The sequence below is a fragment of the Lipophrys pholis genome, assembly GCF_963383615.2.
Source record: "Lipophrys pholis genome assembly, chromosome: 10".
Lineage (NCBI taxonomy): Eukaryota > Metazoa > Chordata > Actinopteri > Blenniiformes > Blenniidae > Lipophrys > Lipophrys pholis.
In genome coordinates, this window is record NC_137640.1 from 16,974,407 (window position 1) to 17,043,183 (window position 68,777).

The 68,777-nt window shown below is 38.6% G+C and overlaps 2 protein-coding genes across 2 annotated transcripts in view; both read left to right on the top strand.

Moving 5' to 3' along the window:
- Nucleotides 1-41,273: 41,273 nt before the first annotated feature.
- On the top strand, nt 41,274-59,606 carry adgrl4 (adhesion G protein-coupled receptor L4). Its single transcript, XM_080472809.1, has 16 exons — nt 41,274-41,374; nt 41,865-42,014; nt 44,857-45,006; nt 45,694-45,843; nt 49,963-50,033; nt 51,116-51,295; nt 51,689-51,872; nt 52,023-52,127; nt 52,934-53,133; nt 55,405-55,584; nt 56,701-56,904; nt 57,501-57,721; nt 58,190-58,256; nt 58,401-58,492; nt 58,691-58,859; nt 59,252-59,606. Exons 1-16 carry the CDS (start codon nt 41,329-41,331, stop codon nt 59,312-59,314), a joined length of 2,232 nt encoding a protein of 743 aa, XP_080328935.1. The 5' UTR covers nt 41,274-41,328; the 3' UTR covers nt 59,315-59,606.
- A 4,019-nt stretch (nt 59,607-63,625) lies between these two features.
- The window catches only part of vtg3 (vitellogenin 3, phosvitinless), a gene marked incomplete at its 5' end in the record, with an annotated part of 13,360 nt that continues 8,208 nt past the window's right edge, over nt 63,626-68,777 (top strand). The window contains 10 exons of the mRNA XM_080473096.1: nt 63,626-63,668; nt 64,178-64,329; nt 65,062-65,313; nt 65,411-65,572; nt 65,830-65,978; nt 66,078-66,228; nt 66,389-66,546; nt 68,133-68,298; nt 68,390-68,515; nt 68,652-68,777. The exon at nt 68,652-68,777 is cut by the window's right edge and continues 93 nt beyond it. Coding sequence (XP_080329222.1) covers nt 63,626-63,668; nt 64,178-64,329; nt 65,062-65,313; nt 65,411-65,572; nt 65,830-65,978; nt 66,078-66,228; nt 66,389-66,546; nt 68,133-68,298; nt 68,390-68,515; nt 68,652-68,777 — 1,485 coding nt within the window. The remainder of the gene's footprint in view (nt 63,669-64,177; nt 64,330-65,061; nt 65,314-65,410; nt 65,573-65,829; nt 65,979-66,077; nt 66,229-66,388; nt 66,547-68,132; nt 68,299-68,389; nt 68,516-68,651) is intronic.

Consider the following 68,777-nt stretch of genomic DNA (forward strand, 5'->3'; position numbering starts at 1 on the left):
GGTTAAAATCATTCCTCAATATCTTTTGTACAAAAACACGCCAGCGTCCAAACAATGTGACAAGTTGCCAAGGAAGTGCCAGTGTCACAGATGACGAGGAACTCAAAGTGAGGGAAAGAAAATACTGCCACGAATACTTCCAGGGAAAATTACTCGGACCATTTCTAAGAGTTTGACAGGAGAGTGTGTGTGTGACTGACAAAGCTTGTGAGAGGTTTAGGATCTGCTGCGGTGTTAAAGTTTCATATTTACGAGGGAAAATGGTCTCGAGTGTGAGGACGAGCGCTTCCTTGAATAGATAGTATCCCAGCCACCTGCCGCCATTTCAGGATTTTATAAATCAGGTGCTTCGACTGAGAAACTGTGTCATGATCGGGGTTGCTTTCTTCCAGAGCCAAAACAATGCAATTTGATTAAGTTACACTATGTGTGATTCATTGTTTCTTTTACAAAGGAGTCTCCTGTAACATGCCTGTAAAGCCTTCAGTTAAAACATTTTTTTCTTCTTCTTCAACCGGTGACTCATTGCAACATGACATCTGCCTCGTAGCCACTGAACTGCAGTGGTGTTTTTCTAGTTGTGTATACAGTATTTTGAATCTTGGAGCGCTTGGTTAATGCAAAAGAGCGAATAAAACAGTCAAAGGTGACTAAAGGTATGAGGCAAGACATATGATATTACTTGAAATACAGCTGCAACTAATATTCTCTCTAACTTAAGATGTTTTAGCGTCACAGATCTCGAGCTTTCAATGTGAACCCCAGTCTCCAGAGTAAAGGTGGTGCATAATCTACACTAACCAGTCACTTTAACTTGTGTTTTTCACCTTAACTTTCAACATCTGCTCAGTACAAAAACTTAGTATCTCCCTCAACACCGGAAACGTTCGTCTGTCTGTCTGTCCATCCATTCATCCATCCATCCATCCATCCATCCATCCATCAATGGATACTCTCAACAGCAATTACACAGACACATACTTGCAGGTAAGGCACAGACACCCTTTAACCTAACATGCACGTTTTGGGGTTGGGTGAAGCAACCAGGAGCTCTTTTACCAACAAAAAACTAATGCATGCACAAGGAGAACACAGAAAAGCTGCATGGTTGATCATATTTTGGATTTATAAGCGATTATATTGACACTAAGAAGAAATGCCTGTTTCATATATTCACAACATTGCTGCATTTATTCATCGCAAGAATTCCCTAAATCCTGTTATATCTCGCCGAACTAATCGCTGTGTCTCTTTCACTCTCTTTCATTTTCAGAAAAATGGAGAAAAAAAAAAAACCCAGACAAGATGTATCGGTAGCTCATCGCTTCCCATTTCTCAGAATGCTGGGCCTCCTGTTGGTTGTGAGGGCCGGGGTTCTTTGACCACCTCCAGGACTGCAATTCTCCCCACACAGGAGAGAATGGCATGACATTTACCAGAGCTGCGAGGCGGTAATACATTTTTTTTGAAATGGCAAGGCTGGAATATGCAGGGCTGAAAGGACCCACGCTGGGCCCCACTGGGACTCCTTCACACTCGCCCGCTAAGCTCATTCAGATGGGGGCAGTAATTACAGGCATGGAGGCAAAGCTGAACTAATTCATACAAGGTGTAAAAGCACTGGCAGACCAAATGTTGGTGAGTGTACTGTTGGAGAAACACTTATATTGAACTCCGGCCATTAAGACTGTGATGTTTGTAACAACACCACTGCTTCACAGAAAACACATTGTTTGAAATGACCAATCTCATAATGACTTCCTCGCCATGGAATTAGAGTGTGGTGGATAATCATGAACGTAGAAGTTTCTTGGACAACGGCGTCTGTAAATGAAGTGATGACAAAGTGCACCAAAAGGCACCCATATATTTGTGGATGTATTTTACTTTTTCTATATTTAATTTAACTGTGAACATTTTTTGTCAAGTATAATACTGCCAACACATCAAAATATACACAACACTGCAGTGGGAAATACTGGGTTGTAATCAAGCCTGTCATTATTTGGAGTCCCTCACACACAGTGAAGTATATTTATTTCCATCGACCGACATTTGTCCATGAAAATATTGTTAGTGGAACACTACTGGGAGCTGTATCCTCCAGCTCAAAGGCCATATTTTCTGATTTTAATTGGATGCCTTCACAGTAGCATTGAGAGAGGTCTCTGTTGCAATACAAAGGGGGGAAAAACTAAGAATACCACTGCCCTTTCATTATTCCCATAAACACTGCAATTGCTCTACAGTGACATAACTTTTGCTAAAGTCTGAATACCATGCAAGCACTTTCCAAGCGAACCTACACTTGAAAGGTAACTAATTAAAGAATTACTTTTAACTGCTTTGTCTGTTGTCCCGAATGTCTGCTTGTCTGTCAGTTCATTTTGTTGTTTAAGCAGTTTCTAATATCTGAGACAGCAACCAAAAACATCATCTCAGTAGGGTGGCAGTGAAGCAGTCATAATCAGAATCACATCACAGCATCTTTGATATGAAAGCTGACCCCCCTGTGAACATGGAAATCAATCTCTTTGACTGGCACAGAGGGTTTGTTTTTTTTTCCCCCCATTACATTTGTTGAGAAACAATGCATTATTTTCCCACTCAAGGATCTTTTTATTCTCATGTTTTTTTTACTTAATTTTTTATTTTTTTTTTACTGTTTATTTACTTCAAAACAGTTTCAATGTATGTGTATCAGCAATCTTTGTTTTCCTTTCTACTTTTCTGTGTCCTTTCATATATTACGTTAGCAGCCAGAGCCAGTGAGGGGGAGAATAGACCAGCTTGATGGACGTTTTGGGGAAAAAATAGAAATGCAGCAAATTCTCAAATGAAAGATTGATGTCAAAAATGAAACAAGAATACACTTGTAGGATGAGTACTTTCACGAAAACTCTCATTTTGTTCCGCCACGTGTCGATTCTCCCTTTATTCTAAATAGGATCTTCATCAATGTGAAGCAGATGTTCCAAATTCATGTATTTGTACTTGTGCCGTTTTCAAATGACTTTTTACTTCTACATTTGAGTACAAATAGAAGTATTATCCATACCTACATTCTTAAACCCGTGTTATTCCAAAAAGCTCCAGCATGATGTTTCACAGTTACAGTTAAGGGATCACAACAGTTGATAACATTTTAACATGTATTGATACTGAAGGTGCAGAAGTTTTAAGAGGGATGACGTTCAGGGCTATGTCACAAAAGTCAAAATATTCCAAATGTAAATGTTTTAAATGGACTCTATTATGTTTTATATAAAGTTAAGTCATCTTATTTCGAGGTGTTTTTCGAGAAAATATTCTAGCTTCTGATTCAAAACGATGACACAAAGTTGAATCATGATGTGTCATTTCTAATGAAGAAGCTGGTGTTTCCACACATACTTGGTATTACAAGAACTAAAACTATGATGGGTCCATGTGCATATGACCAACAGCACTGCCACCAACCCCAACCCAAATGACCGAAAAAAAAGGTTCTAGATGCTTTAAAAAGGCATTACATGTCAAAAAACTGGCTAGATATTGTAAATTAAATCCATGTTACAAGTGAATCAGGACTTTATGTTGCTTTCGTAAAGATGGCGTTTAAACACAACTTAATTAAATTAGTTGCACAAAAGCTCCAAAGCAAGATTTTTTGGGGGGAAACGAGCTCTCAGCTTTTTACTTCACTAAGTACATCTGCTGTACCTCTCCTGAAACCAACAAAGTTATCCGGTGAGAGACAAGCAAGGAGTGAAAATAGCCAACAGCATTTTTTTGATTTGTTTCGGTTGTTTCCTGAGTCTGACCAGGTCCTGAAATAAATATTTTTTTTTTTTTATAAAGCAATAATACTTTTTTTTTCTTTACGAGCAGTATTTCACTGCTGTGGTCACTCCAGTAATAGCACATTTTATTGAGTGCGTTTTGGCTGCTCCCTTGGCCCACTGGCTCGCGTGAGCTGCGTCTTTGATTTGGAATAAGTTTCATGCTGGATGCCCTTCTTGACACAACCTTAGCAGTCGGGGGTTCAAAGCTTTGCTCAGGGACCCACAGCAGTGATCTGTCGGCAGTTGAACATTTTGAAAGGTTACATGATACTACCACTTGACTCTGAAGTCCTTTTTCAAAACGCAAAATCGTCTTACTGCTCAGGGGCCCAACGACACAATCTGCCGACTCAGCAAGATGTTAAAAAAATGTTAAAAATGACAGAATTATTTAGACCCAAGTCTGACACGGATCCTCTGCTGACAAATACAAACCTATCAAGTTCATCTCGTGGAGGTGTTGTCCATGCTAAGTTATACACTTAATGGATACAGTGTAGGGTTTCAGGTTCCTGTTGTTGCGGAGGTTGGAGGCCTTTAAAAGCCACCATGAGCTAGTCATTCAGCACTGATCTCCTTCCTGGTTGTAATGAATCTTACCATGGGATTTCTCTGGAAAGTGACTCAAAGAATGGCAGCGTCCTAAAGAATTCAAGAAGCAGAAATCTCAGATTTAGTAGCAGGAGGCTGTGTGATTAACTCCGGGCGCATGGAAGTGAAATAGGGTTAATCTTTTAAGCTGTTATTTATGCTTAATAGTGATGGACGCTTGGCACATTGTGCACAAAAACTCAAAGTGAGAACTTTATTGGTTTTTTTCTTATTATGGTAAGAAGAAAATACAAATCCAGTGTTTATTTAATTAGCTAGTTCCAGAAGTGGCAACCAACATTTCATTTAGTCAGCAGGAACTGATTAGTTGTCAATTGAGAAATCTACAACTCACACTTTTATGGTGATTTATGTCATAATGCATTAGGAGCTTATGGCCATATCACATGCACCACATGTAATCCTTTAAGCATCTTCTTAAAAGAGATCATATATAAATGTGAACATTTCAAACAATAGGCATTCATGAACTTGGACCTGCACTACAAGTGACAGGAAGATATCTTCACAATAGACCATCTCTATTCATTCTTAGCTGGCTAAAAAATGAAATAAATACTCAAACTTTAAGTTAAAACTACATCTCATAAAACACTGCAAACTTTTAAAGTCACAATTAAGAAAAAACACCAGAGTCCATGAGGATGTTTCATGACATAGTGAGACAGCAGGCCAAATATAATGAGCCGTAAATTTTTTATTCTGTTAGAAAAAAAAAAAAGCATTAAGAAAAGTGGAATTGCAGCATTAGATAATCTATAAAAACACATGAATTCTTAATAGAGTTTAATGATTGATGCAAAGATAATTGGAATGTCAGAAATGAAGGAGTGTGGCGGACGAGGGGTGTTTTTGAGTCTTACTGGTTGAGGTGGTGGGATAAGTTCAATCACATTACAGCCTTTGCAAACTTGATGCAAAAATCACTCTTCTTGATAACACAAAATGATGAAAACCTTAAAACTCAAACTGCAATTGAGTGTTTCTTTTTTTTTTTATCTCTTATTCTTCACCCTGAAGCAACTGCATAAAACATGAGTGATGGATGGATAATTTGAGCTGTAGTGTCTCACTGTGTTGTTAATGTCATCAAATAGAAATGTTAGCAATGTGGAGTCAGGTTCAGCCAAATCTAAATGTTAAAGAGAGGTTATTTTTCTCTTAATAAAGTAATTTTTAAAAAAACCATTTAGAACAGATATAACATTGCCCCCAATTATAGATTGGCAGTAAATATCCATTCAACCACATTCCTGATAATCACTGCAACAGTATCTGCACTGCATTGAAGTTGGGTCATTACCATAATTTGAGCTGCAAGTGCTTTTGCATAGAAATTATTTCCATATATAAACATTCCAAAATAGCTGTCAAAACAGGTGTAAAAGTATGGGATTGTTTTTGCTGCCGTTCACGGGGCTGCAGATGCTGTAAACAGAGCCTTCTGATCCCACCATGACCAATGCCGATGAACATATTTCCTTGACAACAAAGAATCACCGCTACTGCAAATGCATAAACCAAGGCCCACTCAACAGCCAGGGGTGAAACAAACATTGGCTCTCCTGCATTTAAATGAGTCTGACTCCCCAGTCATTTAAACGCAATAAATAGATCAGGTGAAACTAAATTGATAACAATCCCATGGGCTAACGCAAGAGCACCATGTGCATTGTCGTTTTTGGTCCGTGTATGGGGAAGTGATCGTCCGATGTTCTTCGCAAAGAACTTGTGAATAAATTTAGTTTGTTGATGAATGTGAGCGTAATTTATTTCGGTAAGAGACTACACAGCTTTATGATCCATGCCAGCTTTACGAAAACCCCATCTTTTAAATCTGTGGCGCACGACTGGATGGAGGACTGAATGAAAAAAACTAAACAAAAGAACCTTCAAAAATATGACTGCCGTTTTGAACTTTTAGCAAGACCTAAAAAAACAATAATACCGGTTTTTCACCTATTTTTCAGTGTGAGTAGTGAGGGCATACCGAGTTCATTTAATGAATGTTTCCTGTATTTCTTTTCTTTTTTTTTTGCTAACTTTTCAATTTTTATTTACTTATTTTTATACGTCGAGCTGGAACATGTCATTTGCTGCAATGATTCAATCATATTTCAGCAAAATTTGAATCAGGATGTGATTATATGTCTGGATTTATTTGGTTACCCTACCAGGCAACTGTCAGTCAAAGAAATCTATAGGAGCACATTGACAGGATTGTTTGATAATTGAAAACATTATCACTCAAGCCTTTACCTTTAAATGATTCTCAGTGATGAAATCTTAACATCAGTGAGGAATACGGTATGTAAAGGGGTAACTGTTCACTGTTCAGTGCATGTCTAACATGGACTCATAAGCCGGCCGTTTGATTGCACATAATGAGTAACTGAAGACAATAGCATGCAGAGATTACACGTGACCTGAAGAACTTCCCCCCAAAAAACTAGGTAGCAAAGAGCATAGGAAAACATGCAACTGTATACCTAATAAGAAGTTGCTGTCAATCACGGTGCAAAATGCCTCTTTGAACAAATTGCTATTCGTGTCACGTCACGCTTCTCATACTGTACAATAACAGTGCAGAGCGGAGCAGCAGGCTGCACGGGGGTGTCCTACTTTAACAAATGAGCGAGAGCTCATATGCTCGCAGAGAAATCACTTGCTCCAGAGCATCAGAACCACAAATGTCCTTATGTAACTGCACAATATTATGACAAAGTAAATTTGCGACACATTAGCAGGTTTAAGGTGGCAGGGTTAGAGCTTTTAAAAGGTATAAGTAAGCACAGATTGAGGGAATGTGGCACTGACTCTGAAGAGTGTGACAGCGCTGTGTCACAATGATGCTATTACCTTGTGGTTTTCTTGATACTTAAATGGAACTTAATGACTTTACACGAACCTGTGGTGTGCAAAGGGTGGCAAACCGATGGCCCGATGACGGGTTTAGGAGTAATTAGAACAAAAGCTGAAGGTGATGTGATATATTGGCTGCTTTTGAGCCTTTTGGAAGCAACATGAGGCAGAGTGCTGCAGTGAAAATCTACGCATAAAAGCTTCGATATGTTGTAATTGTCTACGCTGCCAGTTCAAATGCTCAGATAGTATGATCAGTGCTGGTTGTTGAGCAGTATTTTCACGACACCAAAACTATTAGAGTCATTAGAGGCCCTGCTGCGGTGCAATTTTTAGTCTATCCTGAGGGTGACCATTTGGGAATTGCAGACACACAACGAAGCTGTAAAATTACATTCCATATATATGTGCTTAGATTTTGTCTCAATTCGAAGTCGAATTGCTTCGTGGAAGAGTTTTCCGCCGACAATAACAATTAGTTTTTACAGTTGAGCTGTTCAGAGATTTGTTGTTATGTTTCCTTGACTGTTTTAAAGACTTCTCTTGATGTTATGGCTCCATTCTAGAGACATTTTGTTGAGGGACTTTATGGCCCGCTAAGCAAACAATCATTTAAATTCAATTAAGACTATGAAACGACACAGCTGAAAACAGTCTTTTAAAAGGTTTGTTTTTGTTGTTGTACTGACCCATGTGCATAGAGTTATATCCAACACTATATATATATATATATATATATATATATATATATATATATGGCATGGCTTCAGATAAACTCTTCACTGTATGTGCAGTGAATGAAATACAATCATTAGCACAACGCTAAGCATAATGAGATATAAACAATAATGGGATGAACCCACTGCTTCTCTGCCCAACAGAGAATTTCATAATTAGCAATTAGTGGTCATTGCATTACAGAAGGTGCAACTCAAATCTGCTTTAAGTGTCTCCACTTACTTACCTATCCTGAGGCACAGCAAATAAAATATCCCACTGGATTCAAACGTGATTAATGTCTTTCACACGAAGAGCTGCAATGGCAGATTAAACATGATGATGACTGGGCTCATTTGTTTTCAACATGTCATTATCTTTTACAACACCGACTAACCAAATGGCCAGAATGTGTTTACTGGTACAAGGACTTTCTTCATCATTAATAGTCCGCACGAGCCACGATAGACAGACATGTTGATTTAAAAAAAAAAAAAAAAAAAAAGGAAACAAAATTTTTTAGAAAGACAGTTAAACACTGAAGCTGAAAAAAATAATGTAAACTGACTTTAAAAAAAAAAAAAAGAATAACCAGTGCTGTTGAAAATAGTAATCAGTTGTAAGTTACATGAGAGAGGTGATTTGGACGCGTGTGGGATTTACATGTAAGTTCAAATAGGACAAATCTTCCACATGTTTGTTTCCCTCGTTTTCTTAGTGTGTGAATCCCGAGTTTCCCTGCTGAATTAGATAATGTGAAAGTGTCTGAGTGTGATGCCTTTATCTTCTTTATGTTCCAGTTATTGTTGCCTATTTTTCTGTCGTATTTTATTGTTGTTCACATAAAGGTGAAAAAAAAAAAAGAATAAGTAAATAAATGATTCCACATTCTTGCAACATACTTTGATCATTTATAAGCAATTAACTGCTCACCTATTCAAAATATATATTTCAAAGAGATATTGAGACTTCAAATGATAACTGTTAAATATAGATCCATCCAAATGACAAAAGAGGCTGTATTGTTAACTTTTGAAGAAGTTAAACTACTTTCATAAAGTTCTCCAGACAATGGAGTCCAATCCCCACCTTGAACGCCCTTCTCTTCCGTTTAATTTCTTTTGGCTCATTGTGGCCCTGATCCAACGTCGTCATCAAACATCTTGTGTCTTGTTCTCATTAATTCCTCTGTTTTCACGTTGTCTTCAAAAACTTAATTATGAAAACAAAAATGTTCTACAGCATTTCTCCTGTATTACGAGGTGTCTTGTCATTTGACCACCGTGATCAATTTTGATGAGCCTGTTGAGCAAATGTGAATAATTGATAACTGTTTTTCGAACGACTTGATTATCACAAAAACCAAGACAAATAGAGTGAAATAGAATCATGAAATATTCACTGGAGTGTTGGCCTCAAAGTGATTAACTCCAAAGTCATTTTTACATGGATGCATGCATCCTTATGCAGACAGAGTCACCTCACTGTGACTTATTTATTGTCCCTTTACACGAAGGGGGACCACAAATAAGAAATACGTTGACAAAAATGAGCCACACTGTGTACTTGTTCTCTCTTTTTAAAGGCGCGCTGCACATCAGAAGAATGTCGACCAGATATCATCAAGGTATTCAGGCCTCTTAAAGTACAGCAAGTAATAGCAAGAAGAAGCCATCAGGTCAAGGTTCAGAGAGCGTTATCTCCAACAAACACAAACCTTCACTCCGTCCCTGACATTTCTCCTAGTTGGGGCTATAGCCTATCTCTACAGTGATTGTGTTTTGGCGTAGTTGTGAACACAGACTCCTGCAGCTCGCCTTGTAAGCTCCACAACTGTCGCATCATAAACGAGGAGCGTTCAGCTCCAGTAAAATGTCACTCACATACCACCAACATCAGCACGGTTTGCTCTGAGGCTGCATACCACAGATCAGATTTTCAGAGTGTCTTTTTTTCCGAAACTGCGGCAACACTCATGTAAAATGTCATTAATTCTAAATGTGTTAAATGTTGTATGTGAAATGGTTTGTCTTGAAGTCATTTGAATATAAGAGTTTCAGTCGGTATTTATATTTTTTTTCTCTCCTTTCAAAACTTCATGTTGGGCAGCGGAGGGAAAATGAAAGTGGTGGTAAATGTCCTTCTTTACATCACGATGACTTGGTGCCATCTACTGTTAATGATGAGATGATATTGCTTGAGGTTCTTTTGTATTTGAAATAACATCTCAAGATAAGGCAGCAGAGATTTGGAAGTAGATATGTGAACGTTTGCTCTGCAGGTTTTTTTTTTGTTTGTTTTTTAACAGCCTTTAATTGTTTTCTATTTTCCAATGCCAATACTAAATTGTATTAAAAACTGTAATAAGAGCATAACATTTTAAGAAAGACACTTCAGTTAAAGCATGCTAGGGATTTCACAAAAACACACAAAAGAAATGAACAAAAATTGAAGCCACATTACCACACACCCAATCCATGTCCATGCAATAATTACGTAGAAATCCTGGGAATTTCTTTTTAAAAGGAAATCCTCATATTTACCACAAACAAGTCACAAAGCAGCACAAGGCCACTGTATAAACACAATTTGTACCGACAATCTCTCCTCTAAATTTCAACACGATACCTCCTTCAACGACCGTACCCTGCCACCACAGACAAGTTGGATTGTGGGAGTTAGGCATTCATTAGCATATCAGTGACACAGATTAACATATATTAACATACATTATGGCTGAATTAATCATGGCATGTAGTAGAACTTGGAGAGGCATCTGAAAACAGTCTGTTCTGAAGTCGATTCAAGGAAGCAAGCTCGCTGTTCTTGCATAGTAATCTCAAATAAGTCCATGCAGCTTGTACAGTGGCTCCCTGTGATAACTGAGCTTCTGCATGATGCTCATTCATTGATCCTTCATATTCAGCAACTTAAACATCCTTGCTTTCAATGATGTAGTCATTGGTGAAGCTTTGGCTTGTAATACAGCTTTATCTTTTCTTTTCCTTTTTTTTTTTAAATGGAGTAAATTTCAGTCATTCATGTAGCCACGATTACCTTGCATGTTAAATGATGTTAGAAATTAAACGCTGTATTGGCTTCACTAAAAATTCACTTAAATCACCAATGGAGAAATTCAGAAAAAAATTACATCTTTTTTTAAAAGAGACCAAAGTATGCTTAAAAGTGAAATACACACATTTGGGATTATTTTATTGGAGTTTGACATACTCCAATAAATAATATAATAAAATTCAGTTTACTGAATATGACATTTACAAACACTACAAAACCTTGCACAAAAATAGTGAGGCTTTGGATAATGCGTTCTTTGACATGACTTTTAGTACATGATTCTACATCTACCTATAGGATTTGTTATTGTTCTCACAACAACAATATTGAATTCTATCATATTATACATAAAAGAAGGCCTTCAAATCTAACTTTGAATTTTTCTTTTTTTTAACCTTTATTATCAAGCTGTGTTTATGTAGAAATAGCAAAACTATAAAATGATACATTTACTTTGGAATAGAGAGGTAAGAGAAACGGTGTGCCCTGAAAATAGGGTCGTGAGTCAAAAACGTCCACGATTCTGAACACTGTTTTTGCAACTTAAACTGATATAGGAAAACCAATATTCAATGCGTATCCTGCCCCCTGAGGGCAGAAAAAGTTATAAACACTATAATCAAGACATGTTTCATATGAATAACACATCAATCAACTCGAAGTCGTCCTGCAACCACAAATCCAAAACCCTCTCAGCCAAGGTGGATCAAATCCACAAAATGAATTGAAAAATAAAGTGAGAGAGTCTCAAAGTAGGGGTGGAGGGGGTGAAATGGGGGGGGGGTGGGGATTAAACTAACACATCAAATGTCACTGATTCCTTTATCAGCATTTCGGTCATGGCTAGTTTAGTGGTTTGCTATCTCTTGGAACACACAGCTGGGGTCCTATCTAGGTATGAACACAGATTGTGCCTTGGGCCCAGGTAGCACATTATGTGACAGCGCTCTTGGAGATGAACGCTAAGCAGATAATGCAATTCCTTCCAATACTCGTCATTAACTCCTGACTGCCAGGCATATTGTGAGAGCCCATACTGAAGCAATGCCATATCATTGAAAGTACGACTCGGGTCCTGACCGCCTGTTCCACCCAGTTAAGAGTAATAGTTTCCTTTTAAACACTACTTAAACAGCCCTCAAAGTGCTCTTAAAATTGCAATGTAATGAAAGCGTCATGCACGAAACTGGACTGCGAGTGCCCCAGTGGCTGGTATCACTTGAAAAGGACCATTTAAAAGGCGAGCTGCAACACATGACGGACAGCTTCTTCTCTATGCTAACAAGTGGAAAGGGGCTGACAAGTTGAATTATATGGGTATTACACTGGTCCAGTGTGGCTGTGTGGACCTGCTGACACCACCACAATAAACATGACCCATCACACAATGGCCTTTTAGCCAGGCAAAGGCACCAAAATAATGAAAACCACGTCCCATTTCACTTTACTCTGAGCACCTAAAGCCGGTAAAGTATCCTCTTGTGCTTATACCTTTCTTGCGTTCACATCCTCCAGCAAAGTTTCAACCGCACAACATCACATCAGGATGGACATATTGTTTCACTGAAGTGATGCCAAGTGAAAATATGTGGAAATCACTTAAAACAGCTGAATAGGTGCGCATTCTTGCCCTTGTAATCAAGGTGCAGCAACACTGAAATTGTGGTCAATGCCACCATCATTCAGTGAGAGTTAATGTGACAATGTTGGGTAAACTCAATGATTCAAACAAAACTCACACAAACTGTTCCATTCTATGCTGTAAACACATTCAGACCTTCACGTTTTAATGTTTAACTCTCCATTACTTCAAACAAAATAATAAAAACTGCCTAACAACATCACTTTGAGTATATCAGTTTGATACACACTGTTGGTTCTTCGAGAAAAGAATCTTGAATGAAGAATTCCCCTTGTGAAAGGAAACTTGTCCAAATAAAGCAATTTGCTTGAAGTCATTAGCACAAGAGGACAGTGTCCTTCCAATCCTTCCAGCACTTGCTAAATAATTCATGGACCATCCAAGTGTAACTGAGGTTTTGACAATCATCAATTTATTGAATTGATGACCTGAAGGGCCATATCACACTCTAACAGCCAGGTGAATTCATACATCTTTCCGGGTGTAGTATTCAAAATCCCATTTCTTCCACTGTAGCTCTGCCTTCTCACAGAGCAACCACAAGCAGAAGCCATCTGCACACTGTGGATGAAGCTAAATGCTCTCATACCCATACAAACGTGTCTATAACCTTTCTCTCTGTGTCTTTTCATCTATATATAAACAAGCGAGAAGCATTGCATTTGACACAAGCAGAGTGTTGCAACTCATTGCACAAGCTGCTGCAGATACTCTTTTTACAAAGGAAATGCAGACATTTACGAAAGGAAACTTTCATTTTATCATTCAGATCGAGCTCGTGACAAAGAGAGAGAACAGCTAAACAAAAGCCTTAAAAGTATGTGCATGCATAAAAGCACCATTTTTCAATGGGAGGAAAATCCCAAAACATACTGAGAGCAAGGTGGGAATTCCTTTTCTCTTTAAATTAAGCACTTTATTTAGTGCTGTATTTCCCTATTGGGATGAGTTTATTAGGCTTTTATTTCAGGTCACCTGTGTATGGCTCAGCTGATCTATAATAGCTGTCTACGGTACATGGTTACATGAAAGTTTGATTAAAATATAAGAAAGAAAAAAAAGAATTGTCCACATTTGCAGCTAATCCATCAACAGAAAACTGAGGGATTTGATGTGAAGGTTTGTGAAGAACAGTAATTTGAAAATATATTGTATATATTGCATTGTTTTGTAATAGCAATTTCATGTTCCCTGCTCAAAAAGGTACAAATTCAGGGGTTTCGTTGAAGACCTCTCTGTTTGCAGCTGCATTGTGTTGAAGCAATTATTCATTTGTTGCACATGGTACCTGTGACTATCATATAATATTTCGTTTTTATTCTTACTCAGTTTGAATTTATTTGATAGTAATGTTTCCATATTTTTATGTCTCCTGTCCTCTTATATTTTCTGCATTTGTCACATTTGTTGATGTAAAGCACTTTGAATTGCCTTATTGCTGTATATATATATAAATGTGCTTTAAAACATAATGTTGCCTTGCCTTGCTTTGCTTTGCTTTTACTGCTGCTATTTGGAAGGGATGACTGCTTCTCTATGACAATGCTGATACCATGGCAGCACCAACCACCGATCAGTCACGGAGGCACCGTCTCATAACACATTGCGAGATGTGCTTCTTGGTATAGCCTGATGCGTTCACGTCTAACATTGAGGATGGTTTCTACACTGTTTTGAATAACTCTGGATCCTTAGGGGGAAGAGTTATGGATCGCACAATGCCAGAATCAGGAGAGGACCTGACAAGCTGATAAATGTGAATGTCAGATATCAGAGTGAGGTTGTTAATGCAAGTCTTCTGGTTACGCTAAATTCTATGGCTCAGACCAGGGAATATAGTGGTCGTAGAGAGATTCAATACAGACTTTTTGTTGATCAGAGGAGGTCCGTTTGACATCTTGACACTACTTCTACTGGTATTGTCTATTTCTAGCACTGCCTTGTCACTCAACGTAAGAAGAGATACTTGGATCTCAGCTTGGACTGAATATCTAATAAAAAACTGATTAACCATGTGTGAAGGTCAGTGAATTAATTGTCAGAAGATGGACCTTCAGGAAACAGACAATGAACTAAAGACTGTGAGACTGAAATTAATCTTTTTTTTTTCCTCCACTCTCTGTATGGTTCTAAATGACATCTCGGGCATTTTAGGGTGAAGTGGTGAGTAAGAAGTATTGGTGATCATGAAGACATTCACTGATATATTTCTGTAGCTGTGGATGAAAGGAGGCATGAAAAAAAAATACTGCAGTGTACCACAATAATGTCATCACTTAATTTACTGGACTCTAAAGAAGACTTTAAATTGAACAGAAATAAGCACATTTTGAAAAATATTTGTTCATTGTGCCTTCAGTGGCCAGTTATAGAACATTGCTGGACAAAGCAGCCTCGCCTCGGCAGCACATAGGATGAGCACACACTGACTAAATGATTTTAAAGGCCACCATTCTGCACAATATAACAAAAGGGCGATCCAGTGGCAAAGCATGCCATTGAAATGACAGTCTTGCCCTTGTATTCTTTGACGGGACACACGATGGCAATGCGGTATCTCGTCAGCTCCTAGAGGTCACAGAGGATGGATGCACCACTAATCTCTGACACTCACTTCGGGATGGCAGGGGAAATCGACGCAAAACTGGGGCTTAAGATAACTTTGCTATCCACCAGTGACCTCAAATGCGAAGGCATCCCAGGGCCCACTGTGCTCCGTCAACCAAATCCTTCTTACTGCTCGAAGGCTTCAGACAAGGAGACGTTGTCTGCCCCACAAGGATAAATCCCGGCCAAGAACAGACTTTATATTAATCTGATGTTGTCTTTTTATTGTTTGGGGAATAATGTGGTGAAAAGAAATGATTGATCGGAGGGCTTGAGAGACTTTTATTGTCAGATTGGTCTATTTAGAGAAGTGTGGATGTTACTCTGGGGGACATGATCCCACAAATCCATACTGTAGAACACAAGTATCATCGTGTACAAGTGCTCCTGAGTGTTTTTACTCATCACTAAAGAACAAACGGTACAAATGTGTCACGTATATATATATATATATATATATATATATATATCGGGTGGCCACTAATTCCGTTCACAAAACACTGATTGATTTGATGACGTTAATGCATTCAAATGTTTTCCCCGTCATGACAGGGAAGTCTGTGCCCTCAGCCACATCTGCTATCACTCATGCACTCTTCGACGGTTTCAGTAAACATTCAGATTTAGGAGCCGAGTCACCGAGTACAGTTCACATCGGACTACAAATATCTCCAGTAGAGACTAAAGTGAAGGGATAAACAGTGCCTTGACTCCGTGTGCCACTGCTCCCCATGAGGGAGTATTATCAGGGAGGTTTGTGGTTTCATTGATTTCAAGACTGCAATCATCCCCATCTGATGTAGTGGGTTGAGGGAGGATAAGTGAGGCTCCACAGTCTGAGGATAAGCTCTGTTTGACAGTAGGGGAAGTTCGAGCTAACTTCAGGGATAACAATCGACACGAATTTAAAGGGTTATTTCTTGTTAACACTGATAGCCAAATAACTGCTGGTTTGTTGTCAACAACTGTCTAGAAATGTGATTGTTTAAACATAAACCAGCCTTTACATGCTGATGTCTGTTCTCATGTCGTAGTTTCACTGTTTGCCATCTAAAAGCTAATGTACATTTAATTTAATTAGGTTTTTTATTTTTTTTTTTAAACTCTCTCACAGATTTTGTCCAAAAGAGCACATTCAAAAGGATATCCCCATTTTAACCTTCAACAGCAAATATAATGCATAAATGAAAGCAGTTGAGAGTATGTAATTGCTGGAAATGATCTCCGTGCAACTTTTTAATGGCGCTGTCGGGACAGAATTTCAAGCCATTAAGCAACCTGCTGTGAATCAGGGCAAACAGAAATAAATTGAATTCACTCTTGGCATGGTGGAAAGTTCTCAAGACAGATGGAGAAGAATTATGCGTGCAGCATTTTCCTGAAAGAATCGGCTCAGGGAAGGCAAACCACTACTGTATTTGGCTTTTATGAAGGCATAAAGAATGATGATGTTAACTTCAATGCCCTTTCCTCTCTTTAACTGGCCGTGACAGCAAAGAAATTTCTATTGACTATGCGAATACTAAAATAAAAGGGAACGGGGAAAAAAAATAAAAAATCTATTGTCCTTCTTCATCCTTCATTCATCATGTGTGTATTTAGGTTTTAGGTCAAATTTGATGCTGAAAATATGTCACAGAAACCCTCAAAACTTGGATGCCTTGACATCTTTATGTTTATAAATAGGCTATATGTCATCCACCATGAAAATAAACATGATGAATTAATCAGTTGTGCTTTAATGGCGCCGTATTTATGGAACCGCTTCCAAAAGCTGACTACATCTGTGAGCTGTGCCGTGCCAGAACTCAATCTACAAACCTCTGGGAGCAGCAGGGAGGATCTCTATTCGTGTCCTCCGGCATTGTTCATCACTATTCTTACTGGTTCTCATTGGCATGAAGACAAAAGGCTTTGAATCTTTTTCTGCATAGTAACGTCATTTTCATCAAGTGAAATAACGCAGTAAGATTTATGAAAAAAATTAAATAAAACATGACCACACCTACACAAAAAACAAGCAAATTATAAAAGGCGCCACACTAATTTCTTATATCTGCTTGAAATAAGGTACTAAATCAACACAATATATTTTTTTTTAACCATCAATACTAACCCCTCAGATTTGAAATTAATTCTGCATTAATAATACATCAATATCACAGTCCAACGATTGATTCATTTCGATTATTTATTAATCAAAAAGGAGTCTTGCTTTGTAACTCAAACACAAATCTATTTTAAAACTACTTGAAGAATAGACATGGATTTTACAAACGTGTATCTTGAAAACATGTTTTTAAAGCACAAACGCACATAATGAACACATTCAAAGTAGAGCATTAAAACAATTAATTATGAAGAAGGATGTGTTATAGGTTGAAAAGACTCCATTCAACCATTTCAACTGCACAGTTAGCAAAGAGATCATAGCAGAAAATAATACAACTACAAGTGACTGACTAAATCGGAATTTAAAAAAATTATCTGAATAAAGGAAACATGAGCTAACTTTTTCTCCAACAACTACTGCTGCTGCAGAACCCTTCCCGTTCCCAAAACCACATGCACGCGCACACACATGCACACTAAACCACGTTCACACGGAGGAGCACAGCACACTTCGGACCAACTCACTGGTCTTGGGTGCATTTTATCTCCCTATTAAAAGACTTCACAAGCAGCTCTTCACAAGCAATGAACTTCCGTAACTAACTGTAGTCCTCCAGCCTGGTGACAATATCACCAGTCAACACAAACAATCGATCGCATCTGCTGCAATAACATTGAGAGGAAGTGCCTCCAATCTATCTTTATTAAATCAATAGGGATTTGATAGCCTTACCTGCAGTGCAGTGCTGTGCCCAGTGTTGGAGCTGTAAGTGTCTAGTGCATTGGGACAGGGGGAGATCTCTGGTTCACTTGTTGTTTGTCGGGGATGGGGTAGTTTGCCGTGTGGCTCGGAGCAACACTCCAAAGGGCCCACTGTGAATAGAGGTCAGGATAATAGACACAGTCACACAACAAAGACTGATAATCCTGTCTCGCCCCACAGCTCCCGTGTTGCAATCAGACATTTTAAGGGCAGTTAAGTTGCAGCGAGGGGCGGCTGAATGAACTGCGGTTAGGAAAGACTCCCAAGCTCCCATTATGGACAGTAACTGGTGTCAATTCGCAGCAATTAGACCACTCAGATGTGTCAGTAGACAGGCCTCAAATTAATAAATAAATAACGTCGACCACAAGTGCTCGCTGATATAGCCTTTTGGGTCATTTGAGTCTCCCAGTGGTCTATTTCAGAGCAGAACACTTAGTCCTTCAAAAAGTGACGAGGTGTACGTCCTCCTCCCCACTTATCCTGGATGACCTTTGAGTGAAAATTTGCCTTAGTGAGCAAGTTGCTTCAATCTGCTGTCGCCAGTCACTGGAAACATTTGTTTAAAGCTTTAATACCGCCTCATTATTACCTCAAACTGCTGAGATCATCCAAACAAGAAAACAAGGCCACCGTAACTTTTAGGTTGTGCAGTACTTGAGTGAAAATCCGCCACGAGCCCGAGCTATAAGTTAAAGAGCATTTAATGTAACAGCCAAGATAATCAATGGAACAAGGTGCAGGATACATATTACCTCGCAGTGGATATTGATAGTCTGTGAAAAGCAGAGAACAGAGTTGTTGCCTTAGGCCTGGGAGTAAATAGGAGCAAAAGAGTTGCCCGAGGCTCACCACTGTGGTGTATCATTTAAAAAAGAATAAACATGGAGAGGAGAAAGGAAGAAGTTTCACAAAGCACTATAGGACAGTGTCTTTGCAAGTTCTGAAGTTTCACTATTCATTTCTGCTCATGTCCTAATAACATGAACTATGTATACAATGGACAGTACATTGGCAGTTCAACTGTTATTTAAAATGGCCATACTCCCAAAAAAAACATATTGTGCTATCATTTTGAAAACAATATACAATACATTGAAACAAGGGACAATAAAGAGCGAGAGAACACAAGAGCCTCTGCATTTGATGGGGAGCGCTCATTCAAGAGGAAATCATTACTTCAGAATGAGCGGTATCTATGCTTTGTTGCCCAGCTTCAACTGAATACCTCAGCTTTCAGCAATGCATCAGTAATGTGCCATATGGCTTTGATCTTTGGAGAGGTGGTAACTTCACAGACGTGGACACGTTCCACCGATAGCGGCGTCTCTGGTTTCTCCAAATACGTGTCAACATGCATCTCTCTCACAGAAACCTGCTCGAGAGGAAAACGTGAACAAAGACAGCCACTAAAAAGAAACAAATGGACTCTCCAGTGCAAACAGGCTCACAGAGATTTGAGGAATTCGCCCTCCACACTTGCCCTTCATTGAGGATTACACTGATTATTGTCATTATAGACTAATGATTTATATATTTGCCCGAATAAATAGCTTCTTGCTTGCTGCATTTTCAGAGGCGGAGTTTCCATGGTTGGCAGGGGTCTCATTGGTCCTCCCCCATGTCCTTGACTATTTGTCACTGTTTCTAAGCTAATGTGAAAAGTAAGTGAGATGTGACTATTGAAGTAATTTCTTTATTAGTATCTCTACTTCACAATTTTTTTACTCACTATATTTTGACACCGATATATATACTTTCTACTTCTTTCTTTCTTCAAACTGCATCGTTTGCTATACTCACGCGGACAAAATACTATAGTTACAATTGATGTGTACCAACATTAACACACAAAACAAAAATCCTAATAATTTGAAAAACATGAACAACGACATCAATAAGGTTCACAATTCAAATTCAATTAAATTTTTGTTCTTGAGTGGAAATGTAAATCAAACACAAGAGCAAAGGGGCTAGACTTATTAACCCAACAATTTCACTTATTTATGTTTCTTTAAATTCTACATTGTAAACCAAAAAACCAAATTCTCCACAAAGTCTGATTAGCTTACATGTGCATGTTTTTCACACGAAAAAAAAAAAAAAATGAAATTCACTAAGGACAGCAAAGCGAAAAATAAATAATTTGAGTTTATTTCAATCAGCTAATTAAATTAAAGAAAATATGGTGCAAAATTTTGCATGCATTCGATGGTGCTTCGTTTTTAAAAGGAGAACAGTTGTTTCTCGTCCCTCCATACTGATCAACCAGATTGATCAGGCAACAAACCCACATATGAAAAGCATACCAACAGATGTGATGAAGAGGTCCAGGGTTAAAAGCTGTTCGATTGAAGCATAAATCAAAAAGGAAGGATGTGTGCAAAATAGGCAACAGAGGATTTGCATATGTCATCGAAGCAATTCAAGTGTTAAGGTTTAGCATCAATGCTAATCATGGAGCCACGTGCAGCTGAGCTAACATTCAGGTTATTCTTAAAATGTAATTTACAAAAAATTCAGAAAACATGGTCATCCATGATATATAGTTTTTATTTCATTCTGCTTCCAAAGTCCAAATTAAATTTAAAAAGTGCTGCATCTTGTATTAAACACTAAGGTAAATTAAAATACATTTAATGGCACCTAGTTAATCACAAAGCTTCAAATATTCAGTTACGGGTTTTTTTTTCCCCACATAGAGTTCCACCCTCATAAATAACCCCCGGACTTTTTTTTTTTTTTTTAATCTGAAAGTTTATTTCCACTTAGTAGTTTAGATCTTCATGACATGACAGCCCTTCGTTTCACTTTTCGGGGGACCCCCCCCCAAGTTAAACTTTTATACTCCCTCTGCCCCCAGCTAAGAAATGTGTCTGCGCCTGCAGAGCTTGAGTTAGACTTTCTTATCATCTGTCATTCTAACTGAAAAGGTGATGGGATAAAAAAAAATAAAAATATCTGTAACAGTAATTGATTACTTGCCATTTTCCCTGTTGACGTGGAATAAGTAATGAGTTAATGCTGATAGAGCTGAAACTTCAAAAAGTGGATTGGAATCACATTTTTGTGCACCACAAATAATCCAAAAATAAGATACTTTATTACCATAACCCATTTTCACACACACACAAAAAAAATAAATTGTTTAAAAGATGTTTATGTCAAACTGATTTGTTTTTGCTCGGGCAGCATTGTAGGCAATATACTTTTATTTACAAACGAGTATGTAGATAACTTTGAGCTATAGAGGAAAAAGGTCTGCCCTCATTCATGAAATGATCAAATAACAGGCAACCTGTAAATGTTCCAATGCAGGAAAATACGTCCATTCCTTTGTTTTCTTAAGATGGCCGCACAGTCACAGGCATTTAATTCAACATGCCTGAAGATCCTAATAGTATAAGAGAGAAAGGTAATGAAAATTGAGTAATGAAAAGATACCAGTAGTAGTTTGAGATATTTTGAATATCTGATGGTAAATATGGACTGAATCCTTAAAAAGAATTAATCATTAATTATTTTAAAGTTTAACTTGTTGAAGTTCATATGGTAAACAAGTCAAACTGAGAAAAAAGCACCCTTTAAAAGGCAACAATCATCCTGTAATATTTCAAAAAGTATATACATGTGTTTTCTAGACATCAAGGAGAATTTTATTATTGAGTGTAGTAGTCTTTTCAGTGGTCATACTGAACATTTCCATGCGACACCCACAAAACTATAAAAGCCTGTCGGCTTTCTTTGGACTGATTCCTGGACAGTGAAACACCCTGAGGAAGCAAAAAAAAAAGAAAAAAAGGCAAAAATATAACAGTAAAGCCAGCAGACAAAGCACACTTATGAGAGGTCAAAGAAAAGACAAGTCCCTCCTTTCAGTGGGAAAGAAAAATAAAAGCCTTTGTGACTTCCAACGAGCTTGCTTTAACTAAAGAGCCCAAACCGTGTGAAATGAAGGGTCACCGTGTAATAATGGCGATATTATAAATTGTTATAATTGCCTCTCATTTCCATTTCAGATTTAAGCTGTGAAAATATGAACCAGTAATGGCCCAGCTCTCGCTGAGGTAATTCATTTCAACAATCTTCAGGAAAGTGTTCACAGTGGCTGCAAGGACTAATGCTCAACTTTGGTTTTTGGTTGATCCTCGCTTTTTTTTGGGACGTTTCAAGGCACAGACAGCCATCTTTAACGTCAACAATTATACAGCAGAATGTTGTGTACTACTTTTAGGGACTCCTCATGAAATAGCGATAGGCGCAAATACATCTTTAGCTCTGGTTAGATTGCAGGGAATGACGCTGAAAAAAAAGGTTGGGATCAGCCGAGGGAACTTATTAGCAGAGTCTCCCCGGTGGGCGGACTCGGGTTAAAGAAAGTGAGGCTTTTCTTGTCGAGTTGGCTGTGACGCCATGAGCATCCTCTGCTGGTAAAAAACACTTCAAACACACAGAGCCTAATGAAACACACAGGAGAGGCCCTTTACTAATTAATACGCAAACTGCATGAATAACTCATACCAGCGTGTTCAGTCTTAGAATCAGAATCACAGTTTACACTGCAGAATATGCTAATCAAGACATACATTTAAAAAAAATTAAATAAATGCACATGTTCAACGTTGGGCTATATCATGATGTATGCAGATGACAATGTGTAAAATATCAACTGAATATCTATGATGATTTATTTTTATTTATTCATTTTCAGTTCCCCCCACCCCCCAAACAAAATAAAGGCAAAAAACTAAAGTGTCGAGGGTATTAAATGTGGGCATTATGTATGAGTGCTTCAGTTTGGATATGCGAACAGGAGTAAACATAGAAACTAATCAAGTTAGTACTGCCTCAGCTGGGGTCTTTACTTTAAGGCACCAACTATAGAATGATGTCTTCTTTTTTTTTTTTTCCCCCCCATTCTTTTCTCTATCATTCAGTGGAATTTGACCAGAAAAGATAGCTGTATAACACTTTTAAAATAGCATGTAATTACAATAGCCACAAAACATATCAGTGTCTAAAACCATTATTTGACAAATGTTTTTGAAAAAAAACAAAAAACATGACTGTTTGAGGGTTGTTTTGTTGTTGTTTTTTAAATCCATCAACGTTAATTATTTTTATGTCATCTATTTTATTGTTGATTATTGGTTTTGAGTCTCCCCGCAATGTTCTTACATTTAGATGTTTGTAAAATAACTTAAGATGTGTGAATACTTCTGTAATCTAGCAAATATTTTTTCAGGCTGCTTTGAGATCTGAGATATAAGATCAAGTATGTGAGTATAGACGGCTAAGAAGAAACTGCAAAACACAGGTGCTGAAATTGTGTCATGGCTCGTTTGGTGTTTCCTCCATCCAGTTAGAAGAGCAATTTCCATAAATTTAACAATCACAGGATTTACACAAAAGAGATATTTGACAAATAAATGAAGAAAATAAATCTAACTCCTAAAAATAAATGAGTAAATATCACCGGCATTTGATTCTAGTAGCTCTAATCCTATTCATGTTCGGGTGATGCTCATCATAAAAGGAAGAAATTTCTCAAAATGATCATTACACGTTTTAATATTCTGTTGCATTGAAGAAAAATCTGAATCTGTTGTATCATAATAATTCAATTTACACCTGAGAGCAGGAATAGTGTGGTGGAAAATTGTGTCCAAAATGTGTTCTTTCTTTTCGGTTGACAATTATTCAAATAATGACCACGCAGCCATTTTTTTTTACTGACTGATAACTAACAGCGAGTTTTCCAAACACAACATTTAATATGAAAAACTGGCAGCCCATGTGACTGATGTCCCCATATTGAGGGGCCCATCTGTAAATTACCCAAAATTAATAAATCATTGGTTTCATGGGTACCAGATAAATATGATGGTCATTTCGAACATATTGGATCCAAGTATAAATGACTGTATTACTATATTTTGTTTTAGGTTTCATTAAATTTGCTCCGATAATTTTCATAAATCACTGTTTCAGATGTGCTCAAGTACAATTCAGCCCTCTGGTAGTGAGGGTGCATTTCATGCAGCACATCTTTGACACTCCTCACACAACTGTACATGACTGAAAGCACTCCCTTTTTTGAAAATGTGTTAAAAGAAAGAAAGGGACAACAAACTTCATCTGTCTTTCTTAGGAAAGAAGGAAATCAAATCAAAGAAAGTTTGTGGTAAAGAAACCCGACTGTGTTGAACTCCACCACCACCACCACCCGCCTCTCTCACTGGCTGAAAGAGGTGACGTCAGTTCTCCATCCAGTGAAAGTAAAGAGTAAGTGTTCTGTCATAGAAACTCTTGTAGTTAAGGACTTCAGTTTGCTGTGTCAGAGACTGGATACGAAGATGAATCTGGTTAATAATTTTATCGATGGTTTTTCCTTCTTTTTCTTCCTCAGATTTTCATGTGTCCAATTTGTAAACAGCCTTTTTATATTGGAAAGCAGCTGTTTGGTGTGTCTAGGTTTGTTTTTGTTCAGGGTTTAAAAAAAAAAAAAAGAATGGAAAAATCTGATTTGTATATATATATATCTTTCTTTTTTATTTTAAATGCTGATGGTGTTTGGCTGAAGAGGAATAAAACTTTATCTGCAAATACAAACTGAAATGGTCAGCCCCTAGACAGTCCCAAACCCCACGGACCCATGTCACCAATGCTGGTGGAGACCGTAAAATAGATCGCTGGGCCAATGAATAATCATGATGTGATGCAATAATTACTCATTGTCCACAGATACATGGGCTGCAGCAGTAATCTTCAGATCTCCTGGGTGAGGAAATATAGATATTTGTAAAAGCACTGAATGGATTAGGCAGGGTTTTCTACCTCCTGCGGTACATGGCTCAAGTCATGCTGGGAGCACCGGGAACCCCGTGGAAGTCTGTTAAAGACGGAGAGGATTTGACCTGCTTGCAGCATTATTCTGATATGACCCAAACAAAGCCACCAGCATGAGGCCGGCGCAGGGGGGTGCAATCTGTTTCTGGCTTTTGTTCAGCCTTTCACAATGTTTCTTTCTGTGGATTTAACATATAATAGCACACAATTTACACAAATAGGATGAGGAGTGATGAATGAAAATCAACTATCGTAGTTAAGATTTCTCATTCACTTGTGTTTGATTTTATTTTTTTTTATCAATACGATCTGATTCTGGTGGGTCTAAATTCCCCCCCCCCACACACACACACACTCATTTGACATTACAGCCGCTTTTACATTTGCAGGAGTCTTTTCAGATTTCAGCTCTTCTTTCAAATGTTGCCAGTGGGATTTGTTGCTGGGGAGTTTATACCAGTCCATTATACCATTTCAGCCATTCCTTTGTCGAACATGTGAGGATGGTGACATTGTCCTGTTGAAAAATCGGAGATCTGGGTAACACATTTGGTTTTAAAATGCCTTGTTAATCTTCAGATTTCATCATATTTTTTTTTAATGCATTCAACGCCTCCAGTACTGGAGACAGCAAAGCAGCCCTACAGCGGGCAGAACCTCCATCGCCATCTCAATGCGCTTTATTTCATCACCCGGCTCTGCTTTGGTTTCATCCGTCTCGAGAACATGAAAAAGACTTTATCTGACCTTTCATTTGCAGTCCTATATTCCAACTACTCCTTACTCACAACTCTGAGCACAAATTAGCTTCTTTATTTTTCTATTTTTTATTTTAACAAACCAACGCTTTTCATAATATTTTCTCATGTATTGTCACACCTGCATGTGAGGCTCCTCCCTCTTCCTTTCCCAGGTGATAATCTGTGTTCAGTGTAAGTGGGTTTTAAAGCCCAGAGAAAGCGCCGTGCTATGGCTCAGCCTGCTGGCTCTGTAGATTCCATTTGCTCCTTTCTTTTAAAAGGATGTCATTCATTTATAAGCTCCAATTAATTTTTTATTGTCTGTTAAACAATCTCTGCATCATGACATACATAACCTTTCATTTGTATTTCTTTCAGTTTTTAGCATTTATTATTTATTTATTTTTAATTGTTAAAGTTCCGTGATATCAGTGGTATAACTATAAACCAAAACAGCAGTAAAATCATAAAGTTGTTTTTTTTTTTTTAAGTGAAATAATTCCTTCTTTCACCTTCAGTTTTATTTTTGATTATTCACCTAAATTAAATGACATCAAATAGTGGTACGTTGAGACTAAATAAGTTTAAGGTGACGCTAATGATATTTATTCCTTATAATAAAATCATATCGACCTTCACATCTCTCCTTGGCATTGACTGAACATCAAGGTTGGTTTCTGATTTATATATTTATTTATTATTAGAAAGCAATTAATTTTTTTATTTTTTTTACTGCATTGGTTAAAGATAGCTAATAGTGGTGGGATGGATAAGGATGGTCCCATTTAAAAATTGGTATTCATTTGAACAAATAAAAATACAATTTATATTTTACAGTCCATATCTGTATTATTCATTACATTGTGGTAATAATTATACCATAGGTTCAATATTTACAGCAATATAACTGATAATGATACTCTGGTGAAGCATAGCCAAAATACTCAAGCAAGTACAAACATTGCGAGTATTTCTATAGCTGAACGCAAGAATGAACTTTAGTATACACACAGAAGCAGAGTAATCAAATCTTCGGTGGCAATAAAAAATACAACCAACTAAAAGGTTTCGCAGTGTCAGTTCTAGTTCACTGTGAGTTTTGGGGTCGATTTGATTGCAATATCTCCATGACACTGGAAGGGCAGATTGAAAAAAATGCAGGAAAAAGAATCATCTCACAGCAAAACACGTGAGCACATGTGTATGTTGCTGTCATGAATATGTTTTTATTCATTTTCTGATTTGATATGCTGTGAGCCTGGGTCTTTGGCAATATTGCATTTGTTTTCTGTGGCCTTCAGCGTTTAAAAAGAAAAAAATCTTTCTGTCCGCATCTCTGTGGACAAACATCCAAAGAACACAGATCAGTTCCTCAAACAGGAAGAGTAGATGAAGACGTGCATTAAAATTTGAAATATTGAAAATATGGCAAACACATGGCCAAGTTTTGTTTTACTTTTGTAACTGTTCTGCTCTGCCTCATCGTCCACATATACACACACATATATATATATATATTAAAAACAAATGTGGGGTCAGTACAGCTTGTGCTCTAAAGGTCAGTTGCTTTCTAAAACTCTTTAGATGTATTAGAGAAGCCAGAGGCACGTAGAAGCAAGCCAGTCTTGAAAGAAGAGACTCAAAATCCAGCATAATAAACACAACCTACATAATCATTATCTAAAAGAAGTCACAGGGAGTGCCCGAAGACAGCTTCTGTTGCACTGTAATTTAGAGGCCATTTGTACAACGGCATAATTTAAACAATGAACACAACGTGTTTACCAGTTCTGACCAACACTGCATCATTAACAACGCTAACATTGTGTGTACTGGCTCGGATTTACTGAAAAGGCATGTTCAAAGGAGAGCAATATTTCAAAAAGTGTACAACAGCCTTTTGAAAAGGCTTTTGTCAGGCCTATTAGTTCACACTGCGGATGTACACCAACAGCTATTAACCCTCTCAGTGACTCTCCCGAGTTAATTCCTAATGAAAAATAAATTGAGTTGCTCCCTACACTTTCATAACATTTCCTCCTCAAAATAAATGGGCTCCTTCATGAGAAAAGACATACTGTTGTTAATGATTTTATAAGGAGGGAGCCCACCTGACATCCTGTTTTCTATTACTGTTCTTTATTCAATTTGCAAGGCGCGCTGCAGGTGACCTAACCTATAAAAGGGCACTCTCAAATTAAATTATCGGAGCTCCTTGAAATTTTATAAATTCAGAATTGGCCTCACAGAGGGATCTCATACCAGAAACTAATGGCTTCACCTTTAGCTTTGCATAAATCAATTGCACCAAAGGTTAGAACACATCATGCCAGGACGTATCAATGCCGTTTGTAACATCATAACATGCAGTCGTTTTGGGGACGGTGAATGGCTGGTATGCTAGGTCACACATGCGGATGTTTGTGTGTAATGACACATCTTTGAAAAAGCTAATATTTACAGCTCAATATGAACAATATACAGCAAGAGACCGGTACTAAAACATGATTTTAAAAACATCCCTTTATCAAGTAGATGGAAGGATGTTTCCTGTGTTCAGGGAGATACTATGCTTTTGTACAGAACAGATGTTCTAGACAGACAGACAAAAAGAAAAATAGAAACTCTAAAGTAATTGGAAACAATAGCGATCAAATCTTCTTCCAAGGCATTTGAAAATGCGACATTTCCTGTGATTGTGGTTACACGTGCACCATTTGGTGATTAAACTGACTATTTCAAAATGTGGAGTGTTGGGCAAACAAGATAGAGAATTCATATACATGCTCATCTTTTTGTTTATTTAGTATTTTGTGTAATATTAAAAAAGGGGCAGTGCAAAGCTTTGTCACCTCAGTAGGATCCCCTTCATCCTTGACAGAGCACAGCTCTTTCCAGTGTCGTTTTGTTCCAGTCGGTAACCTAACAAGAGGTTGGTGGCAGTGGGCGGAAAAAAAAGGAGCCAATCAGCAACACTTGTTGCATCTGAGAACATGGAAATTTTAGACTTCTGTGTTTGACAAAATGGAAAACACTGTCTTGTCAAGGAGTCGGGAATATGGATAGGATCATTCAACTGTGTTCAATCTGAATCAGGACAAATGCTGTTATGAAGCAGTCAAGCATGAAGGAAATTCATTTGTAAATTGCGCCCGATCTTTGGAGAAATTGCTTTTTTTTCCCCCCCCCCAACTCAAGCTTGGATGAAGAATAGACAGAGAACAAAAGTCCATTTCACATCCGCAACTATGCACAGAGCCCCATTTGAGTCAAGTATACACAGAAAAACACATTTCATTTAGTGGTGTCATGTTAAATGGAAACTTTAAATGTTTTTAGGGAGCTTTGTCCGTTTTTCCACTCTTTTCTCGGCTTATAACAGAGTATTTGTTTTAGTTAATCATGCTGAATTTTACACGTGATTGGCCACTATTATTTTTAATATGGCCACCCCAGAAAATGTGTGCATTCCAATAATGGATATGTGGTGATACCCAACCTGCTGATATTTTTAAAACAAAATATTGCCGATGCCAATACCGATATAATCCATTGATACTTCAAATGCTTAATACTGACAATATTGAATCACAATTAAGTCATTCTCAGAGCATCTTGACAACAACTACATCATGGAATGCTTTGTTAACTTTGTTAATTGTTAATTTCTGGTAGCAGGAATAATGAAAGTGCACTTTCCAACTTTACAAAACATTAAACGGTCCCCATATCTAAATGAATAAATGTAAATTCATGGGCTGCACGCGATTCACAGACTATAGCAAAAACTCAATGAAAGCAATTGTTTTTTTCAAAACGCCGATGTGATTAAACAATGCTTAAAAATATAATTGGAAATGCAAAAGTAAGCTCAGACTACTTATCTGAGCTAAAAACCAATGACAGTCACGTTGATGATGTGCAAACAAACTAAACACAAGCACAGAATTCAAAAGGAGAAAAAACACAATCCTCAACTTACAAGTGCAGAATGTGAGGCACATTTGTCTGCATGAAAATAAGCATCTGAGCCTTTTACAATCTATACCAGGGGTGTCAAAGACATTTCAGCTCAGGGGCCACAAACAGCCCAATTTCATCTTGAGTGAGCCCGACAGTACAACAATTCATATCAACCTTTAAATCAAAGCTTTAAAATTGTATTATTCACAAGGTATATGTGATTACAATGTCTTTATTTTCACTAAACTAAACAATTACGAGCAAAAATTACTGCAATCTCAACATAAAGCCAATTTTAATGATACCTCCCGGTGCAGTATGGTGAAATATCCCAAAATCATATCTCAGCTTGGGTCTCAGTGTCAGAATCTTTTATTTTTGTTAAACAATATTTTCTTTGAAATTTGAACAATATGCGAGAGCTGGATTGGAGCCGATTGTAGGCAGGTTTGAGCCCACGGACCTCATGTTTGACACCCCTGATCTATACATTTTCTCTTTTACTCTATAACGGGTTCAACGGGCACGTTCACTGAGGTACGTGCCCGCTACATGGACCAGAACTGGGAAGTGAGCCCGGTTGGATTTCCAGTTTTATCTCCTCCTCACGTGACCGACGTTGAGCGTCCATTGCAAATGGCTACTTTATCTCTTTCAAAAACAATTCTTCAAATGCTCGTCAATGACAACTCTCTTTTTCCATCGAGATAAAATCGTGTGCTTATGGTATGCTCATACTGGTTGCGCCCAAAAAAACCCCAAAAAGAAATCAGAATTACAACCATCGGGGATTCATGCCACGGTTTCAGTTTTTGGTGTTTATAGAGCAATTTCATTGTTGTGCCGATATCCTCAGACATCCTTATATAAAACCCATATCTTTATAATAACCCCACTTTAACATGAATGTCTATGAGTAAGGTCTCGTTTCTAGAAGGACTGATGGCCGAGAATTCTCTCCTTCAAAGAAATTTCTTTTGTCCTTTTAATGAATTGCTAAACTTTGCACTCCACAAACTTTCCATCTACCTGTCGTGACTCACTGGCAGAACCCAAATGCAGATACAAACAGTAAAATTCCAAATGTTTATTTTGAATATTAAGTCTTTCTCAGACGAAGCGAAGGTATCCAAAACACGAGAAAACACAAAGATACCGCGAAGAAAATTGTGGAATATCCAGACACAGGAACAAAGACGATCTGGCAACAGCAACTATCTTTCCATCTTCCTTTCTTTCAGTTTAATGGCAGGTGGAAACGGCTTTCCCTTTCTGTGCTGGAGTGTGATCCAAAGTTAACTACCCCCTGCTATCCTTGAATCTTAAATTCTCTGGATCAGTCTGGTGTCTGTTAGACACTAAAATAAATTACCACTCTCGCTAGTTAATAACTTTTTAAGCCCCACTTCTTCTCCATTCTGGAATACGCTCCTCTTTAATCTTTCTCAAGTGTATTTATTGCAATTAAGAATAACATGGCCCACATCTCTTCAACATCACACCGCTCACATAACCCTGATGGATGTTTGTTGATTAAATGTAGCGTCTTGTTAAGTCTTGTGTGACCAAACCTCAACTTAGTTAATATGTTTTCCTCCTCAGTGCTCCTTTTAGTTACCCTGACTGTGTCCACCTCCCGCTGAATTGAGTAAAGATGTCTTCCAGTGATTAAAGCGTCCCTTCTCCGCTGCCATTCCTTGATAATGTCTTTTTATTAACCCTTTTGCTTCTGCTCAAGGAAATTTCCATCACCGCTTCAGGAGTCAGTGCCTGTTTTGCTAGTTTCTCTTTTAATACCCTGGGTGTTGGTACCCATATAAACTTGACCAATCTGTTATTTTTCTTAAATCTATCCAAAGTTTTAATAATTCATTAACTATATATTGACTGTCACGAGACGTAAGTGACAAGCAGGACATATTATAGCTCCTTCCATTCTTGAGCCCTCCATTTGTTGCAGTGCTGTATTTAATCACTCAACTGTGTACACTTTCAAATTATCTAAAGTTCTTCTCATATCAAAAACTCCTAACTCTAGGAGACTCAATGCAAAACTTTTTTTTTCCTGTCTTGAGACCCTTGGATTCATCTGTATAAACTGGAGTGTATGTTTGATATATTGTTGGTAATCCATCTTCCACTAATACAGAAACATCCCCTGGCTCCCTGTAAATCCTCATTCCTATCTAACATGCAAAAATCCACTCCTACTAAAGGAAACTACCATGGTGGTGTTACTGATAATGAGTACTATATTTTTTCCTGGTTTGAATTAATCTCTCCAGCTGCCGTCTCGCTTCTCTATGCAAAACATTCCCGTCTTGCTCTTTCCCTCTGCCAACACAGAATAAGTGCCCTTTCCTCTGGATGTCACTCTTAAGAATGACCTGGAAGCATTACCCAATAATTCATCATCAACTGTTTTTGTCTGGGGCAACAGGAGGCAACAGGCGCAGGAGAGAAGTAGGTTTATATGCACTAGGGAAGGTGGGGGCACAGGTGAATCACATTAGGGAGGAGACAGGTAATCACACACACTGAGGGAAGGCAGACAGGAAGACCAGTGAACTAAACCAGAGACAAGACATGCGAGATTCAAAATAAACCAGGCAAAGACGAAATTGGAAAGACACAAAAACTTGACTAAGACACAGAACGTGCCATTTTGTGTTGGACTTCCCCACATAGGTCACATTAAGGGCATGCAATCTTATGTTAATAAAAGTTTGCTTGTACACCAGAAACACAATTTGGAGGTAAATTATGATCACATCTATGTACATTGATCATCCATAACATTTATGAAAACTGACAGGTGAAGTGAATTACATTAATGTAGCACATTTTAGTGCTACAAAAGCAGTCTGGTTTCACCGCTTCCTCGCAAAATAATGTCCATTCTGTATACGTACAATTCTCTGCTTTGCAGGTGACGACATGAGCCCACAAACATGACGTAAAAATAAGAATGCCCATGATAAATGCCAATATGTAGTTCTCTACTGAGCGTTTATTTGTATAGGAGTGGATACAGTACGTTTACAAAGGGTGCAATGTGAATTTAGTAGCGGGAACTTAATAGGCAGCAGGTGAACATTTTAGCATTTAAGTAGATTTTTTTGTGATGACTCGATGAACTGGTCAGACTATTTCCAAAACTACAGATCTTCTGCAGTGGTCGGTCTCTATCAAAAGTGGTCTAGGGCTCATTGATGAACATACGGCCCCATGGAGACCCCAGCTCACAACTTGACTTAACCTGCCGCTAACATCTTGTTGTTTTTTTTAATCTTGCTGCCAGACACAACAAGACATCTTCATAAGTCTAATGAAATCCATGCCTGGATGGTTCAATGCTGTTTCAGCAGCGAAAGCTGGACCTATGCAATATTTGGCTGGTGGTTCTAATTTTAAGCTTATTAAGGCATAATCAGCATTAATGTACTCCTCCCTGTCAGCAGGGGGGAGTAGAGTCCAGCGTTTTTGGCACATGTCTGTGTGTAGTTAACTTAAGACTTTTGTTAGAAAGCATCACATTTGTCTTTAGCTCGGTTACTTTGCTGCAAATTAGCCTCTTTGCATAACATGTCATCTACACAGAAGGGAATAGAAGTATATTGACCCCCTTGAAGAATTCCCTTTAAGAAATGGTGTAGCATTGATATGGAACTTTAAAGAGACAAACATGATTCATTGATTAAACTGACCCCAGTTGAATTTGGACATTTACACAATTTCAGTGGGTGTCTAATCCCACTCCGGATTAGTTAAGTTGAAGCTAACATGCTCTTTGATCCCTGAGTGATTAAGCACCTCAGGTCATTTTCATTGCACTGCCTCTCTTCATTTTTAATGCAATATCTACAAAATATTCTAGAAAATCTATTTTGTGCAGATGAGCTTTGCAACGTGCAAAAATAATGTAAACTATTATCACCATTCATACACCACTAAATCTGCCCCACAAAACTACTGGTAAGGTCGAGCAAGGAAGGTGGAAAATTCAAATTCCTTAATACAGTTGCGACACTTTGTATTGGTCAGACGCGCCAACACAGCACCGAGACTAACTAACACGACTGAACCCAGTCGACCCCTGCATAATCACACGGAGATCTTGTAAACCATCCAATCACGCCATGTGGCTTTGTTCGTGTTATTTAAACCTGTCACATATTGGGACATCTACTTAGATTCAAGAAACAATTCAACAAATGGCGGCTCTAAAGACATCCAACAGTCTCCAACAAATGGAAGTTTGTTGCAGAATAAAAGCTTGACTGCTTGCAATTTTGCAACTCAAAAAAATAAACATTAGTTAGGAGAATCCATGATCTAACAGGTAAAGTTATAGGTGCTGCTTTAGGTTTACTTTACACTTGCCACATTATTATGAATGTCATTGTCATTTACAAGTGTCTCGTATCCCCAATTACCCGAGTGACACTTTTATAGTAAAAACGAAAAACACGAACCATATTTTGACATATTAATATAGTGTACACATTAAAGTGGTGAAACAGACAGTATGATATTTCAAATATCCTCCAAATGCATGTACGAATTTATAGATTGGCAAATAAAATGTAAGAAAGTAATGTATACAACACTATGACAGAATTGTATTTAACCTATATAAATAGATGCCGTTGAGGAAACGTTTAGGCTCTTTATATCTGTTTAAGTTCATTAAATCTAATTTTGTGTAATTGGTTTAAAAACCATTCAGAGTATCTGAAGAAGTATTTGAATGAGTGCTCTTTAAAAGGGTTTAATTTAATTTTATTTCCAGATTTTGAAATCAAAATCAATTTTCACTCACTCATACAACACTGCAGTAAAACCAAATCTTTATTCTCTTTATATAATCATCATATGCTTGGCGCTATAGTCTTGGTGAAACATGGGGAAAGTTGCAAGTGCTTTTAACAGGAAACTGTTGCAGGAGTTCATATAGGTCAAAAGATGGTAATATTCAGCCGGAGCTCTGTAACTTTCAGGCCTCTGACACAAAAACACCCACGTGGCGGGCTCTGGGACCGAGGAGGGCAATACTGCTTGCATTCTTCTCATTGTCCAGAGGGGAGAGGAAACAGATCCTAAACTAACTCCCGACCAACATGTGGCTGCTCGATCTCAGAGACCCACTTAATCCCTCTATCTCTAAATCTCCATACAGAGTACAGCGTGTGGGTGGCGAAGATGGGCTTATGGTTAAAAAAAAAGCTTTTATGCGAGCAAATTTACAAATATTTAATTATTGTGTGTAAGTGGTTGTGTTTCGTTTTTTTGCTGTTGGCACAGCTAAGTTTTATTTGTAGGAATAAAGCTGGTGTAAAATATAACTCTTTTACTTGTTTGAACTTGTTTCTAAAATACAAACTGGATCTGAAAGACAAGATAAAATCATGGGCATGATGCCTCAGAAATTGGGCCCCACAGCGGTGTGGCTAAGACTCGTGCCTAAAAGCAACAGCATTTGAAGTTGGAGTTTTTAGTTAGTAGTTTGCATGTTAATTTTCTCCAAGTACTTCCGTTTCCTCTCACGGTCCAAAATTATGAATTTGAGGGTAATTGTTGACACAAATTTTTCCATCGGCGTGAACGGGACTGTGTTATTGTCTGTCTCTCTGTGTTTACCCTGTGATGAACTGGCGCCCTGTCCGGGTTGTATCCTGCCTTCGCCCAAAGTCAGCTGGGATCTGCTCCAGCACCATGTCACCCTGAGTTAGAAAAACAGTACAAGACGGATGAATATTTCAAAAACTGAAGCGACTAAACAGGATGCGGAAAAAAAAAATGAAGATTAGGATTCTCATTAATAAATGACAGAAAATGACACACAGTGCATGCCCGAAGAGTCTAGAAACAATAACTACTCCCTTTAGCTACTTTAGCAATGTCGTTTCATCACAAAAGACTCTGCGTCCGTTTCTGGAAGAAAACTACACATGACATTCACTGCTTTTGTAGTTCGGGACCTGAGAACTGAAAGTAGATGTGAGGACGCTCATGCAAAAATCTTCAGTTTTCTATTGAATAGGGCATAGCCGCATGACTCCCCGTCCGTATTCTATTTATTGTCTTTATCGGGTAGATTTATAGTTGAGACTAACCCCTGATAGCATCCAATTCGTCATTTATCCTTACAAATGTCGGGCTCTCTCCATTTCGTTCACGTTTCCAGTGAAGCGTTCTCCGCACACACGCCCGTGTGATCTCATCACAAAAACAAGCAACAGCGCCCTCCTGTCGCCCAGCATACTAACTGCATTGTTGTCGGTGTGTCTGCGGCTGCAGTGTAAACGCAACACTTTTCTTTATCGATCCAGGCGTGGTCACGTGAAACGTCGCGTAAGCAGGGCCTGAGCCAAAACAAGTTGCGGCGATATGGTTCAATGTGGTGAGAAGGAGGAGAATACAGAATAGGACTGCATCATTTTGACCAGTTTAGCAGAGCCATGTAGCACTCACATCCCACCGTCAAAACACATCGCTTTTTCCATTTCACACTCTTGGCTGTATCTTTACCTCATCTTATTTCCACTGCAGTTATGGTCACATTTCCAATTGCCTTTACCTTACAAGACCTACAAGCTGCGAGCTTTGCAGTACAGTCACCCCCCCCCCCCCCCCCCCCCCCCCCCCCCTTCTGCAGCCCTGTGGCTGATTTGGTTCATTTTTCTACAAATACTGAGCACATTTTAAATTTAGCTGGCATTAACCCCACTGAGGCACTACTCAGAAGCTTGGCTATTGTTTGATAAGGCAAGTTTCTAGCTTCTCAGCTCAGCTTCACAACTGCTGTCCTTACTTCGTGTTTAACATGAGTCTACAAATTGTGTGGTTGTGCAGACCTTTTTTTCGTAATGAATGGACTGAACACTGACATACAGAACCCACAGCCAAAAGGTACTATCGTTTAAAGAATACCAATGTAGAATTCAAATGCAGGCTATAAAAAGGAAACAGAGAAAGGAAATCAAATACAACTTCTAGTAAAAGATAATGCTGACATGCAGGTGTTGACAGTTTATAATAATGATATACATCACAACACAACAAAGTCAATATCTATGATACCAAGGAAGTGTACTTTATAATCAAGGCTTGTATTGGATTGTATTCACAGAAACAGCAGCAAGTATTTTTGGTGTTGATGTCATTATTAGTTCAGAATTGGCAAGTCACTCCTCCAGTGACACAGCAATATACCTGCCAAGTTTCTGGAGTGAATACATTCATATAATGCTAATGTTAAAGGTAACTGTGAGCTCAGAGGGCAGGACAGAGGCAGCAGCTCTGTAGCTCATCAGTTTTAGCCTTTTACATAAAACTCCAGACACTGTGCATCGCTTATATCAGAGTTTCAATACTTATTCCAGCACTTACTAGCAAATATAGTCGCATTACACTATATAATTACAATTGTTTATAATATATTTAAAACTCTGGTTTTCTTCAGATTTAGCACTGTCTTTGCAATTTTGCACTCTGAGCCAAACGAAAGCCACAAAAATAGCGATGGCATAAGCTCACAAGGTCTTGTGTCAGCATAGCTTAGCCTTATACTAATATTGAAAGATAATAGAACACTTTATATGTAACAAATGCTAAAATGTGCACCAAATGTCTGTCTTCAGTACAACGTTCCTCATTAGTACTGCAAAACAGTTGGCTGTCTATATTTGGATGAAGTAACAGACAGTATTTTTTCTTCATGAAACACAAACTGCTTGTTTCCATGGAAAAATGTGACTTTTGTCTGGTCTGAGGTTGTAAATGTAAATAGGCCATTGACTAAAATTAGATACAGTCATTTACCTGTTGCAGCTAAAACACACAAACACCAGTTTGCTGGCAAAAAGCTCTTCTTCTTCTTCTACTTCTTTTTCTCTTTCAGTTTATCAACTGCAAACAAGCATAGAATAATTAATTAACCCATTGAGCATTCCCGGGGCCTCTTCACAATAACACAACAATGATAGATTGGCAGGATTTGATGATGCAAAGCTTTCAATAGAACAGGGAAGTAATTAAGTTCAATCTGACCCGCCACACCACCAAGCAAATTGTAAAAAGTTCAGAGGAAACCTTTCAACACATTTCTTAAGAGAAGCAGACCCAGCACAACACTCAAACCCAAGCTGATATCCATAATGCCGCCACGAAAGCTTGTTATTGTGTTCTAGCCAGCTGAAATTAGCCTCAAAGCCATGAGCTTATAAAAGCCTTTAACTGTTTTTTGCATCAGAGGTAATCGTTAAATTTAGCTTCATATTGACATTATAGGAATTATCGGTAGCAATTGTTTGATTTTTGGAAAATATAAAATATTCTGTCATCACACACACCACAAAGAAGAGATAATAAAATGTGTAATATTGCTTTGGCACACAAAGAGTGGCGCTAAATGCACTCATTGGAATATTCCCCTTTGTTTCTTGTCAAATGTCTGATATATCATTCTACAGAGTGGTGGGTGGGCTACATATGAACATCTTTAAATGAATAGATTAATGAGCTTTGATCGGTACAAGTGTTAACGACGCTATTCCTGACCAATAAGGCGTCATGTTGATTCTTTGCGTATATGCCTCACACCTCCCACAGGTGAACTGTCGCTCACATCACAGTTTCTAGGTTTAATCACATCAGATACTACACTGGAACGTTGTTGATTTCATTCTCTGAAAGCCTTATGTTCTCAATCACACAAGTATTTGGAGTATGATGCATTCCCCTCTAAATATTTAATTACAAAATACAGCAAGAGACTATCTTTGCACATACACTGAAGATATTTGGGTTGACTTATTTATTATTTATTTGTTATATTGAGGTACTTTATGCATCTGGAATTGTTACTGTGTAATTTGTTTATAAATTTTTTTATCAGTGCATGTAGAATTACTATTAACATATAAATTAAACATTCTGAGCACATTATCATCATATAGTACAGCAGCACATGATACGATTTGCATGTATGCATTCGTTTTTGGTCTCCAAAGGTTAACTTGAACCAGTTTCCTGCGGCGTATGCAACAACCGTGGCTCCAGCCATCAAAGCAAATAAGAAAACGCTGCAACATGTAGTACCAGTCCAAACACATTGACTTGTGCCACTCATCCATCATAGTACATGAACTGGATTTCTTTGAACTGAAATGTTACTTTTTGAGGCTGTTAACCACATTGAGGGACTTTACACATTACACCGGTCCATTCTCACCATTTTAACAAATCTTTTTAAAGATTTTTAAAGATGTTTCGTAAACTTTATGAGAGCATATCCTTCAGTCTTTACGTGACAAAAAGCTGCCAAATGAAATTGACAAAATATCAAGTGACTTCTAACCTGTTTAATCCTTCAGAGGTTATTTTAGAGGTTAATAATTTCAGAAACACAGATGATTTTTATGGTGTAAGTGCAAAGTAAATGTTGTGGGGTCCTACACGCACGCAGCAGCTGGCATCTCTGAACCCAAGCAGAAAGCTCACTTTGTCTCTCCAACCTTATGTGCTTAAATATTTTAGGAGCCTCCAGTTTATGAGGCAGTTGCCTCCATCTGTGCCCGGGCCTTCAGTCCTCCCATCATGGCCGAGCATAAGGCCAACATCACAACCGATATGTGAGAGAGGTGTCAAAATGGATTTTCCACTGTACTCTGTATTGCAAATCTCAATATTGCCTAAATAGCATAAATAACACCCTCAGTTTGCTCACACATACATACACACAAAAACCCACACAGAATTCTGCAACTGCAGAGGCAACATTTCCATATCCATGAGCGCGCTAGGAAAAGAGGAAACATTTGCACATGGCCGTCTCCACACAGTTAAAGAGGTCTTTTAACTTAGGTATCTTTTTTTTTTTTTTTCACAATGTCATTGTGAAGTAAGCAAACTCCTGTGGGCTTTTCTTACTAAATGAGAGTTTCACAGAGACAAAAAAGCGGAGGAGGAAGGGTGCAATCAGTCCAGGTTTGTTCGAGGCAGCATCACTTCCTTCCTTACTGTTAGGAGAGAGTGTCAGAGCGAGACATTCAAATGTGGCTTTCACCAAGCCCTTTCCCAGGACAGTAATGCAGAGCAATTCTAATGGTGTCATTCAAAGCAGCCGCCTTTCTCAGCAATAAACCGAACGCCTTGCCTAAGCAATTCAAACCGCCTCCACAGATTGCAGTACAGTCGACAAAGAACTTATCTTCCAAGGGAAACTATTCATCAATGAATGTGTTTGTGTGCCAAAAAGTAGAAGGTGGTTTAAAAGGACCTCAGTTACACCTGAATGGCTACTTTTCCTTTTGGACTATTGTCAGTTTCACATTTGAATTCACCTGTTTTGTAACTGTAGTGCCAGTTAAATTTCAATTCGAAGCACTGATTTTGATGGTTCGGATGCAAAAGACGACTGTAAATATCTGCATTTGAAATGAGTGGCGACGGCTTTAAGTCAGAATTTTAAAAAAGAAACTTTGTTTTGTATGGGTCAGTAGCCCACCAAAGTGAAATAACACCCAGCCCTGCTCATTTCCCCCTCAGTGAATGGGGTCATTAATCCATGACAGATGTCAGAGATCCAAGAATAAAATGTGTTGCTTTAACACTTATCTTCAAAGGCATGCTCACAGTGTAACTGCTGCACAAAGGACCACAGAATTGTTTATATAGTCACTTTATACAATACCACAATCACTCAGGCCATACTTTTGGAAATGCACAGAGTTTATAAAGCAGTGTATATATAAATGGGAACAATGCAAACAGCACCATCCTCTGAAAGCTCCATTAATAAAACATGGTCCCCTCAAGTGTTGCAGTTCCAGAGGAAAGGTGTGGAAAAAAAAAATCTGAAAAAAAATAAATCAAATTAATATATGCAAAATGCAATTATAAATCTGTATTTTGCTTTCCCTTTTCCCTTCATCACACAGTGGCCTATCTACCCCTGCATCAACATTATACCAAAGAATCTGGATAACATCATCCAGTCTCCATGACTGAAGGTCAGAGGCTTGCATCTTCATTTTGCTGTTGAACAAGCCAGAAAACGAGCAGATACTAAAACCTTTGTTTGAGGAACAATGCGATGGTCTGAGGAAGACACGTACTGCTGGAATGTGAGCGTGAATTTGTGTACAAACGTTTGCGGAAGGGAGGGGGTCGTCCTTCGGTGAAGCCAGTCAGTGTTGTTTTGGCCTGTGTTTACATAGCCTACTGTGCATGTTCAAGAGAGAACAATGGTGTGGGGGCTTCTAAAATGGCAGCATAGCACAAAGTGTCAACAACACTAGAAAGAAGTGACAGACTGCTGCTAAAATGTATTTTATATCTTTTGTGAAATTATCCCCCCCCCAAAAAAAAAGACGTGAGTGTCTGGAGTGCTACATGGTGGGTGGAAGGGACCAAGCTGTGTGTTTCTGAAGGCAGATTAAAGATCAGCACAGGAAGGGCCAGGTTTAGGGAAACAGGAAAACTGATGCAAGGAAATAGACTACGTCACCAGCCAGCCCACAGTTGAAGCTGTAAGTAAAATCCAGACTAAGCGCGGGTATGGAGTCTTTGCTCAAGTCACCGATGAAACTTGTACTTTTGACAGGTACGTGGGCTTATGTGGATCATAGCATGGCAGGTATCTTTTAGAGAGCGCAAGGGAGAGAGAGAGCGAGAGAGAGAGACAGAGAGACAGAGAGAGAGAGAGCGAGAGAGTGTGTCGGGGGGCTTGTAGTGCTTTTTATAGGGTCTCTATATGATGTCTTGTTAAGGAATGGGGTGTCATTGATGTTTATGTTGGGTTTTTAAATAGTTTCAAATTTAATATAGGTGTTTAGGTTTTTTCTTCACCTGTGAATTTGTGTCTTCTTTCTCGTGTGTGTGTGTGTGTGTGTGTGTGTGTGTGCTGTCGTTCAGTGGATTATGTCACTCATGCTGTTCCTGTGAGAAGATGTTAAATACAGTAGATTAATACAGCCAACATTTTTTTTTTTTCTGAATCCACACACCTTCGAAAAGTGCCAGCAGTATAACGAAATGGTCCTGAATATTAATGTCATGTTATCTGTGAAACTGTAACTCTTGTGCCTCCACAGCATGGCTCTCCAGTCTGATGGACCCATGCAGCCTCTATGACATTTGTGATTCTTGTCACCAACTTGCAACATGCAAGGCCCTCAATGGATCAAACAATGCCTGCTTCTGTAACCATGGATATACTGGAGATGGAACCACTTTTTGCAATGGTGAATACAAGCGCACACACATGAATCTAGCCATATACTACCAGGTGCCTCCAATCATGCAACGTTGTACTTAGCATTGTAAGTCACATGCTCTGAACATAGAGTATAGGCTATTTCTGGAAACCTTTGTTGATAACAATTTACTGACAATAGAGTGACTGTAATGAACCTATTGAAACATGTTAACTAATTAAAGATGAAGCATTATGGATGACGATGAAGCAAGAAAATGGAAAAAGAATATATATATATATATATATATATATATATATATATATATATATATATATATATATATATATATATATATATATATATATATATATATATATATGTGATAAAGCTTAATGAAATCTCTTATGAAGACAAGAACGTGTAAAGTTTCTCTCTGAAAAAGGACTAAAACCCCATTTGTGATCATATGATCGGAGAAAATTAACCTGTTCTAGTTTGTACTGGAGGCATTTATCACTAATGGTCTCAAGAAAGCTCATCAGAAAACCAGAAGCACATTAACTACCATAAAGATTATTTTTAAAGTGCAAGGGAAAATGATCCCAAAACTGTTTTACTCTATAATTGTGCTTAATGATTAATCTGGACATTTTAGAATAATGAAAGCTCTGTGAGTGTAAGTTATAGTAATATGAATGTGTGATTTAAAGGGGCCGGTCAATTTCAGCTCCTTATAAGAAGGCAACCCCTTTCGATGTGGTTGTCAAGGTGTTTTTCATGTCTGCCGTGCATGTTTCAGGCCACTGTTTCTGTTTGATAAAGTGATTGTGGTATTTTGCAACATGCAAATTCCGGTCATGACTAAAAAAAAAAACACTCCAATGTGAAAATACCACCATGATATTGCTTCATGAGTGACATTTTTATTGGCAAGTTTGGCCTTTCAGTCTGTCCTCTCTGTTACTCGTCTTATGTTTCTGGCTTGTTTAGAATTCCTGGAACCCCTTTTTTTTGTTTCCTGGCTAAATCTGATCACAATCACAGTGCAGCTTACACACTTCTCAGGCCAAATGTGAGGCAAAAACACGAGTAACACAAACAATGCTGTGGGTAGTTTTAATAAAATAAAGATTTAGGATCATGTTCCCATGTCGAGCGTCGTTTTTCAGCGATAACGTGACAACAGAGCAGAAATATGGATTCTCTACTTGGAGATAAAACAGGACATCAAAGTGAATCATAAAATACGTGGGTGGCGTGTTTGTGCTGGGATGACAGTTAACGTGTCCTGCATGTTATGAAGGTATTTCCTCCTCAAACAATGTCACCGGCTTCATCACAGCAAAAGGACTTCCTTTATTGTGCAGTTTTTCTGTGAAAGGTGGCGAAGAGAAGAGCAAAACATCCGCGATACCTACACACGAGAGAACACTGGAAAATATGACCGAGTCATTTCCAATAAACTCGGTAATCAGGGATGGAAGGCGCGTGGGAATGCCAATCTGGAACAGAACTTTTTCTACAATGAGTGGGCAACAGAAGCATTTGGAGAAAGAAACTGCTCTGTATCTGCTGCTTTGTAAACATAGGAAAAGAATCACAATCACTTTCAGTAATTTGAATTACTTCAATTCACAGACAAACAACCGCCCAGTACTCACAAATGTGAACAATTAAAACTGCATGTGAGTCACAACCAGCCAAGGCTTTAATCAAGGCGAGATCACAGCTCAGCTTCGTCGAGTTCAAATCCACACCAGGGCCCAGGATCACAGGCAAATTTGTGAGAAAGTAGATGTGGAGCACATATGAGAACCATACTTGTGAGAACTTGGGCTCAGAGCCACAAATGAATGTGAACGTGTGCTCGATAGAAAAGGGATTTAGGAGGATGCTCCGATGATTGCTTGGGTTTTCTGTATTAATAGGTTCATTAAAGTTGAAAACCACACCGTCAAATCAAAATATTTCCAAGAAATGAATGCTTCTGAACTCGTGGCTGCATACGCGAGAAGATTTGAAGACCACTTTTGGTTTCTGTTTATGAAGAACAGATTTTCATGTGAAATCCTGTCTCCACTGCCCATCTATCAGGTTCATTTTTAATGTTTTGTGGTGTTTTTTCTCCTATCAAGCAGAGATAATACAGATTTTAGAATGTTAGGTTAATGGTCACAGCATTAGAATCGCTATGCTGTTAAAGAGAAAACAGACTTTGATGGTCCAGTCATTTTTTTATTAATGTTCAGCAGTGAAGGAGAAATTATATCATTGCTGAAGATGAAGGAGTAGAATATCCAGATATCTCAGTGGAGCAGAATTTATTTCAGCCACTCAGTTTTCTGACCAAGTGAATACAGACCTGCAATACAACTGCACTGAGGTTTTATCGCGTCTCAATTAAAGCGCGTAAACGCAACACAGAAGCTGTAACACTGCCACACTTTCTGCTTTTTTTCCTGTCGTAAACTGAGAGGTCCTTTGGGGAGTGTATTGGAAGAAACAAAAGTAAAAGAAAGCACAGATAAGATAACAGTTTATTAGCATCCAAGGACAGCGACATCCTTCTAAAAATAAAAGAGGAGGTAAACAATGGCTTAGCTCAGCTGTGGTAGAACCCTTTTATTGCGAGCACTTTTTGCATTATTATTTGTGACAAAGATGTGCAGTGCATCTAAATAGTATAGTTATAGGTCTAGCTATCGGTGTAAGTATGCATCTCAGAGCCAGTTAATTCCTACAACATGTAAAGGGATTTATTCCCTTTGATGATCCGAGTATTTTTTATTTTTTTTAAAAGAAGGTGAAGTTGTTGTTTTTTTTTGTGTAATTTCTTTGCTTTCCGTGCTCACCCAGTTTACTTTGTGTTTTCCTGTTTTCCCCACAGATGACAATGAGTGCCAGAACGTGACCAATATCTGCGGAGAGAGGGGGAACTGTACCAACATACCCGGCAGCTACTACTGTACATGTATCTCTGGATATACATCAACAGGAATAACTGAGTTTCAGCCCAATGATGGCACAGAATGCATTGGTAATGTCTCACTGACAACAGTAAATACAAACAAACATAATGATGTAATGTATTTAATTAAAGTGTACAGACTTCACACACTGGTATCATGTGTATAGGTGTGTGTCCGTATGGTTAGCGGGCAGCTGTGTATGTTTAAACTATTTTTCTTACACAGAACTGAGAAGGAAAAATATGGTGCAGGTTATTTTTCTCTCGACCTCTTACTTCTCTCCCATCTGCTGCTCTGGGAAACCATCTGAGATCTTCTTTTGTTTGTTTTGCACGAGCAGAGTAGCACTTTTATCCAAATTTGAGCGCAAACGCACACCATTTAATGTAAAAATGATGAAAAATGAAGTCTTTATTTGTATAACACTCATGAAAACAAAGATGACAACCAAAAGTAATGCAGGAAACCTTGTAGCTGACTTTAAAAATGTAATTTTGAAGATTTCTTTATTTGTGCCGTAATGGTCCTCTTTTCACAGCAGGCCATTGCTATAATGACAAAAATAAAAGTGGAAGATAAAAGTGATCATTTATGTTCATTCAGCCATTTCAATTTGATCCTGCTTCACCTAACTTAAGGTCGCAGGGTGCTGGAACTGATCCCAGCTGATTCTGGGTGGAGGCAGCTTACAGTCCTCTTGAATCAGGCTAAGTTGATATTTTACTGCTGTTGAACTCTTCATTTGTATCTTTCAGATATTGATGAATGCAAATCGGGACAAGTCTGTGGGCCAAACTCACACTGCCATAATACGGATGGATCCTTCTATTGCACCTGTCAGCGTGATTACGTCCCATCTTCAGGAACTAAGCACTTTCATCCTGAGAGGGGTGTAAAATGTAAAGGTCGGTATGAGGATGCACGCACGCACGCACGCACGCACGCACGCACGCGGCACTTCAAACAAGTACTCCCATGTTTATAGCATATTGTTCTCTGCTGCACGTGTGGGGTTCCATTACTAAAACAGCCAACAGCACCAACTAGTGGCCCAACTACATTTATTTCAGCGTTTCTGCTTGTTCCATGTGAATGGACTTCGTTTTCAAAACGTTGTGCAGACATGAAACTTTTCTGAAACGAAAACGCAAAAACGATGTCAGAAAAAAACAAAAACAAACAGTTGTTGTGTAAACGGGGCTTTGATTCTTCAAACTGGTGCAGGACCCTACCTGGAAAGTCAACGAATAAAGTTTTAATTTCATTACACTGTGAGCAAAGTATTATGTTAATGGCTTCATTTCATTTATATGTAGCTCTCACAACAGAGAACAAAACACTAGAAACATTAACAATGTACAGGAGTACACCGACATTTGTATGGAAACACAACCAAGTTGTATTGTTATTACGGTGACTGTCAACTATAAAACTACCAATTCCCAGGATAATATGAACTGGGAGTCATGACACTCTGGAGGCAAACATTGTTGTTATTGTCCTACTGAGCATGTGCACAACAACTAGATACTATGGCCAGCAGCAGCGTTTCTGCCGTTTACATGACGACAAAGTCAAAATGTTTTAAAAAAGTACCACTTTTTGAAAACCTTGGGAGCCATTTTCAAAATGTTGTGTTTTCAGAGGCTCCGAGCACCGTTGTGGTCTAAACAGACCCAAAACACTACAAAACACTTGTGTTTTCACTTGAAATTCTTGCTTTGTAAACGACACCACAGGCCCTGAAAAGTTCGAACTCTCACACTGAATATGTGTTTGAAATTATGGAAAAAGTTGCAAATAAACCTGAAGGTGTAATAAACTGTTATGACATTATCGTGAAGCACCGCTAACCAAAAAAGTAGGACTGAAGCGCTCAGTAACAGCGAGTTCAGTCCCTCGGTCTACAGTGTACAGATGGTGGTGGTTCACGGCAACGCAGAGCCTTCACATGTCGTTTGAGTGTGGAGTATGAATCAGACTTTATTGACTCACATCGATACTCAGTATCGGCACGTAGCTAAAGGTTAGTACTTATACTCATCCTTTGAAATAGTGGTATCCCTAGTGGAGCGCTCCAATGAAAATTTATAACCCGCCCATGTACCCTCAGCGGGAGATAAAAGTTGCAGATTAAACCTAATCCACTGTTGGACCCCTGAAAGGATGCAGAAATCAGAAAGACGACTGTCCAGTGAGTCTTTTCTGCATCCTCTGTACTTCATGATTCAAGAGAAACAGATCTGACTGCAGAGCCGTCGCTGATGTACAAAAGCTTTATTAGAGAAATTATTTTAATTATATAAGCGGCTTGAAACGGGGACGGCTGCGGTCGGGCTGCACTGAATCTCTGATCCTTTCCAGGGGAACACAAACCCTGAGCAACGTCTCAAGTGAACGACTGAATAATTTATAGCAGACCTCCTGTCAATCACTGTGATGATTACAGAAGCATCTGGACACAGCCAGAGCGGCAGCTACACAACCACCCTTCACCTGAAAGCCCCAGGATTCACTGCAATCAATTAGGCACAACTGGAATACGTCTCCATCTTTAGCGCGTGTATATAGAAAATCACAGTTTGATGGCTGAATCGGGAGCTCGAGTTTCACAGCTGGCAAATTCTCACAGGGCAAACATTTAAAACAAGAAGCCTCTAAGTCTGACACAGTGAGGTTTTAAATGAACGTGTGAACGTGTGTAAAAAAAAATAAAATCACACTTAAGAAAAAAGCGCCTTTCAATGGCTTTCTAGACTAATTTGGCTTTGCTGCCGTCTTCTGCTGCTTCTCGCTGTTTATATCGTCTTATTTTTCTGCGTGGAAACAGAAGAAGGTTAGAAGTTGCGCAGCATGCTGCTCTGTGCTTGTTGGAGGTCAATCGGGGGCTCCTCACTGGTTGGGGCGGGGGGGGGGGGGGGGGGGGGTGTCCTTGTAGCACATCGGGGGGCGACACCTCCTGGGGTGGCCTGTGATTTCACCATCCGGAGCATTCATGGTGATTGTCAGTGTCTTTAAGACTCGTCCTGCTGGGACAGTCCTATGAGAAGAATTGATACCTCCGTCGGAGCCTGATCCTGCCGGAGGGATCGAGTCTTGGCACAGTGACACTCGGTCAGAAGAGGTGCTGGCCACGCCCACAACAAATATGCTTCTGCACCTTGGTTTTATTACTTTGACTTCCACAGTGACAATCAGTGTGAACTGGGAGAGACCTAAAACATGCAGGACTGAGGCCCACCAGGCCCGGAGTTGAGTAACTCTGCTTTAAAGGTTCAAAAAGGTCATATTCTTTTACATTGGAATGTGTCTTTTGGAATAAATAATTCCATCTTTAGGGTTTTCAAATCAATGGATTTCTCTTATACAGCGCTTTTCCACCGTTGGAGCAGTCCCCAAACCTTTTTACACTGCTCAGCACATTCATCCATTCACAAACACACATTCACACACCGATAGAGGCCGCTGCCCTGTGCGGAACTCAGTTTTGGGTTCCGTGACTTGCTAAAGGACACGTCAACATGTGGACCGGTGGAGGAGGGGAATAGAACCTGTAGCCATCCAACTGAAAGATTGGCCAATCTACCAACCGAACCACAGTCGAGCAAAAGAAGAGAAAAAAGATGAATTCATGATTATTTTCACTATCAGAGGTTAAGAGAGCTGTTTCGGATTAACTGGTTCCCCGGTTAACTGGTGTCCGACTGACTGTCGCGTTCTGTTCCTGCTATTAACGTTACAAACCCAACAGGACAGAGACTCACAGAATGTCAGACACTTTGAAACTTTATTGTAAATGCAACTGAACTGTGTGTGTCAGGAGAGAAACGGCTTTCTGTCGGTTTTTAACAATTACTCGCAGCCACAGGGGGCGCTACATGAAGTCGGGCACCAGTTAACATGGGACCTTGTAAACCCGAAAAATCTGTTAAAACAGAACGTACCTGTTTAACTGTTAAACAGCCTTTTTGGAGATTAACAGAGACTTACCAAGTTTCTTTCAATGAAAGTTTGTGTAGCGGAAAGCCACTGTTCACGTTTCAAACAAGAACAAACAATTGTGCGTCATCAGAGAGGGTGGGGCCAGCACCTGGGAACCAATCAAAAAAATGTTTGTCTCTTTATTCGTTCAAATTCTTCCAGTTTAAGGGCAGATGGCACAAGCTTTCAAAGCGCATTAGCGCCACCTGCTCCTCCGGAGTGTGATCCAAAGTGAACCACTTCTGGATTAGGCCGCTCTCTCTTCAATACATCAACAATCACTAGTTTTTAATCCCCATTTCTTCTTCTCCATTGTGAACAATTCCTCCTTCGTTTTTCTCTTTCACCAGTGTAGTTACCATTTGGCGTAACATGTTTGGAGATTGGAGGGCAGGATGGAGGGCAGGAGAGATTATAAGAAAACAGATAGGCGGGCAAAAGGGCAGATAGGATTTCCAGTCAGATTGTTTTCAAAAAGATGCGTTTTCAATGGCTCCGAGCACTGCTGTCGTGTAAACAGACACCAAACGCACACCGAACGTTTTCTGTTTTCACAGATGTAAATAGAGAGTAAAGGGCGAGACAGATTGGACAGAATATTTCAGTGTTACAGACATAATGAGGTAGATCAGTTGACGCTCAGTCTGTTCTGGATACGTTTTAGGTCAAATGGGATGAAAGTTATTACAAGATGCATCAGATAACAAGACGCACACACACACACACACACACACACACACACACACACACACACACACACACACACACACACACACACACACACACACACACACACACACACAGACAGATGCAGAAAAGTTTTGGATTTTATTGAGATTTTTAATTCAATCAAGTAAATGGATGGTGCAATCGTAATTTTGTCGATCTTTTAAGCGATATTGATGACAAGAAATGATCTGTGGGTTAGGGCTACAGCAGTTGCAGCTTCTTATGTAACTCAGACTTCACGGAAACGACCTTTGATCTAGTGAAAATCATGGAAATAAGCAAATCAGATGATTTTGGAAATGTTTGTCTTTCAGAACATCCCCAAAAAAACTGCCACGACAACATCAGATGTACAACGCAGGCGGTCAACAAAACACTTGAATATGTAAGTACTCCTCTGGAGGCATTTCAGTCAGACGATGTGGAAATTGATGTGATAACGCTGCCCTCTGTTGGAGAGAAAGATGATAAACACGACAGGAGACGAACTGAAACCTTGACTGACCACATTATTAGGTACATCAGAACTTCAATTTAATACAATTAAACACCACCAACAGGATTTTCTTTCCTAAGCTTTTGGAATTAAAGAAATGTGATGACTTTGATTCCTGCTTATATCTAAAGTTGTTGCATTAATGTGTTTTACATTGAAAGATGCTCATACCTTAACCTTAGTATGTGGCAAAATGGGGTGGGCTAAAGTTCATATCTAGTCCATCTAAGCTCTGGAGTTTGTGCCCATTTCCAACAAAATGATCGAGAGTATTGTCCAGATACAACTCTGTTAGTGTACTTCCAGTAGCTTTACGTGCCTGCTGTATGCGGTCCAGGCTTCTGACCCTCACAGGCTTGTGTGTGTGTGTGTGTGTGTGTGTGTGTGTGTGTGTGTGTGTGTGTGTGTGTGTGTGTGTGTGTGTGTGTGTGTGTGTGTGTGTGTGTGTGTGTGTGTGTGTGTGTGTTCGCCAAGTGCGCCTTCCCCTCATCATCTCCTGCACCACTTTATTTTGATTTTTTCTATTTATTATTTAACTAATAATCCCAGCTAACTATGGGTGAAGGCAGGGTTCGTCCTTAGACCGGTTGCCAATTCACCACATGCCAAATACAGACTGTCACACACACACACACGAATTCACTCGTACAGATAATTTAACATCACTAATTTACCTCAAATACATGGTGTTTGGACTGTGTTAGGGAAATTGAGCATCCAAAGAAAAAGACAACGTGCAAACCCGCTACACAACATGTGGCCCACGTTACGTTCAGTTGCAATTATTTTGGACCTGTAGGTTTGGACCACATGTGAGAAAAGAAACAGGCTCCGTCTAAGTTCTTGTCTAAATAAATACAGTAGAAGTATTAGTGCAAATTGCGGCCATTTAAAGTCAAAGTGATACAACAAAGAATGTTGTACTTATTTGGATTATATATGTAGTTACAAATATTTCTGCCCTCTTTCAGTTGAGCAACCTCACGGAGCCCCAAAGCCTGCTGAAAGAAATTGCCAAGCAGTCGTCTGGTGAACTTACCTCAGTGGAAGTGATCGCATATGTGGAAGCCCTGAGTCGATCCACATCAACACTGGCTGCTGGAGAAAAGGATTACACTGTCAAACCATCTGCCATCAACTCCACTCTTTCAGTAATTTCTGTTTACCACCCTTACTTCTCAGTCAACATCCAAAAGTCTGCCTGCACTGGAAGCTTTGCTTTGAACTGGTTTAAGTGGTATAATCTTGTACATTCATATCATGTAGTGCAGCTATGTGCGTTTATTCAAGTGTGCATATCGTACCTCGATAATTACGCAATATATACATAAGTGCTTGTTGTTTTTCTAGCAGTTGATAATCACGGGACACCAGTTCAGACAGAAACTTTATCATAACCAGCAACGAATGTGAAAGGTCTGAGCAGCCAAAGCTATGAAAAAAGTACCTCACCTAATTAGCAACACATTGCAGCACAGACAGACATTGCGTGTCATGTTACTGTCCACAATTCATACTGAAAATAGATGTCCTTTTTCTAACAGAAATTAGTGAAGGCTGTAAACAACCTGGTGGAAAAAGAGGAGATGGTTGCTTGGAGCAGAATGAACGAAGAGCATCGTGACCGTACTATCACTAAACTCCTGCATTTTGTTGAAGAAAGTGCTCTTTCTTTGGCTGGGAACTACAAAACTCCAACTGAGCTTGAAATCAAAACTTCTGAAATGGGTAAGAAAGATACTAACACGGAGGGCTCCTACGGAGGTTCAAATCATATGAAATTATCACACTGCTTCCTTCCCAGTGTGCAAAATGTGGGCCTAATTGTAGTCTTTCTGTTGTTTAACGCTTTGTTGTTGTTTTTTTTTCCAACCACAGAATTAAAAGTCTACACACTCGATACCCCTCACTCACTGTCCACTTCCATGGGAGGAAATCACATAAATCTAACACCAAAACTGGGAAAACAGAAGGACAAAAATGGTAAAGTAACTCAGGCTTGATGAAAACAAAATAGATCCTGTGAAGAGGGAGAGTGGCTTTGTTTCGTACCCAAAACAAACACATAGTTATGAATATTTTCTGTTAACATCAACTTATTGAACATCAACTAGCTCAAATTGCAAAAAAAAAAAAAAAAAGGAAAAAAAAAGGGTTTTGGTTGTTTAAGTTCAAAAAAAATTATTTTATCCTCTAAAAATAGTCATTTCTGTTACCACATGGTGTATCGTTCATAAACGGGCCGGACTATCTAATACAACTATACTGCCATTTCATTTCAGGGAACACATTGGTCACAAATGAACACTCACCCTGCATTATAAAGCTATTTGTCCTCTAATGACCTGATAGGCAGTCTCATAGTACCGATTCAGTATTGATCAGAGGTCAAAGGAGTACTGACAATGTGAACACAAGTACAAATACAGTACCACTCTTTGAATGAATTAACGTGAACTGCTCCAAAAACTAGTCGTTTTATTGCCTTCGTTTAATCGCATTGTCAGTAGGAGAGATTTGATGTACGACAAAGCATTTTTCTGAAACAAAGTTTTACAAAATCACACTAGTCCATAGCAGCCGAAGAAAGTATCTTACTATATATATTTATACCTAAAAAAAAGGAGTCAAATTAGATACTTTAAAATCTGCTTGAAGTACAAATACTCAACATACTACTTAATTGTAGTAATGTCAGTAATTGTAATTCATTATCTCCCCTTGTATTAATCGATCAAACCTACAGTAAGTTTGACCTTTTTCTTCTTCTTCTGCCTTTTGTCCATCAGAAAGTGTGTCAGTGGTGTTTGTGCGATATGACAGCGTCAGTGACATCCTGAAGCCGAGCAGCGACCCGGGTGTCACCGACTACTCGCGCTATGCAGAAGCTGGGGAGATCACTGTCAACTCCCAAGTTATAGCTGCGGCCGTCAAACCCGCTGGCATTTACCAACTTGACCATGTCACCTTCACTTTGAGACACAACCAGGTAACGACAAACACGCACTGCTGGGACTACTTGCACTGAATTTATTTTCTGCTCCCTTAATGTTTGCCTTCAAAATGCCTCCTGAGGTTTTGTCTGTCTGTGAGGCTTTTTTTTTTTTGCAAATTGTCACTGTTAAAGCTCAGGGAATCTGTCTCATTCTCTCTGTTTCAATATGAAAAAACATCACCTGCAAAAAAAAAAAAAAATCACTTTTTTAAAAATATTGTAATCATATTTTCTTTAAAACATTAATTAATACTTTTAACATTTGTTTGTGAACAATTATTTTCTATCATTTTCCAAACTATGCTGAAACCTGAAAGAAAAACAAGCACAACTTTTCACTTTAAAGTTGCAGTGTCTGACATTTTGTAGTATATACTGGTGAAGTTATTGTGAATGTGAAACTAATATTTCTGATATTTCTCACCTCTGTTTTCTAAACCCATAGTGAACCTACAGCAGCCAAAAACAGTTGAGGGGTAAAAAAAGACTCTGTCAGTAGTGGGTTGTTAATTATATCCAACTCTATAAATACTGGTTGGCACTTTGTATCTAGATTTTTTAAAAAACTGCTCATGGTAAAATACTACAATTAAGAATGTTATGTGTTCAGTTACAATTCAAAGTATTTATTTATTTTTTCTCAACCAAACGGACCTTCACAATCCGTACCTTTGAACTCATCGCTGAACATTCTGTATGAGTCGTCTCTTCTGCGATTTATCATCTGTGTCCTTGTCGAACTCGAGGCATCACTGTGCGGCTGTTTTGCTTTGAGATTTACAGAAAAGTCCTTATTCCCAGACTGAGTGTGGTGTTGAACTGATGGTTGCCAGAGAGCTTCTCTAAAAAGTCAAATTCAAACAAACTCACATGGGAGAAACATTTGTCTACATTTTTCTGTCAATTAGGATTTCGCTTTATGTCTCTGCAATGACCTTTTTTTTATTAAGGGAAATAGCAAAAAGAGGCAATAAGAGAACATGCTGAAATGTGTCTAATGAGATAAATAACCCGAAAAGTTAAAGTACGGATTATTTTCTTTTGAGATGATTAAAATGTGTGAGAAAGAGAAATCATTATTTTTGTTGGACCTGTTGGGTTTAAGCCAGGTAAAGGAGGTGTTGATTTATGTTGAGCTATGACAATTTGTTCTAAATTGCCTTTTAAAGAGCAACAATCAATAATTTTGGGCCTCATTTCCATCCAGGCTGGTTTGTGCCACTGAAGTGGTGTTTCCCTGTGTACACGCCCCGGCCGGATCTGCTTTCTCTTTTTTTTTCCCTGCATCTGTTCAGTATTCCTCTGACACACTTATTATAAAAGCAGTTTAGTGACACAACACTACAAAATAACCACGTATACAGACAAATTATGTGTGGAAAAATAACTGAGGGTTGGAGAGAAAAATATGAAGACTTTTTATGTCTGTGAGTGAATCTATCTAAATCGATAGCTGTGTGCCTAATTATAAGTTGAGTGAAATTGCATATGATCATTACAAAATTCTATATGTTGTTATAGATGCCTGCTTGCACTTTCACATGATATATATATTATGTGTGTGCGTGTGTGTGTGCATGCGCATGTGTGTGTGTTACATTAATTTGATGAAGTATTATCATGAAGTCAGCTCTATTCATATAATCATGTGAAAGAATGTTTTTATTTTTTTATATTTTTATAGGTACCAAATTTTTGTAATCGCACCTACAAGTCTCGGGGCTGGGGCAGCCTAAAGGTTAGAAAAGCAAGCTTGTGCTCGGTGCCCTCTGGTCCCACGTGTGAGTGTGTGAGCAAGGCCCTTAACCCCCAGCAGCTCCGCGGGCTGCTCCCAGCACACGTAGTTAAGGTTAATTATGAATAGGATGGATGAAATACAAATACATGCTGTTGTGAGTAAACAGATTCCACTTCCCACAACAGTAATGAATTTACACACACACACACACACACACACACACACACACACACACACACACACACACACACACACACACACACACACACACACACACACACACACAGGTGCCTGAAATGAATGTAAATCAAAAGTTTTAATATCATGTCTGATACCTGCTGTCCTCAGACGCAGGCTGGACTATAATTAACTTTCATTGCTATTCTGATGAGACCTGCGCTGTCACTTTTAACCTCCCATTGATGTGATATCACCGAGGCTGGCACTGCAAGAACTAATAAAAATGGCCTCATCCACAGTTAACCGTGTTTTGTGTTCTTCCACCCCCCCGCGCCTACCCCATGAAGCGCATCGACACTAAAGCTGATGTGACAAAGTGTGTCTTCTGGGACTACGAGGTGGATAGCCTACAGGGCCACTGGGCCACTCATGGCTGCAAGACGCTCCACGTCAACAGCAACGCAACTACCTGCTCCTGCAATCACCTCACTCATTTTGCCATTCTCATGTCCTCTGGGCGAGCCAACGTGAGTGATCTTACATTGAATTGACTCTGAGGTTCTGTATTGTTGTTTGCAAATTTCCATTGTGGCCAAATAATTTTTTTTAAGGAAAAAAAATGAATTTGCTGTTTCATACATTTTAATCAATGATTCCATTCCGTTTGAAATATAGATTTCTTTGGTTCTTTGTTTGTTCTCGCTTCATTTTATAATATTATGTAAAACCGTTTAAAAGTACTGTTAAAAATCGTCACAGTGAGAATTAATTGATTTTTCATTAGTTGTGTAGAAAAGCACAGGATTATTATGCCACTTCATATGAAAGAAAGCTGTGTATTTTTGTTGGTCTGTAGGTCCTATGATATCTTGCATCAAATCAATGGGACACTACAGATTTCAGATTATCCAGTGGGTTTAAAATATCAGTTGAGAAAGTCAGAAAAGTTCATTTGTGTATTAGAAAGTGCCTTTATTTTTTTTAAATACAGTGAACGATCTTATCAATTGTAAGGCATTTAACCTATGGTACACGTTACATATTTAAGTACATTACACATTACATTCTTTCTTTGACAGAATTAAACGTCTCCACTAAAGCCCAAAAGAATCATTGGAAGTTAGTAAGGGTTAACAGTACCTGCAGGCAAGGTGACTCACTGCATATATTTGATGGGTGAGACACTCAAAGAGATATCCACCCACTATTTTATAAGATGCATCAACGTTTGCACTCAACAGCGCCCACAACGTCTGAAACTTTCTTCCAACTTACGGATATTTTATGTAATTTGACCTGTGAAAAATTGTAAAAGTTTGGAATCAACACGTCAACAAAAAGCTAAAAAGAAAATTTGGAGAGTGTTGCCTCTACACAGTCAGGGTGTGGATTAATTCAACAAAAAGGAGAGAAAGATTAGAGACTCGGCAGTTAAAGCCAAAGACTTTATTTGATTCACACAATTATCGCACAATTAAAGACATTATCTCTGGTATATTACCAACATTAAGTGCCAGCATACCAGCGTAATCTCCATTTATTGTGATATATGAAATACTCCCTAGCAGGAAACACAGCAAATTACAACTCCAGTACGGCATGAAACTGTGAATGAAACACCTCCTTTTCCATTTCCTTCCCAGTTGGTGGCCCACTATACTGTCTTGACCCGAATCACACAGCTGGGGATGATCATCTCCCTCATCTGTTTGTCCATGTGCATCTTCACCTTCTGGTTCTTCAGCGAGATCCAGAGCACCAGAACCACCATCCACAAGAACCTGTGCTGCAGCCTCTTCATGGCCGAGTTCATCTTCCTCGTGGGGATCAACATGAACACGCATAAGGTGAGGATGCACCCACAAAACAGCAAAGCAATAACGACTGCTCAAATGAACTGTTCCTATGAGACCATGAGCTGATTTTCTATTGGTTGAAAGGCTTTTTTAAAGCCATTTTTTTTATGTGGGTATATGAATATTGCAAACTGTTTCCAATATTACACCTTATTTTCAATTCCTTAAACATGAACAGGGAGAGGAATTTATATTCTTAATATATACAGGTATTATATTATTGAAATGCTATCTGCTTTGTCAGTTATTTCATACCGAAAACTTAATAGGCATTAAAGACCTTTAAAAACCTTTTCATTGATGATTGTGGCCTTTGTTTTTCATTATACATTTTTATTTCTATATTTTTTTATTTTACTTTTGATGAGCTAAAATTATAAATAATATCACAATTGTAAAAAGCTTGAAATATTTCACTATCACTAATAAATCCACAATACATCGAATCCCACTGTTTTAATCTTATTATAGTAAACATGAACTCTTCTGTTGCGAAGAGCCTGTGGATACAAAATCCTAAATTTGACATTACATCTGTCTCTCCTCTTTCTCTTTCCTCTTCCCCCTTCTTGTTTTTCTCTCTGCAGCTTTTCTGCTCTGTGATTGCAGGGCTACTGCACTATTTCTTCCTCGCGGCCTTTGCCTGGATGTGCATTGAGGGCATCCATCTGTACTTAATAGTGGTCGGCGTCATCTATAACAAAGGCTTTCTGCACCGTAACTTTTATATCTTCGGGTATGGAAGCCCGGCAGTGGTGGTGGCCATTTCAGCGACTCTTGGCTCAAAGTACTATGGCACAGACAAAGTGTAAGTTTAAAATATTTTAACATGCACATTATTAAAAAGAAAAAGAAAAACACACAAAGACTCAATCCGCATGGTTTAGTCGGAGGCCAGGTTTAATGATTATCGGGAAAATTCCACGAAGAAAGTTGTTTTGCGCTGTCTGTCAGAAAGTAAGTTAAACAGTAAATGATATCAATCTGAAAGCTTTTAGAAAGTTTGAATAGAAATCTCAAAACATGAGTGAAACATTAGTGAAACGTGGAGCGAGAAGAGAAGGAGCTATTGAAAAGAAGGGCATATTCTTTATTACTGAGAGAAGAGGAATCTTTTCTAACCAATTGTCTTTGTCCTGTGTGATGACAAAGCGACGTGTCGGCCTGTACAACGTGGTCGTAATTACAACTCTGTGAGATCATTCTGAGATAAAATCACAGTTCACTCCAATACAATCAATAAAAACTGTTTATTAAATAGCACACTGTGTTGCAGGTGTTGGCTGAGCACAGAAAACCATTTCATCTGGAGCTTCATTGGACCTGCCTGTTTGATCATCCTGGTAAGAAACAAATGTCTTTTGTTGCGTACTGACGGCAAAAAAACCCCCCAAAAAAACATTCATTTAAATCAGCAAACAGAGATTGTATCAAAGATAAATATTCATGTGACTGTGTGTGTTTGCCTTGGTGGGTTTCCACTAAAGGTTAATCTCTTGGCTTTTGGAGTAATCATCTACAAGGTGTACCGGCACACTGCTGTGAAAAAGCCTGAAATCAGCCACTATGAAAACATCAGGTAGGATTACCTCCACTCCTGTTGAGTGGGTCACAAAATATTAAAAGTCAAGTTCAAAACTCCTCGCTGGTGGATTTTTTTATGCTGTTGTGCAGTGCCCTTATGACATCGAATGAAAAAGGACTTCCTCGTGGGCCCCAAAAAGGAGCTTTCTTGCATCGTGCTCGACCGTGTTCGACCCTGTGATTTCTCCTGCAGGTCCTGTGCCCGAGGTGCTTTGGCTTTGTTATTTGTGCTCGGTGCCACCTGGACATTCGGGGTGCTACACATTCTCAATGAGACCACCCTCACTGCCTACTTGTTCACAATCACCAATGCCTTCCAGGGGATGTTCATCTTCATCTTCCTCTGTGTGCTTTCCAGAAAGGTAACGTCTTAAACTAATGTCTCTGTTTGACTTGGAATAGTCCTTCAGGTTTTGATGATTTTAATATATATATGACAAGAAATGCGAGAGAAAAATTAAGGCAGTAAAAGGTCATTCTGACTCAAAGTTAGGTACATATTAGTTATAATATATTATATTATGTTATGTTATGTTATGTTATGTTATGTTATGTTATGTTATGTTATGTTATATTATATTATATTATATTATATTATATTATATTATATTATAATATATTATATTATTTTTATTATATTATATTATATTATATTATATTATATTATATTATATTATATTATATCATATTATATTATAGAATAGAATATGGGTTATTGTATAACAATATCACATGTCTCTTTGTGTCATTCCAGATTCAGGAAGAGTACTACAGACTGTTCAAAAATGTGCCATGTTGTTTCGAATGCCTAAGATGAATGAATGCAGCCAAAGCCTGACCATCTGCACATGCACAATAATAGCCCACAATACAGCTTTGCAATATCCTCCTGACTTATGCTGTTGTGTTTCAGAAAATACCATGGGAGAAGTGTTGAGTACAGATGTACAATAAATGTTAAACATGTAGCATTGTAGTTTTTTTCTGTCGTCTTCGCCGTCTTAAGCATTAGTTAATACACGCAGTTGAATTCTTTCATACGCATAACATTCAAAAAAATCAAGTGTTCTGCAAAAGACATTTTTTTCTAAATAAAAATTTTAAACTTGTGATGCTTTCAGGGTAATTTCATGCCTTTGCAGATATCGGCACTGCTGCACGTGTACCTGTACGCTGTGGATCTTTGTCCCTTTCTTATGTTTAAAATTGATTTGTAAATTATTAAAATGAGTGTGATAAAGAGACACATATCTCTCCTGCTCAATTATTTTAATATGCAGGATCTAAACTTCTCATAATGCCTCCTTTAGCTTCACACATCTGATTGTAGAGGAATGAAAAATGGAATTGTTGTGTTCGAGTTTCCTGAGCCTTGTCAACTATTGGGTAGGATAACACCACCCCCTACTGGACATGAGGAAAACTAACATGCATTATATTTTCTATAAGCTCAAAACGCAAGCAAAATGTGTATTTAGAAGGCAGTATTTCTCAACAATCTACCTTTCTAGATGCAGAATATAGTAGTGAGTCTAGGACATATTTGTTGTGGATGGAGGAGTAAACCATAAATATCAGATCACTGATATTATGAACCTCATCCCATCTACAGTAAACTGACTTTCACCATGACGCCCATTTAATAAACAGTCTGAATCCTAAATAATTGAGTGAAACTTGCCCAAAGCATAACCACCTTATTTTTAATGAGAGCTTAAAAGCAACCAGGTCCAGGATCTGTTACTGGTCAAACTGTAATTAGCATCTGCTTCAAAGGTGAGCAGGAAGCATTGTTCAGTGGGATCATTAATTATCAAATGATGAATCTGTGTCAAAACAGTTTTTTTTTAATGAAGTCGAGCTATAAAAAGTATACCACCAAACAGATAAGAAAACTGTGTGTGTGTGTGTGTGTGTGTGTGTGTGTGTGTGTGTGTGTGTGTGTGTGTGTGTGTGTGTGTGTGTGTGTGTGTGTGTCTGTGTGTGTGTGTGTGTGTGTGATAATCTGATGCATGCAAAACATGCACATATAATTAGTGTAATTCTAATGAGGACACACAAGCTTTAGGGTAAAACTCATATAAGTAACCAGTGCATCATTTACAGGTGACTTACAGGTTCATCATGACTTCAAATTGAGGCCACAAATATCAGGCGCGAGCAAAAAGGTTTTATTGAACCTGGATCACAATGGCAGCTAAAAGTGTCTTGCAATGTGAAAATCTGACTTCAACCTAAAATTACAACAAGAGATAAATCGTTCAGTGCATATGCTCTACTCACATTTCCAAATACATTCATTAGCCTTTTTACCTATTCTATGCTGAAATAATCAGTATAAGTACAAGTACAAGTAGAAAATAGATTCCGTCCTCATTTTCTATCTCTTCTCTCTAAAAATCAAACTATCACAGTAGAAGTGAAAGCATCGCGAACTTAGTGCATCAGGACGGTGCAAATAATTTTCCATTTACTTAAAATGGACTGTATGCTTCCCCTCGGTTTGTTAAAGCATTATTACAAATGACATATATATTCAAAGAGTCAAAAACCTCAAATACATATCTAACATTTGTAATATCGAATACCGTCCAGAATTATTAATCAAAGTTCTGTAAAACCTTGACATGTAGAAGGTCTCTGATGGTCAGAAATATGATGGGCAAACAGGAGAAGTGTATGAACACCAGAGATTGACGCCTGAGAGAAAATCTATCCGTGCCATTTCACAAGGGCGCCCTCTCTTGTGCAATCTGAATATAACTCCAAAACGAGCCCGAAAAGAAGAGTGAGGATGATTGCTGCTCGGTGTCATCACCCACGGTCTGCACATATAAACAGCATTGTTGGCCCATTTTATAAAACAGCATGAAGAGCAGCGGTTCGCCGCACTGTTTGCTCATTCCTTTGAAATGCAAATTATCAGCACATTGTCAAATTAAAGACCGGACTCACACTGATGTTTGAGAATGGGGAGCGGTTCATCATTTCAGACCTCATAAAATCTCGCTCTGACCTGCTAAACTGCCCATTGCTTTCAACTGGAAATGTCTTGTTTTTATATGTTAGTTGGCCCCCACGGTGGAACAGTGGTTCGTGCTCTCGCCTCACGGAGAGTCTATGACTGCCTTTCACAGAGACCGTTTTGCCCAATCCAAAATAATATGCTTAGAAGCCGGCTGTTCTGAAGAGCCTCTGAAGAGCCTCCGAAGGGCCGCTGGAATTCTTTTTTTTTTCTTTTTTTTTGTCTCATGCAGCTGATTGAGAAACGTTTCAATGTGAATAAAAATATAGCGCCGACAATATTTCGATCAGTCAAAAGAAGTTTACCTGGATTCTTGTGTTTGTTTAGAAAAATAAAATAAAATAAAATAGCATCACTTTAATCTCTTCCATCATTTTTTTTATCTTCAAGAACAACAGAATGACATCATGGAATTTAAACCATTAGTTGCTCTAATGATGCAACTCTCCATCAAAATCCTACACATCAAAATCACGAGCGTGAAACTCCAGCACCAACAGTTTTTGTCATTCTTGGGGATTTTAAGTCAAAGTTCCACTTTGGAAAGTGTTTAAAGTTGAACTCTCCAAAAGTGTTTAACGTTTGACAGACTCACTGTTATTTTATAATGATAACATGTTGTTGTTTTTTTAACACTAATTTGTGTGATTTCTTTCCACTAAAAGGTGATATTTTCAACACTGTTCAATGTTGACATGTTGTTTTATGACACATTGAAATTTATTTCGGATCCGAAACGTCTTTTAATCGCTCTCCAAAGCTACACATAACATGGTCAAAAAATCCATACTGGTTTAAATCACAAACATTTCATTCAATATTTTTTTATTGATGCACGACAAAAAGACTCAACGAAACAGTCTTCCCAACAACAAGATGACAGGGCACAACTTAGCTCTATTTGAACGTTTACTAAGTCAACAGTGTCTCACCTCCACAACGAGCACTTTGTAAGTCAAAAGGTTCCTACGTTACACAACTGCTTCGATTGTGTTTGACAATGAAAATGAATGTACTTCCTTTTGCTCTACAGCTTTACATCTGGAAAAAAATGTGGCCGTTAAATGACAACAGATTCCTGCTTGTTCGCTACAAGCAAGTTAAGTACATTAACATTTACTAATATCAACCAGCTTCAATTACATAATAATGACTTTACACCGTGTGTGTGTGTGTGTGTGTGTGTGTGTGTGTGTGTGTGTGTGTGTGTGTGTGTGTGTGTGTGTGTGTGTGTGTGTGTGTGTGTGTGTGTGTGTGTGTGTGTGTGTGTGTGTGTGCGCGCGTGCGTACATATGCATTTCTAACTTTTATTAAGGTGTCTACACCAGCCAGTGTTCCCTCCTCAGCATTGCACACTTTATTTTGTGTAACAAACAGCAGACCTGTATTTCATGAGAAAAAAACGTTTTGATATTGGTAACAAAACAAGTCTAATTTAGACATAGGTACAGTTTTCTGTCCTTTGTGAATGCAATTTTGCCAAACAAATCAATTGATGAAATAAAAAAAAAAAAAAAAAATCAACTGTGATTTGTTTTCGAAAGGTAGTTCAGGAAAACGATCCAATTCTGTGATGTTTGTTCTACGTTGTGTGTTTTTTTTTTTAGGAATTTGTGAACTATTGGTGGTTTGAATCATTGTTTATCTTTTCTTGATGAAAATAAAACTCCTAAAACTTCAAGACGTAGATGCTGTCCTCGTTTGTATAAAGCGACATTTGTACAGACTAAAGACACAACTGTTTTGTGTGGATAAAATTATAGCATGTCCTGAAAATACCTGCATAAAACATGTTTGCGTGCCTTCAGAGTTCACTGGTTTCAGTTTAAGCGTCCATTAAACTTTCACAGTCAGTCCACCGTTGTTTTGTTTGACTTTACCGACCTGCACTGCTGTTGCGAGAGTTATCTCTCTCCAGATCACTTGTGTCACTTTGACAATGTCACAGGTCAGCATGGCTTTTACATCAGAGAGGATATGTTTACTTTAACTCCACCAGTTGTCCCATTCAAACCATTGGCTTGGCCACAAGGATCGATGTGAAGTGTTCGCTCAGACATATATAAGGACGAGTGAACTGATCGCTTTTGCTCTCGTCTCACCATGCGGGGTCTCCTCTTCCTCAGTTGCCTTGTGGCTCTGGCCAGTAAGTCTTTGTTTATTCATTCTTTTTTCTTTTTTTTACTTGTGGGTGGCTGCTGCCACTCACTCTAATAAATTATTTTTTATTATGAATTTCACTTAAATGAGTTAATTCTATATACTTTGTTTGATCAACCATAAATGCTCCTCAGTTTTCCAAAATCTGGACAAGAAGATAAAATCTTGCAACTGCGAAATTTTATGTTAAGATACATTTATAGATAACAAACCATGTGTTTTGTTTTTTTTTTTCATTTAGATATGTTGTAGCAAATTAAATATATGGTTTGAATAAACAGAATCTCATCAAAATGTTCTGATGTTGACATTCATGTTTATAAATGATTTAACTTTGACGCTCTGGTTTTGTTTTAGCATGTCAAAGTGCTCGTTATGGTGAGTCTGTTTTTTTTTTCTTGGTCATGAATTCAATGCTATGACATTAAACGTTCCCTTTGAAATTATGTAATAGGAGCATTTGATGTGGGGTTTGACTTGGTTTCTTCCTCCTAGACATTAGCTTCAGTCACAGGAAGATCTACGAGTACAAATATGACGGAATGGTCAATTTTGGACTCGGTGTGCAAAATCTCGCCGAATCCGGTGTGAAAATGATGTGCACAGTCAAGATCACCGGTTTGTCCACACAGGCGTTTGTCCTCCAGGTAAGGATGACAGATGGGTAGTGACTCAACACTCCAAACATATATTATATTGTATTATAGTTACAATAACAATTGTGTTAATACTAATAACAGCAGTGCAGGAAATTGTTTGATAGGTTGTACCTACCAAATCACTTTAGATGAGGCTAAAAAGGTAAAAGGAGATTAAAGGTTTTTCATTTTTGTAAATCCTTTTCAATCTGCAAATGTAATAGATTTTTTTTTATAAATGATTGCAGTTCAACACTGCAATTGTACTCTGAACAAACTTTATAAATTTTTTCCAGCTCACAACTGGAAGAAATGTTGCGAAAACTTCAGAGAAAGTAATCTTATACCTTTCCACCAGCACAGGAAGAGTCAATGGGCGTATGACATCGTTTAAGTTGTAGAGAAAAAGATGAAATTTGATGTGAAAACTAGAGGAGAAAAAAGCTTATTATCTGCCGTGACGAATCTTATGTTGAAGAGAACCATGTACCGAGGAGGAGATGTCCAACTCGATATCAATGTTAACAAAAGATGAAGAATTATTCCTGCCAGCAAAAAAAAAATAGATGAAGAACCAAATACACAAACTAGACAACAAGCAGCAATACCTCAGTAAAACTCTTGGTACTCAATGTGAGCCTTCCACTAATAATCCTCAGGATGTCCACTTCATAAAAGCAAGGGAACTTATTGGTTCACGGTTTCTAACATTAACCAGAATGTGGTAAACTTGTCTCAAAGGTTACTGATTTGAGCTTCGAGGAGTTCAACGGCATCCGGGGGAAAGACACCTATAACACCTCGACGAAGCTCACCCAGCGTATCGCTGCCCAGCTTTCCAAACCTTTCCTGTTCGACCACTCCAACGGACATATTGGTGACATCCATGCCTCTGCTGAGGTTTCTGACACAATCGTCAACATGGTGAGAGGGATGTTGGACCTCGTCCATGTCACCGTCAAAACCACGCAGTCGGTCTATGAACTGGAAGAGGTAAACCCCTCATGACTCTTTCTTCAGGACCCAAACCTACATGAGCCCAGCATCCTCAAATACGTCATTGATATCTGAATGTTTGATTCTATCTTAGATGGGAATCCACGGTATGTGTCAGACTAACTATGCCACTGAGGGGATCCCAGAGGGAAAAGATGTGACCGTCACTCAGGTTGTTGATGTCAGTAACTGCAAGGAGAAAGCAGAAATGTACAAGGGCATGGCCGCCACTGTGCCTGACAAATATTCCAAACAGGTTTGTTTATCACAGTGTAGTTTCATTTCGACAATTCTGAATTAAATAGCAACAAAGTCAGTTGTATTTATTTCTCTGTTTTTCTCTCTCTCTGTGTTCCTGTGTGTGTGTGTGTGTGTGTGTGTGTGTGTGTGTGTGTGTGTGTGTGTGTGTGTGTGTGTGTGTGTGTGTGTGTGTGTGTGTGTGTGTGTGTGTGTGTGTGTGTGTGTGTGTGTGTGTGTGCGTGTGTGCGTGCGTGTGTGCGTGCTTTCATCCAGAGAGGGGAGTCTGTCATTTCAACAGTGAGATATGTTTACAATGTCAAGCCAACACCGGAGGGAGGTCTTATTACCAGAGCTCAAGGCCTGGAGCAACAGCACTTCAGTCCCTTCAATGTGAAAGGCGGCAATTTCAAGATGCACGCCATGTAAGACGAGAAAATCTCTGCACATTATGCCTATCTATCCGCAATGTCTGTCTGCTCTCTGCAACGCAAATAAGATGATGCAAATGACTTCTCTCACAGGAAGGAAATTGTTTTGGTCAGTGTCACTGACGTACATACAGCTGTCACGTTTGGACCGATGACAAACAAGGGCAACATTGTTTACAAGTTTGTCTCAGCAGAAGCTTATCCCCCCATCGTCATGCAGAACCTGCAAGACCCCACAGTGAAGGTATGAATGACAGACTGCTGCAACATGACATTCACCGCAATACTTCATATTTAATACAGATGTACTAAATCTGAGATCATTAAAATGCTGAGTGGCATACAGCCATGAGATATAACCCCCCCCGATCATCTTTAAATCTTTACCCGGTTCCTCTCCTCAGGCTATTGAACTGATCAAGCGTTTGGCTCAGGCCAATAATTACCAAGTTGACAGTGCGACGACTGAGGATGCGATGAAGCTTTATCAGCTTCTGCGAATGATACCTTATGAAGGATTAGAGATTATGTGGAAGCAGTTCGAGGCAAACGAGGCTCAAAGGTAAGTGTTTGTTGAGAATATACTGAAGTAAATTCCCAGATGCCCTGCGTACTATTGGCAAATTATATTTCCTATTGAATACCATAGTATTTTTTTTTAGGATTAACTTCAGCCGCTTAATTTATTTTGATATGTTGAATGTATTTGCTTCATTGACTGACTGATATAGCAGCTTTTAAGTCAGTCCTTCCGGTTGGCCTGCTTTTGTGTTTACTTAATCTTACTTGTGATGGAGCCCTGTGCTGGGATATTTCTAATTTGCAATAAATTTGTGTCCTTTCCCACCTGCAATGACGTCACATCCTTCCCAACACACTTATTATTGGACTACATGATTAAAGCCAACCAAGAGGTCATATGATCACATTTCTTTACAGCAAAGTTCCAAGTTTTCCCACGAGTGTCTTGCTCAATACGGGTGGGGAGATTCAATTTGCTCTCGCAAATATAGATTTTGTCAAGAAAGAAGCAAGCAAGTGTGTATCTCGTGTGGATAAATACATTAGTACATGTTTCGCCACAAAATACAAGTCTCAGTTACAACTAAAAACTGATCGTTACTCAGAATTACCTTCTTTTGATTTAGTGAAATCCAGTTTTAAACCTTTTAGTCAAACTATTTTGTTGACTTTTGTCTTTTTTTTTGCCAGAGCACGGATTGTGAAACTATTAGTATCTGTGTAATTCCTGCTGCAATGCTGTCCTCTACTTTGTGGAGAGCCGATTATGGTGTTTAAGAATCACCATCACCAGAGCAAACATGCGGGGAAATACAGATGCAGAGCAACAAATTCTAACTGATCAAATCCCTGCAACATATTCCTTTTTTGTCGCCAGAAATAATAATATCCTGCAAACCTGAATTATTTATGACTCAGCCCTAATCATTTCTCTTAGTTTTTCACGTTTTCCCTTGATAAAACTAATTGCCCTCCCCCGTCGGCGAGCCATGCTGCTATCACATCCAACCAACAGTTGCCATGCGGGACTTGGAGCCTTTAACCAAAGCGGTGTGTCGCAATACATTGGTTGGAAATATGCAATCATCAGTGCAGCAAATAAACACATTAACATTCTCTTTTGGGGGGGTGGGTAGATGTTGCCGCAGTTATAAGGTCATCTATTTTGAGAAGGTTTCATTATTGGAATAACACAGGAGATTATGAATTTAATAGTTACCTTTACTGAATATCATCGTCCGGAACAATTTACTTGGGACAAAAAAGTGAAAATCCTCTATAGGTAATATTTAACCACACATTTAATTGTAGTGTTATAAAATGAACATGACCCATGGTCACCAATGAAATCTGATCCACTTCAGCTGATTGGGTAATTTAAAATAATTCTTATTCTTAGTTCAGGAAGGACTTATCATGGCACATTACCAGTGATGAATGATTTATTATCATGTGATGCACTGTGGTTAAAAGGTGATGACGGGCAGATGGTCACTTGAAATATGACCTTGTATTTCATGTTTCTAGTCATATTTCAATTTCTTTCTTCTGGTTTTGTTGAGGAATATTTTCTGTCTTACATATGGCCCAACTAACTGCTTTATCTTTCTTTGTTCACAACACTAGACGCTGGTTTTTGGACATGGTTGCTGAGGTCAACGATGACAGAATCCTAAAATTCTTAGAAGTTAGGTTTGTTGCTGGAGATATGACTGCAAATGAAGCTGTGCAAACTCTTGTTGTGGCCATCGATCATCTGCAGGCTACTCCCGAGCTGGTTGAGAAGGCTAAAGTGAGTCAGCATTAAAGATGAAGGACATAAACCGGACGAGGATGATCCTAAATTCATGTTAAAATGTCTAAAATATGTCCATCTTTCACAGAAATTCTTCGTCATGCCCTTCGCTAAATCAAATGTCTACGTGTGGCAAACTGTGGCGCTTTCCTATGGTTCTCTGGTGCACAAGCATTGTGCATATCACACACCATGCCCAGTGACGGCAGTCCAGGTAACGATCTGATGACGGCGACTCCAAAGAGCAACATCTCATCTCAGTTCTGATCACCAATATCAAGGAACCTTAACCGTGTCAGAAAATGATTCCATGTGTAAAAACACTTCACGTGTTCCACCTTTTTTACTAGCCGCTGCTTGACATGGCCCTGGAGAGTCTGAAGAACCGCAACGAGACAGAGATGGTCCTCTCTCTGAAAGCCCTGGGGAACGCAGGTCACCCAGGCAGCATTAAAACCATCATGCGCTTCCTCCCT

Bases quoted from the DNA above. Each gene is read 5' to 3' on its own strand.
- adgrl4 (XM_080472809.1), top strand. From the start codon at position 41,329: ATGGAGTCTTTGCTCAAGTCACCGATGAAACTTGTACTTTTGACAG. The intron at 56,905-57,500 runs GTGAGGATGCAC...TTCTCTCTGCAG, and splicing joins TCAACATGAACACGCATAAG to CTTTTCTGCTCTGTGATTGC. The intron at 58,860-59,251 runs GTAACGTCTTAA...GTGTCATTCCAG, and splicing joins TCTGTGTGCTTTCCAGAAAG to ATTCAGGAAGAGTACTACAG.